Source organism: Medicago sativa, chromosome 2, assembly GCF_051527215.1.
Source record: "Medicago sativa cultivar Bolivia chromosome 2, Bolivia_mono, whole genome shotgun sequence".
Taxonomy (NCBI): domain Eukaryota; kingdom Viridiplantae; phylum Streptophyta; class Magnoliopsida; order Fabales; family Fabaceae; genus Medicago; species Medicago sativa.
Window position 1 is genome coordinate 23,137,162 of NC_140750.1, and position 72,089 is coordinate 23,209,250.

The following is a 72,089-nucleotide window of genomic DNA, read 5'->3' on the forward strand; positions in this document are numbered from 1 at the left end:
ACATCATCATCAAACTCTAACAGATTCTCTCTCTTCCAAACCCTAACCACCGCAACAGAATCAGTCACCACCACAAAAAACCACCGTAACCGAATTGTAACCACCGTAACAAACACCAAATCACAACAATTCTTCACAAATTCGAACCAGTTCATCACAAATTCATAAGAACTTCATCACAGAAAACAAAAATCTGGAATTTGACAACAAGAACAATTCGAATTGAAGCGTTTTTGTTTCAAAGAGTTCTCAGAGATTCGCAACGAATCTTCATCATCGAACGAAGAAGGCTCTGCAATTCCAACGCCGAATCGTCCAAAGGACGAAAGAACGTGATCACAGAGAGTTCGAGGAAGAGGAGAAGAAAGATCAAAGGGAATCTGAACCAGCGAAGAAGAAGAAGATGAAGAACTGATTTATTTTCAGTCTCTGCGTAAAAACTTACCACAAACATCGAAAGAAGATTCAGAATCCAAGTTTTTCCGAAGAATCCAGTTCAAATCTCCAATCAAGCTCAAGTAAGTCCACAAAACCTTCTCATTTTTTCACATAATCATCATCGAAGGTCTGAATGTGAAAGTGAACGGTGAATCGAAGAAAATATTTCGAAAAGATTCCAAAAATTTTGAAACGAAACCCTAGAGCATAGAATCTCAGGGATTCACCGTTTGTTTCACGAAACAAAGTCGGAATTCGTAATCAGCGAAGAAAACAAGCTAGATCAGGGTTTAGTTTCAAGAAATTTTGAAAAAGTTTGAAAACCCTAAAAACGATGAATAAAAAGTCCGATCTACTTCGTTTTCTCCATGATTTCACAAGAATAACCTTGGATTCGTAAAGAGGGAAGGAAGACGGACGTTTCTATGTAAAAAACCCTTTCAGATCATCGGAGAAGATGAAGATTCATCTTCCTCCGCCGTTCCTCCGCCGTCCTTCCCAGTTTCCGGCCAGGTTAAGGTTGCAGAGGTTTTAGAGAGAGAGAAGAGAGCGTTTAAGTTAGAGAGAGTGAAGAGGAAGGAATGAGATGAACCGGCCTCAATCTCCCTTTATAAACGTTTTTGAACCGGCCGGTTCACCCAAACCTTGCTGGTTCACTTGGTTCAATTTTCCCTTTCAATCTGGACCTTTCGTTTTGTCTGATGAGGACGTGTACGGCTATGATGTCTTGTTTCTGTGCGTCTACATGTTATTACGGTGTGCTGCGTGTTTACGAGCGTTGGATCTAGGGTTTTGTGGATCCTGGATCAATCTAACGTCCCTGGCACGTTTGGATAGTCCAGGATCCATATTCCCTTGGGCCTGGGCTTGTTTTTTGCACAGATTGTTCTCTTGCTTGTTTTTTTTTTGCTATTTTATACATTGTTTTTGCTTCCTGCACCTCTTTCAACTCAAAATCTTTTATGAAAACATCTAAAAATTTCTTGAGTGTTTTTTAATGTGTTTCTTGATATTTTTATGAGTGTTTTACATGTTAAAATTGATAAAAGAATATATGTGATGTGTCTTGTGGTTAGTTTGTTTTCCTATTCAATTCTTGCAAGTTTTACTATGTTTAGTGTGATTTCTTTGTCCAATTGAGGCATATGCCTATTGTGTGATCTTGTGATGTGTTGGTAACTAATTTGCATCTTTGCATTCACTGTTTGTGAATAGAAATTGTCAATTTCTTGTCTTGCAAGTAATGAGGGGTTTTCTTGTGAAAATAAAGTATAAAATGTGCTTAAAGTGTGCTATAAGGCTTGGCATGGCATTGCTTCATAATTCTTGTGTTAGGACTGAATTGAAATACTTTGTAGAGTGTCAAAATGGGAGGGTCATAGGTCATGTGTTTGCCTTGTTATTGTGATAAACTTTTAGGCATATTTTGATACTTGTTTTGTTAAGTTTTTTGTGTCATTTTGTTAGTGCTATCTTGCTTGCTCATAATTACTATCCTATTATGCCTCATCTTCACTAACCATTCTATTTCATGTTCCATACATCACAAGCATCCCATCTCATCTCATATTCACTTTTATCTTCTTGCAATTTAATTTGTACCAAGGCTTAGAATGTAATACTTAGGAGCTTTTGTAATATTTTACTTCATGCAATTTTTAATTTCTTGCAAGACCATAGAATGTATCTAGGCCAATGATGTAATAAGAACAATGGACTCTAATGATGTACACCGACACAAGCACCGACACATGCACACACACCACTTTAGGTATATAGCTAGAATATGCATGTTTAGATGTATGTTTAGGATTGTATGTTTAGATGGATGTTTAGGCTTTATACTTAGAAAAACCCATTTTCCAAAAATATGAACAACGTCACTCAAATAATTTTCCAAAGAAACCTTGGGATCAAAATCCCATTGAATTTTCCTTTTTCATTTTCTTAATCAAATTTCAATGAAAAATAACCATACTTAGATCACACTTTGCAAATAACTAATCAAACCCCACCTTTCCTTAATTCTCATGCCCTCGAGGCCTCTCTCTCTCATTCTTCAAAATTCCAATTTTCAAACCTAAAATCAACCAACAAAAACAAAAAAACATCTTTTGGAAACGAACTACGACGGATTTGATCCCTTAAACGGGTACGTAGGCAAGGAATCAAAATTCCTTCAATTCGAATAAAACAAAATTTTAATCACATTCTTCTCCCTCCAATTCTTCACTTAGAATCCCTTTAGGTCTAAATAAATACTTTCAAATAGCATTTAAAAATGAAGCGCGCGCGTAGAAATTAAAGACGGTTCCTATAGGATACTATAGTCGTTATGGGTGCCTAACACCTTCCCGTAGCGAAAACAACTCCCGGACCTCGATTCTCAAGGGTTTTGCTTACTTTTTCCCTTCCCAAGAAAAAATAAGATATCACCGGTTTAAAAGGTTCAAACGTAATCAATGTTTGACACCCGAAAACCAAGATAAAACAGCTGGCGACTTCACTGGGGAATTTTGAGAGTTACGCCTAGTCTTTATTTCCACGCTTGCGCTCTTTTTTACTTGTTTCTTTTACTTGCTTTCCTATGTGAATAAATGTTTAATTTCTTGCAAACGTGTGGGGTGAGAGTATCAAAAGTCCTGCACCCGGGCTGAGTGAACTTAGGATTTAGGAGGGATATAATCGACAATTCATTCCGGGGGTTGCCTCGTGTTTTGGATTATGCGATCAATCCCACATAGCTGAGGCATTTTGGGAGTGATGTTGTCGGCGCGTGTTGTCGCGTTTAGGCACTTTACTTCTAATTGTTCTATGACGCTATGAACCGTAGATAACCAAACCCATCCATGGCCATTTTCTAGGACGTAGTGCGGAGGCTAAACCGAGTGTTGTCTCGAGTTTTAGTCGTCACGCGATACTACACTCAAGTTAGACCTTCCGCGGATAATCATGGAGCGAGTGTTTGTCTCGTGACACCGTGATATACGTCGGAGAGGTTGCAACTTGGGAACCTTTTTTAGAACCCGGTTACTATTATCCTAAAGCCCTAGATTCACCGGACACCGTGTCCACCCATGACTCCTCGACTTTGAACTTCAAACCCACCATGTTTTCTCTGAACTTGAACATAGTCATGCATTCATGCATACATGCATACATGCATAAACTTTTTTCCATGCATTTATCGGAGGACTTAGACAAGTCATCTTTTGAACATCACGGATGTGAACACCAAGTGATACCATCTCAACTAAACTGCTAGTTTTGCTCAAGATCTTCAAATAAAACCGTGTTTCTCCGTGATATTCACAACCACTTTGACAAGTCTTCTGACAAAAAAAGAGAGTCTTTTTGCATTTGCATATCATGCATCATATGCATCATTCATTGGTCACAAAAAAACTACTCTCGTGCTCATCGCCTCCTGGTTTTGTCCGCCGCAGTCTGAAAAGTGGCTCGTGTTCGCAAATTCTACCAACCAGATAGAGTTCATCAAACAAGATTTCACAAGAGAAGAATGATGGCTAACTTTGAAGAAGAAAATGCTCAGCTCCGTGCCGAATTGGCTGCTATGAAAGAAGACTTGGCTAAGGCTCATGACGCTATGTCCGCTATGATGGCTGCACAAGAACAGCCAGCCACTTCAATTCCAGTTACTGCTGAGGTGATTCCCTCTATCCCACTATCTACTGTGGCTACTGATACTCGTTTTGTTATGCCCAACGGCCGTCCTTATGGCCTCTCAGCTTACTACTCCCCTAATACTGCTGCTGGTGTCTCTAGTTTTGCTGGTCAAGGACAGATTCCTGTGTCCACTGCTTTGCCTCATGTAACTACTGTTGTTACCGACCCTATTGTACACACTGTGCAACAGGTGATTGATGTTGATACTCCGCGTGGACAAGATCCCGCAATGGAAGCTATGAAGAGACAGTTGAGGGAGTTGGCCGGAGAACTCCGTGAGGTCAAGGCTAGCCGGGGAAGCAATGGTGCTCCTGCTAAAGCTCGTGATCTATGCTTGGTATCCCGATTTGAGATTCCTAAGAAATTCAAAGAGCCGGAATTTGACAAATACAACGGAACTTCTTGTCCACACAACCATGTTATCCGGTACGTCCGAAAGATGGCTAACTACGCAGATAATGATGCACTAATGATCCACTGCTTCCAGAGTAGCTTGACAGATGATGCGGCAGATTGGTACACTAGTTTGAGCAAAGACAACATCCATACTTTTGAAGAACTCGCTGCTGCTTTTGAGGGTCAATATGAATTCAATACTCGTCTGAAGCCAAATAGGGACTCTCTTAAATCCTTGTCTCAGAAATCAGATGAAACCTTCCGTGAATATGCTCAGAGGTGGAGAGGGGCAGCTGCCCGTGTTTCTCCTCGACTTGATGAGGAAGAATTAACACAAACATTCCTGAAGACTCTGAAGAAAGAATATAAAGAAAGAATGATAGTCTCTGCTCCAAACAACTTCTCTGATATGGTTACCATGGGAACTCGTCTAGAGGAAGCTGTCAGAGAGGGTATCATTGTTCTTGAAAAGGGTGAATCTTCAGCCAGTGCACCAAAGAAGTACGGTAATGGCCACCATAAGAGGAAAGAGTCTGAAGTAGGGATGGTATCTGGCAACCCATCTGTAGTAGCTAATCAAATACCTTTGCCCTATCAATACATGCAATACTCTCAACATCCCTTCTTCCCACCATTCTACCAGCAATATCCTCTGCCGCCAGGTCAACCACCAGTGCCCGTCAATGCCATTGCTCAACAAGTACAACAACAGCCTCCTGCTCAACAGCCCCAGCAGCAGCAACAACAGGGTCCCCGACCCAGACCTTCTTTTCCACCAATACCTATGCGGTATGCTGAGCTGCTCCCAACTCTACTGGCTAAGGGACACTGTGTCACCAGACCAGGCAAGCCTCCGCCTAATCCATTGCCTCCCAGGTTCCGTCAGGACCTAACTTGTGAATTCCATCAGGGTGCTCAAGGTCATGATGTTGAAGGTTGCTTTGCTCTGAAATATATTGTGAAAGACCTGATAGAAAAAGGACGGTTGACTTTTGAGAATAGTGTTCCTCATGTTCTTGACAATCCGCTTCCAAACCATGCTGCTGTTAACATGATCGAGGCCTTTGAAAGAGTCCCTGCTCCTCAAGAGGATCCCATGTTGGATGTCCGCAATGTTGTTACTCCCTTGGTGCCGCTACATGCCAAGCTTTGTCAAGCTTCATTGTTCAATCACGATCATGCTTCCTGTTCAGAATGTCTCCAAAATCCTATGGGCTGTCGTGTGGTGCAAAATGATATCCAGAGCCTGATGGATGACAAACACTTGATTGCCAGTGATGTGTGTGTGATTGTGCCAGGCTTGACTGTTAAGGGTGCAGAACCCCGGAGGGCTGGTGCTAGCATGGCTTCGTTGAAAGACGCCCAGAAGGCTGTTCAAGAAGGGCAGGCTGTCGGCTGGGGCAGAGTAATTCAGATTTTGGAAAACAAGCGTAAAGAGGGCCTTGGATTCTCCCCAAACTCTGGTGTTTCAACAGGAACCTTCTACAGTGCTGGGTTCATCAACGCTATTACCAAAGATGCTGCTGAAAGAAGTCACGTGCCTACATTTGTTGTACCAGGAGGCACCGTGAGAAATTGGGAGGCTATTGATGTTCCTTTAGTCATGCATGCTTCCATGTAATGTGTCGTGTTGCTCATGTTTTCTTTGTTTTCAAAATAACAATCCTTTCGCTCTGCCCAAGGCGAAAGTGATATCATTGTAAGGGCGTGTTTGTTTCGGCATTGCCGTTATCAATAAAAGTTGTCGTCTTTCTCACGACTCTTTGTTTTTTTTACCTTTTAGTGCCTTTTTTTTGGAAATAATGGTAATGCCAGAAAAAACCAAAACATTTGTTATTTTCTTATTAATTTCAAAAAAATCTGCATGGAAAAAACATTTTTTAAAAATCATCCCAACCATATTATGCAGATTGAACCACAATAAACCCGTTGAACACAGTGACCCTATGGTTCCTCCAAATTTTGAATTCCCTGTATATGAAGCTGAAGATGAGGATGATGATGAAGAGATACCGTATGAGATCACTCGACTGCTTGAGCAAGAAAGAAGAGCCATTCAGCCTCACCAGGAAGAGATTGAGCTTATCAACCTGGGTACTGAAGAAAACTAGCGAGAGATCAAGATTGGTGCTGCACTCGAGCCAGAAGTGAAAAGGAAGATTATTCAGCTCCTCCATGAGTATCCAGATGTCTTTGCATGGTCCTATGAAGATATGCCGGGTCTAGATCCCAAGATTGTGGAACATCGGATACCGACAAGACCTGAATGTCCTCCTGTCAAACAGAAATTGAGAAGGTCTCGTCCAGACATGGCTCTTAAGATCAAGGCTGAAGTGCAAAAGCAAATTGATGCGGGATTCCTCATGACAGCTGAATATCCTAAGTGGATTGCCAACATTGTACCAGTACCAAAGAAAGATGGGAAAGTTCGAATGTGTGTTGATTACAGAGATCTGAATAAAGCCAGTCCAAAAGATAACTTCCCATTGCCTCATATTGATGTTCTTGTTGACAGTACTGCTCAATCCAAAGTGTTCTCTTTCATGGATGGTTTCTCTGGCTATAATCAGATACGAATGTCACCTGAAGATAGAGAAAAGACGTCCTTCATTACTCCGTGGGGAACGTTCTGTTATAAAGTGATGCCGTTTGGATTGATAAATGCTGGTGCTACCTATCAAAGGGGTATGACCACTCTGTTTCATGATATGATTCACAAAGAGATTGAAGTATATGTTGATGATATGATTGTGAAGTCAAGTGATGAAGAGCAGCATGTGGTGTATTTGAAAAAGATGTTTGAAAGACTGAGAAAGTACAAGCTGCGGTTGAATCTTAACAAGTGCACATTCGGTGTACGATCTGGAAAGTTGCTAGGCTTCATTGTCAGTCAAAGAGGCATTGAAGTTGACCCTGACAAAGTCCGAGCCATCAGAGAGATGCTGGCCCCTCAAACTGAGAAGCAAGTTAGAGGTTTCCTCGGACGACTGAATTATATTTCAAGATTCATATCTCACATGACCACTACCTGTGGACCAATTTTCAAATTGCTCAGAAAGAATCAGCCTGTCGTATGGAATGATGAATGTCAGGAAGCTTTTGATAGCATTAAAGAATACCTGTTAGAGCCACCCATCCTTGTCCCGCCAGTGGAAGGAAGGCCTTTGATTATGTATCTGTCAGTGTTAGATGATTCAGTGGGTTGTGTTCTCGGACAACAAAATGAGACTGGTAAGAAAGAGCATGCTATCTACTATCTGAGCAAGAAGTTCACCGACTGTGAGACTCGGTATACAATGCTTGAAAAGACTTGTTGTGCTTTAGCTTGGGCTGCCAAACGCCTGCGCCATTATATGGTGAATCATACAACTTGGTTGATATCCCGAATGGATCCAATCAAGTACATCTTTGAAAAGCCTGCTGTTACTGGAAAGATTGCACGTTGGCAAATGTTGTTGTCTGAATATGATATTGTGTACAAAGCTCAGAAAGCAATCAAAGGAAGCATCCTTGCTGAGCATCTTGCTTGTCAACCTCTTGATGATTACCAGCCAATTAAGTTTGATTTCCCTGATGAAGAGATTATGTATCTGAAAGCAAAAGACTGTGAAGAACCACTGATCAATGAAAGGCCGGACCCTAATAGCAAATGGGGATTGGTGTTTGATGGTGCTGTTAATGCTTATGGTAAAGGAATTGGAGCCGTCATTGTAACTCCGCAGGGGCACCACATTCCTTTCACCGCTCGAATAACCTTTGAATGCACAAACAACATAGCTGAATATGAAGCATGCATCTTGGGCATTGAAGAAGCCCTTGACCTGAGAATCAAACACCTTGACATCTATGGAGATTCCGCACTTGTTATTAATCAGATAAAAGGTGAATGGGAGACTCATCATGAGAAGCTGATCCCATACCGTGACTATGCAAGACGTCTGTTGACATACTTTACAAAAGTTGAGCTGCACCATATCCCTCGGGATGAAAATCAGATGGCTGATGCTCTCGCTACTTTGTCCTCCATGTTTCGTGTGAACCATTGGAATGATATGCCCGTGATCAAAGTGCAGCGTCTCGATAGACCCGCACATGTGTTTACTATTGAAAATATGTCAGATCAAGCTGATCAAGGTGTGAATGATAAGAAGCCTTGGTATTACAACATCAAACAATTCTTGCAGAATCGTGAATATCCACCTGGTGCTTCCAACAGGGATAAAAAGACTTTGAGACGATGGGCTAGCAAATTCCTTCTGGATGGAGAAATCCTATACAAGAGGAACTATGACATGATCTTGATAAGATGTGTTGACAAGCAAGAAGCTGAGAAATTGATGCATGATGTACATGACGGTACCTTTGGGACCCATGCTTCGGCCACGCTATGTCGAGGAAACTGTTAAGAGCCGGCTATTACTGGATAACTATGGAGCTTGACTGCCACAAACATGCTAAAAGATGCCACAAATGTCAAATTTATGCTGACGAGATTCATGTGCCTCCACATGCGCTCAATGTTATATCTTCCCCATGGCCTTTCTCTATGTGGGGCATTGACATGATCGGAAGAATTGAACCAAAGGCTTCCAATGGACATCGTTTCATTCTAGTGGCAATTGATTATTTCACCAAGTGGGTTGAGGCTGCCTCCTATGCAAATGTGACCAAGCAAGTGGTTGTCAAGTTTATCAAGAATAACATCATCTGTCGATATGGTGTTCCCAACAAGATCATCACTGACAATGGTTCCAATCTGAACAATAGCATGATGCAAGCTTTATGTGAAGAGTTCAAGATTGAACATCACAACTCTTCTCCTTATATACCTCAAATGAATGGTGCAGTTGAGGCCGCTAACAAGAACATCAAGAAAATTGTTCAGAAGATGGTCACTACTTACAAAGACTGGCATGAGATGCTACCTTTTGCCTTTCATGGTTACCGTACTACGGTGCGCAGTTCAACCGGGGCAACTCCCTTCTCTCTGGTATATGGTATGGAAGCAGTCCTCCCTCTGGAAGTGGAGATTCCATCTCTTCGAGTAATCATGGAAGCAAAATTAACTGATGCTGAATGGTGTCAAAGTCGGTATGATCAATTGAATTTGATTGAAGAGAAACGTATGGATGCTATGGCTCATGGACAGTTGTATCAAGTGCGAATGAAGAATGCTTTTGACAAGAAAGTCCGACCTCGAGAATTCAAGGAAGGCGAACTTGTATTGAAAAGAAGAATAAGCCAGCAACCCGACCCAAGGGGCAAGTGGACACCTAACTATGAAGGTCCTTATGTTGTCAAGAAGGCTTTCTCTGGTGGTGCTTTGATTCTCACACACATGGATGGTGTTGAACTCCCAAATCCTGTTAATGCCGATATAGTCAAGAAATACTTTGTCTAGAAAGAAAAGAACAGCGTGGTAGGTCGAAAACCCGAAAGGGTGGCCTAGGCAAAAATGCGCTTCCCGGTGGATCGAAAACCCGAAAGGGCGATCCAGGCAAAAGTTAGGGACAAAAAATGAATATGAAAAAGCTCGCTGAGATTGTACGCAGCTCAGGCAAGAATGAGCGCCTCGATGAGCCGAAAACCCGAAAGGGCGGTTCATGCAAAAGTGAGGTTGACAATAAAAGACAAGTAACTATATCTGGCAAACCACCATCACCCCTTGGGGCATCTGCAACTGTCAATGATCGTCTTCATCAGAGACTTCTGTACTTGTGAATTCAAAATTTCTATGAAATGTAGCGGTCATCGTGTTCAATGTATCACCAACCAATAAAATTACCATTTTCCAAGCTTTGTAAATCCGTGAAGTCACGCCTTTGGCTGACTCTCACTCTTCTACCTCAATTTGAGCCTGTGCTACTGTTTGAAACTCTATTTTTCTTTCTACTTTCAATGCTATATACAAAATACTTTCTTTCTATTCGATAATGTCAATGTCTGAAACAAACATTTTTGAAAATTGAAAAATCTTTTTCTGTCTATTTTGAAAGCAAACCTGAGCAATAAGGTACATTTCAATGAAACATGCATGAATGAATGAGTGTCAATGTCTATTTCAATACATGTTACAAGCAGGTTACTCCCCAGGATGATCTGTGGTCAATGGCAAGAATGAAAAAACAGAATGAAAATGAAAAAAGTTGAAAAATGCAAATGAAAAGCTCGCTAAGTCGAAAACCCGAAAGGGCGACTTAGGCAAAAATGAGCACCCCGCTGATTGACAACCTATGAAGGCAATTCAGGCAAAAATGGGGCAATGAAAAGAATCTTACTCCCCGGTGAATCGAAAACCCGAAAGGGCGGTTCAGGCAAAAATGGGATTGAAAAATGAAAAATGAGAAGAATATTGAAAAGCATTGACCACAGATGCTCATACATTCAATAATCTTGCTATACCATACATACATGTTGCATATCCGACTCTCAACTGTCAATCCCAATCCAAATTGCAACTTTCAAACTCAATTTTCAATTTCAATTTCAATTCCAACTGTCAAATTCAAATTCAACTGTCAAATTCGATGCAATCTCCAATCTCAATTTCAAATCATTTCAACTGCCAAATTCAATGCAATCTCAACTCTCAAATTCCAATTTCAATTGTCAAATTCAATCCAATTTCAACTTTCAATTTCAAATGTCAAATTCGAAGCAATCTCAATTTCAATTTCAATGTCAATATCCAATCTCAATGTCAATGTCAATATCCAATGTCAATGTCAATTTCAACTTTCAATTCAATTCCAATCCAATCTCAATGTCAATTGCAACTCTCCAATCCAATGTCTATGTCTTTGCTCAATCTCAACTTTCAATCCCTCTGCCAATGTCAACTTTCAATTCAATTCAAATCGATGTCAATTCACTCTCAATTTACTCTTGGGCCAACAAAAATGGTCATGATTGTTTTCAAATCAAGTCAATGACAATTTATTCTCAATTAGTATCTTGTCAAAACAGACTTCCAACATATCTTGTTACTGGTCAAGTGCCAGGTTCGATCCAAAAAAGAACCACTTGTACCTGCTTATATACCTATACCTCCGGACAAACGACAAGTTCGATCTGAAGAACAGTTTGTACCCAGCTTATGCTTTGTTATCGGTCAAACGCCAAGTTCGATCTAAAAGAACAGTTTGCACCTTCCCACATGACGTGGTGATAATCCAACAAGCAAGTTCGATCCAAAGAACGGTTTGTATCTACCCTTTTGTCTATGTCTCCAGCCAAACGGCCAGTTCAATCCAAAGAACAGTTTGTGTCTGCCTATCTGTTTGTATTTTCAGTCAAGTGTCAAGTTCGATCCAAAAGAACAGCTTGTATCGGCCTATATGTCTATGTTTCCGGTCAAGTTCCAAGTTCGATCCCAAGAGCAGCTTGTACCTATCTCTTGTTTTGTATTCCTTGGTCAAGTGACTAGTTCGATCCAAAGAACAACTTGTACCTTATTTTCTATCCCCTGGTCTGTCCACCCTGTCAATGTCCACCTGAATCCCCAGTGACATGACATGTTCCATGGACTCCAGTTGTTTGTCATGCATTCATAATCAACATATTGCATGGCATTCACATCTTTGAAAATCTGAAGGTGTATTTTTTTGTCCAAAAGCAGTGCAAATGTTAATATTTAAGTATCTTCGTCCCGTCAAATCAAAGACTTCGTCTGTTGACTCTCCGGACAAAGAAACTTAAATAGGGGCAGCTGTTATACCCTAATTTTGGACCTAAAAATACTAACTATATTCTTCTTTTCTTGCATTACAAGTCATTTGAACTGTCTCTGATCAATTACTTCTTCCTCTGCATTTTATTTCAATGTTATTTGCAAAATTTACACAGAAGGTTATTTTAGTCATTTCCCATGTCAAAATTCCTTTCAGTCTCTTAAAAATTTGTTTGAGTCTGTTCATTTGGTTTGAATAAGCCTCTGTTTCATTCTATGTCAAAGTCCATTTCAAAAAATTCGCATTTGAAGTCATTTTAAGTCAGTATTGCCCCTAGGGGCATTTTGGTCTTTTCATATGTCAAAGCTATGTTTAAACTCTTAAAATTGTCTCTGAGTCTTTCAAATTGGTTTAAATAAACTTTTGTTTCAATCCCCTGTTAAAAATCCATTTTTAAATTGCATTTGAGTCATTTTCAGTCGTTCTAACCCTAGGGGTATTTTGGTCATTTCACGCGAAATTTCGGCAGAGAGAGGTTACTTTGAAGTACCTCATTTAGGCCATTGGTTCATTTTAGTCCGTTTTGTCAATTTTAGTCGTTTCACTTTACGTTTATTTCAAATTACGTCTTTTAATTCAATTTTATTATTTTTTTCATTTAAGTCCTAGAAATTTCCAAATTTGCATTTAAGTCCTTCTCTTAGGTTTTAGATTTTACTCTTAAATCCTTTTTTATTATTTTCAAGTCATTTTTTCTTTTTTTTTTCTTCTTTCAGTCCTTTTTGAGTCATTTACAGTTAGGTCCTTTTGTCCAAGGTTTTTGCAGTCTGGTCCTTTTTTTTTTATTTGCAGGGCAGTCCTTCAAAGTTTCAAAATTGCAAAAGAGCCCAAAGTCCAAAATAAGCCAAGGCCGAGCCATTTCAAGTCCAAGTCCACATGTCAACTCACTATTGGTCCAGAATCACACTTGGCACCTATAAATAAAGGCCAACTCATTATTACACAGCAGAATCACCATTCCAAAGAAGCCACATCATCATCAAACTCTAACAGATTCTCTCTCTTCCAAACCCTAACCACCGCAACAGAATCAGTCACCACCACAAAAAACCACCGTAACCGAATTGTAACCACCGTAACAAACACCAAATCACAACAATTCTTCACAAATTCGAACCAGTTCATCACAAATTCATAAGAACTTCATCACAGAAAACAAAAATCCGGAATTTGACAACAAGAACAATTCGAATTGAAGCGTTTTTGTTTCAAAGAGTTCTCAGAGATTCGCAACGAATCTTCATCATCGAACGAAGAAGGCTCTGCAATTCCAACGCCGAATCGTCCAAAGGACGAAACAACGTGATCACAGAGAGTTCGAGGAAGAGGAGAAGAAAGATCAAAGGGAATCTGAACCAGCGAAGAAGAAGAAGATGAAGAACTGATTTATTTTTAGTCTCTGCGTAAAAACTTACCACAAAGATCGAAAGAAGATTCAGAATCCAAGTTTTTCTGAAGAATCCAGTTCAAATCTCCAATCAAGCTCAAGTAAGTCCACAAAACCTTCTCGTTTTTTCACATAATCATCATCGAAGGTCTGAATGTGAAAGTGAACGGTGAATCGAAGAAAAGATTTCGAAAAGATTCCAAAAATTTTGAAACGAAACCCTAGAGCATAGAATCTCAGGGATTCACCGTTTGTTTCACGAAACAAAGTCGGAATTCGTAATCAGCGAAGAAAACAAGCTAGATCAGGGTTTAGTTTCAAGAAATTTTGAAAAAGTTTGAAAACCCTAAAAACGATGAATAAAAAGTCCGATCTACTTCGTTTTCTCCATGATTTCACAAGAATAACCTTGGATTCGTAAAGAGGGAAGGAAGACGGACGTTTCTATGTAAAAAACCCTTTCAGATCATCGGAGAAGATGAAGATTCATCTTCCTCCGCCGGCCTCAATCTCCCTTTTTGTGGTGGCCAGGTTAAGGTTGCAGAGGTTTTAGAGAGAGAGAAGAGAGCGTTTAAGTTAGAGAGAGTGAAGAGGAAGGAATGAGGTGAACCGGCCTCAATCTCCCTTTATAAACGTTTTTGAACCGGCCGGTTCACCCAAACCTTGCTGGTTCACTTGGTTCAGTTTTCCCTTTCAATCTGGACCTTTCGTTTTGTCTGATGAGGACGTGTACGGCTATGATGTCTTGTTTCTGTGCGTCTACATGTTATTACGGTGTGCTGCGTGTTTACGAGCGTTGGATCTAGGGTTTTGTGGATCCTGGATCAATCTAACGTCCCTGGCACGTTTGGATAGTCCAGGATCCATATTCCCTTGGGCCTGGGCTTGTTTTTTGCACAGATTGTTCTCTTGCTTGTTTTTTTTTTTGCTATTTTATACATTGTTTTTGCTTCCTGCACCTCTTTCAACTCAAAATCTTTTATGAAAACATCTAAAAATTTCTTGAGTGTTTTTTAATGTGTTTCTTGATATTTTTATGAGTGTTTTACATGTTAAAATTGATAAAAGAATATATGTGATGTGTCTTGTGGTTAGTTTGTTTTCCTATTCAATTCTTGCAAGTTTTACTATGTTTAGTGTGATTTCTTTGTCCAATTGAGGCATATGCCTATTGTGTGATCTTGTGATGTGTTGGTAACTAATTTGCATCTTTGCATTCACTGTTTGTGAATAGAAATTGTCAATTTCTTGTCTTGCAAGTAATGAGGGGTTTTCTTGTGAAAATAAAGTATAAAATGTGCTTAAAGTGTGCTATAAGGCTTGGCATGGCATTGCTTCATAATTCTTGTGTTAGGACTGAATTGAAATACTTTGTAGAGTGTCAAAATGGGAGGGTCATAGGTCATGTGTTTGCCTTGTTATTGTGATAAACTTTTAGGCATATTTTGATACTTGTTTTGTTAAGTTTTTTGTGTCATTTTGTTAGTGCTATCTTGCTTGCTCATAATTACTATCCTATTATGCCTCATCTTCACTAACCATTCTATTTCATGTTCCATACATCACAAGCATCCCATCTCATCTCATATTCACTTTTATCTTCTTGCAATTTAATTTGTACCAAGGCTTAGAATGTAATACTTAGGAGCTTTTGTAATATTTTACTTCATGCAATTTTTAATTTCTTGCAAGACCATAGAATGTATCTAGGCCAATGATGTAATAAGAACAATGGACTCTAATGATGTACACCGACACAAGCACCGACACATGCACACACACCACTTTAGGTATATAGCTAGAATATGCATGTTTAGATGTATGTTTAGGATTGTATGTTTAGATGGATGTTTAGGCTTTATACTTAGAAAAACCCATTTTCCAAAAATATGAACAACGTCACTCAAATAATTTTCCAAAGAAACCTTGGGATCAAAATCCCATTGAATTTTCCTTTTTCATTTTCTTAATCAAATTTCAATGGAAAATAACCATACTTAGATCACACTTTGCAAATAACTAATCAAACCCCACCTTTCCTTAATTCTCATGCCCTCGAGGTCTCTCTCTCTCTCATTCTTCAAAATTCCAATTTTCAAACCTAAAATCAACCAACAAAAACAAAAAAACATCTTTTGGAAACGAACTACGACGGATTTGATCCCTTAAACGGGTACGTAGGCAAGGAATCAAAATTCCTTCAATTCGAATAAAACAAAATTTTAATCACATTCTTCTCCCTCCAATTCTTCACTTAGAATCCCTTTAGGTCTAAATAAATACTTTCAAATAGCATTTAAAAATGAAGCGCGCGCGTAGAAATTAAAGACGGTTCCTATAGGATACTATAGTCGTTATGGGTGCCTAACACCTTCCCGTAGCGAAAACAACTCCCGGACCTCGATTCTCAAGGGTTTTGCTTACTTTTTCCCTTCCCAAGAAAAAATAAGATATCACCGGTTTAAAAGGTTCAAACGTAATCAATGTTTGACACCCGAAAACCAAGATAAAACAGCGTGAAAGTACCAAAATGCCCTTCGTCTTAAACGTGTTTATATCGACACTGATACTTAACTCATATATAGCTGATATCACGTAATAAACATTTTCCGTCATACTTACTTTGCATAACATTATCCTCTTGCACGTTCGACTTGTAATATTCCATTAGCTGACGAGTGGGATATTACATGAAATCTCAAGATCAACCTCTGCAAAGATTGTGTAGCGAGCACACGAAGAAATTGCCAAGTTCATCCATTGTTAAGATCGTGTGCCTGCTATCGACCTCACATCACGAGCAACTGATGAAGAAAACAACAGAATCGGCCGCGTAAAGGTTCGTGTCACGATACATAGAATCTCATGTTGTGGGCCGACTTTCCCTAAATTTGTGGGAAACACACGCCTATATAAGGCTAACCCCTAGGTCAGTGAGTAGACACCTTTTGATTAGCAAAAAACGACGAATTAAAAGTGTAATCTGGGGCAACTCGGAGAGATTCAAAGCACCTCGAGAGCAGGGAATCATCACCGGTGATTCTTTTTTTTTTTATGTTTGTTTATTCATGTAGTTTAATATGTGTTTAGACAACCTCTCTAGATTAGGTCGTGAAAGATAAGCTTCGTGTAATTGTTTGATTCATGTAACTTTAAATTATTCTGTAAAATATATTTAGTTGGTTCCTTTTATCGTTTTATTCAATTATACTCGTCTGTTTCTGTTTAATACATTATTCATAAGTTTATTCTCTCTCAGCTAACCTTAGCCTTGATACACCATATAGATCGTCCAGTATTAGGATATACATATTCTAAGGATAACTGTACACCAAGGAAATTAGGGAGTGAAACCGTTGAAGAGGGTTAGAGATCAAGAAATTGACCCAACCATTATATATCTAATAGTGTAAAATCGAGCAACCCGTTACACATTTGTAGTCATAGTTTGACCAGTGGTCGGATAAAAGCGTGTAGAAACCGCGTATTTTAAAATTCATGTTATATTATGAGAAGAACATATATTCAAAATATAATATACAACATATAACATAATAGCCAAATTGGAAGGAAATTTGAGATTTCGTAATGTCCAAGGATCATGTGAAAAAAAATTTCATAAATAAATTTGTGATTCCTAAAAGAATTTAATTCTTTCTAAAAAATTTCAACAAGTTTTGGTCTCCATATATTTTTGTTTTGTTTTAAGTTGCCAATTTTTTTCACTAACACAATTTCTCATTAAATTAGAGATGTTATATTAGCTACTACACTCAGTGTATTATGGCTATGAATTATCTAACAAGCAGAAGAATTATTTCTGCGGGATAGTAAAAGAGATTCACTCACTTGCATAAATAAAAAAAAAAGAGATGATTAGAGAATGAAACTGTTTTAGGACTTATAGAAAATGGGCCAAATGATTTCTCAAATTTTATAGAATGAATTGATATTGGAATACACACTTTTATCAATACACCGAGTTCTATTTATACACCCATAACAGTTGCAACAAACTGGTAACAGAAAACTAACTCTTATTAACAAACAAACTAAACAAACATGCTGAATTAATATCACAATACAACAATTATTACAAACAAACGGTGAATCCTTAACAAACAATAGAATCTGGTGCTGCTCTAAATTTTCTTCCCATGTCAAATTTCCACAAGTAAAAGATCCTGCAATTATTTTGAAATGGTGAATGTCCTGATGGAAAATGTAAAGGCTTAATAATGAAATAATAAGACACTCCTTAAATTAATTGAGAATTCTTAAATAAATTTTCAAACTAAAATACATTATGCTTGAAAACATCGTATATAGGATGGGGTGCATTTATCCCCTCAAATTTTTTTTGTTTTGTTTTGTTATTCTTTTTTATTAATAATATATAGGATGAAGTGCATTTGATACATGATGTTTTGTGGTGTCAGCATAGCTAAGATTTTAAGACATCGTGTATTATGGCGACTTGGGATGCCGGCATAGCTCGCATGTCAACCGTAAAAAATATTGTGTCTCAGTCATCATTTATGAAAAGAATGATGATGTATTATGTAATGGGGTATTTCTATCAAACTTGGTTTTGAACCTTCATGGCATCAAATTTCAAAATTTAAGGTACTGTCACCCCTGTAATTTGGGACTCATTTCAATTTTGTGTATGACTTATTAATCTAATACTAAGAAAATTCTATGATACACAAATGAGATAAGTAAAGAAATCAGAACATTAAAAGATTTAATGAGACTTATTAATATGATGCACAAATGAGATAAGTAAAGAAATAAGGAGATTAGAAGATTTAATGAGACTTATTAATTTGTTACTGTTTGTATGAAAATTCAAATACAATCCTAGTTTCACGATATACCTACATGTTGGCCATATCAAGTGTTGTAACCATTCATTTGGTTAGCCAAAGGATTCGCATTTGCAGGAAGATTTCCCGTATTTGCCGCAGGACGAGGACCATTGTTGTAAGCCAGACCACTCACCTGATTTGCCACAGGATTTATATTTGTAGGAGGATTTCCTGTATTTCCCACAGGAGGAGGACCATTGTTGTAAGCCAAACCATCCATTTTTGTATGCTAATACAAATATTAGGTTAAAGCAAAATGTGGAAAGATAATAATAGTATTTTTTGTTTGTTCTACTTTTCTTTGGAGACATGATTCAGCCTGGTATTTAATTTATAAACCTTGCGATGCTGGCTGAATTAGAAAAGTAATGCACCATGTAATTCATGGTAAGTTCAAGCTAAATTCATTTAAGCATTTAAAATGACATGAGCTGAGTCAAAATGATTTAAACCTTGTGTTAGCTTGCATTGTTTCCCTTTATTTGATCATATTTACTAAGGTTCGTAATACAATTTTTGTTGTTGCAAATACTTAGGAAATTATCTGATTTGTTCATAAGGAGTTTCTCAGCATTTGTTATCCGTTATAACTTGCAAGTTAGCTATTTTGAAACGTTCAAATGTTTGACAATTAAAAATAAAAGAAGCAAAAACAGACCAAAAAAATAAAGAACCATTTGAAGAGATTTCGGTGCAGTATCCATTGATTTTCACTCTTATTATTGAGAAATGTTAGACTAGTTTGTTAAGGGAGAAATGATTTTTTTACTAGGGATAAAATTACATCCTATAAAATAATATTTATCTCCACCAATAATTGCACAAACCACACGAAACATAATGCATTTGATAATTTCATATACCAAGTAATGACCTAAGTTAATTCATTTAAATTAGTGTGAAACTTCATCGTCTCCCTTCGTTTGATCATATTTACCACCATGTTCATAGTGAAGTTATTCATTATATTGTGTTTCTCTTGTTATCAATACACAAGATTGAAAGAAAGCAAAGAAATTCCTAATGAACAGAGAAATAATTTTCTGGGTATTTGCGAGAGAAAAAAATGTTCACACCAAAATTTTCTGGATAGGATATATGAATATGTGATCAAACGAGAAGAATATTTCCTTAAATTTGTTCATTATCTTCTCTTTGTTAATATTTGACAATAAATATAAATGATAAAGTCTACAAAGTTTTTAGTGCTTTGTTTTCATCCTCTCAGCAGAAGAACAACTTGGATCCAAGATTAACAATTAAAGAAGAAATAGTGGCTTCCTTGGAGAGATATACCACATTCTGCCGCCAACGTCACGAAGACAACTTTCACAAATTTTCTTGTTAGTTAATTAATCCATAATCTTAATATATAATACTAAGATTCACAATGAATGCCTAATATCTTAGCCCTAAACTTAATTTAGGTCTCACAATTACCTTTGTGTCCTCCTGCCTTTTCTGAGGGTTTTGAAAAATATTTATGAAAAAAATTCTCTCCAAGATTACAATGCATGCCTAATATCTTAGCCCTAAACCTAAAATTTAGGTCTCACAATTACCTTTGTGTCCTCCTGCCTTTTCTGAGGGTTTTGAAAAATATTTATGAAAAAAATTCTCTCCAAGATTCGAACCCATGACATAATAAAAAATTCTCTCCAAGATTCGAACCCATGACATATTGGTTTCTCTCCAAGATTCGAACCCATATTGGTTTCTCTCCAAGATTCGAAAGATTCGAACCCATGACATATTGGTTTCTCTCCAAGATTCGAACCCATATTGGTTTCTCTCCAAGATTCGAACCCATGACATATTGGTTAATTCAAAGCATTTTAACCACCAAGCCACTTACTGTTTTTGTGATATCAATTGGCTTCACTACATGATATCCAACATTAAACTCCCTTTTCTAAAAACCAATTAATTCTTTTTCCTTTCTTTCCAAACGGTTTTGAACCTTTTTTTCTCCTTCGCAATCTAAACCCAAAAATTTGTTCCAAAAATTTGTTCATTGTTTAAACATGTCGACAACTAATGATATAGTCAATCTGATGCTTATATATGAAAATCGAAATAAACAATCTCTTTTACTTTATCTGTGTCATCTCTTTTTTTTTTCAACTTCAATACACCATTTTTTTTTCATTGTTCCATCTCCCTCTCTCTCACTTCTCTGTTCACTATCACCTTTCATTATCCACACCATCAGTGCAGTAACCAAACAATCATCACTAACCAACCGTCACCGTCGTCATCGTTAACAAACCATCGTCGCGGTCAACTTTCATCACATCATTACCATCACCGCCACCATGACAATGACTCCGTCGCCGGCAGTCCCCTCGACCCTCTCTAGCGATCTCATCCTTGATGTACTTTCGTTTCTTCCTATAAGATCTTTTCTTCGATTCAGGTATGTAAGTAAGTGTTGGAAAACCCTAATTTCCGACCCCACCTTTGTGAAATTGCATCACCAGAAATCACAATCACAAACACGAAATTCACCCTTCCCATTGCAGGTTGAAGAATTCAGGTGGTGGTTGCGGTTATGAAAACAGACCAATGCCTCTTCTGCTGCTATCATCTATATTTAAGTTTTTTTTTAGCTTTTATTTGTTACAACTATTGTTTTGTCTGTGATTATTTATCTTTTATGGTATTAGATGATTTGCTGTGAAATTGAGAGTAACTGAATCATTGAGGAATTAAATAACTTCGAATTATGTTGTCCGTAGGAAAGAAACTAATAGAAGGTATGTATGTTCTCTCTAATCTGTTTCTCTAATCATGGTTATGTGATATCCGGTGTTCATTCTTTTGCAAATAAATTTCCTGTAGCATCTGATTCAGTTAACTATCTATTTTGATTGTGTCTTCTTTGGTTTTTTCAATTTTCAATCTTCCTTGAGATGGACTAGATCCGTTGAATTCAGAATATGCTAAAGTAGCTCCGGGGTGGGGAACTACCCCTTTGATGGGTATTGCAATGGCTCTATTTGCGGTATTTCTCTCTATTATTTTAGAGATTTATAATTCGTCCATTTTACTGGACCAATTTTGTGATTGTTAATCTTTTATTGTTTATTTGATAAAATTTTGTCTACACATTTTGCAGACGAGGAACAATTGTTTCATTGTGATTATAGTAGAACGTGCTAAAACTACTATTACTTAATTCATATATTCCATTTACCCATGTCTGTTGGAATGTCTAGTAGAAAGAATGGAGTTTATCATGTTAGGTTAGTTTGTTTATTTTTTCATTACTTCTAACACTACTGAATTGAACATTTATAATTTTGTTATCTAATGGCATAAACCTTTTGATTGTTCTGAATTTTTTTTTTAATTCTTACCTTTTGATGTTCTAAACTTTGTTTTTTAATTTGTAGGTTCTAATGAAGGTGCACACAGTTATAGTTACTTGAATCTGAAGAGAAAAAGAGCACGAGTATTGAAAGGTCCACATTTAGTTACACTGGTATCACCACTTCGTATCCGTTAAGTATAACTAATTTCCTAAATCTCTGTGAAGCGATAACTGACAATATATTTTCTCTGCAACATACTCTATTATACGATTGGAAAAAAGCATCAGATTAAAACCTTACACTGCAACTCACTGTATCTACAAAATGCATGCGATCAGTTCAGCTTATGTTTTAAAGTTTGGTGACTGTTAAACCATAGTAGTTACAATACACATAATATTTTCTGCTAAACTTGGTCACTTAATGCTGAACAGGACGCTATTTGACATCTTAGTATAGTAAATTGCTGACTGATCTCTATTATGTTATCATTCCGAGCAACCTTCTATGAACAACGTACCTTATTATAATCTCATTGCTTATGACATTATTACCATCAATCATAACTTCATATCTGTTACGTATAACTAATATTCTAATTTTTCAAGAAGCAAGAACTGATGCAATTATTCACTGCAAGATAATCTAAGAAACCATGTTATCTTATCCATCAGTGCATCTAATATCTTAAATTGCGGTGACTGTTAAACCAAGATTGCAGTTACAAGGCACAAAATGCATTCAAATAAACTTTGCCTTTTTTCTCCTAGAAAGGAAATTTTTCGACATCTACCCATAGTCAATTCATAACTGATCTCAAGTTAGTTATTATTCAAATCATAATTCTATGTTTCCCTATGTAGCGGCGAGTATCCAAAATGATTAAGATATTCGTTTCGAACAACTATTCGAAAACTAATCTTTGTGGACAAACTACCATATATTTAATGTCAGTTTCAACAAATGAAACACATGTATTTGTTAGTATATGGTGGAGATGGTTCTCATATTTTAGATTGCGGCGAATTTTTGAATCATTCAAATCATCCTAAATACAATGTTGTTTACAAGAAAATTTTTCGTAATGTACCAGCATGATTTATTCCCTTTTTTAAGTTGTATTATTATTTTAAACATTGTATTTGCACAAATAGATTATGAATTAAGAGTATAATTGAATATTTTGTTTGCCATCAATATGACCAGTGCGGCAGCACGGGTGCAAGGTCTAGTAGTGAATATAATGTTAATTTCAAAGCTGTTAAGCTTTGGTTCGTTGGTTAAGTATAGTTACTTGAAAATGACAAGAAACTATATAGGATTTCTTGTCATCTTTTATTGTCATTGTAGAGTAGAAGCAGATTATTTAGTTGCAATTTAGTCAAGAATTCAGAAGAGAAATCATGAAATCACAAGATCAACCTCTGCAAAGATTGTGTCGCGAGCACACAAATAAATTTTGAAGTTCAGCCATTGTTAAGATCACGTCTCCGGCTATCGACCCCACATCACGAGCATCAACTGATGAAGAAAACAACAAAACCGGCCTTGTCAAGGCTCCCGTCGTGATATCTTCTTGTGTTGCGGGCCGTCTTTCCCTAAATTTATGGCAAACTCGCGCCTATATAACGCTGCCCCGTAGGTCAGTGAGAAGCCACCTTTTGATGAGCAGAAAACAGCGAAAGTGTGATTTAGAGCAACTCGGAGAGATTCAGGGCAGTGAATCATCAACTATGATTCTTTTTTTATGTTTGTTTATTCATATAGTTTAATATGTCCATAGACATCATGCTTAGCTAAACCTCTCTAGATTATTTAATTTTTATTTTTTTTGTGGTGGCCGGAGTTTGAACCTCGGACCTTACATATATTATGTATTGATGCATTGACCCTACCAACTTAGTTAAGCTCACAGGACATTATGATTATTTATTGAACTCACATTAAAACGTTTAGACTCAGCTCACGGTCTCAGCTACCGTCTGTTTCTTGTGGTTTAAGAAATACTGATATACACGTAGCTTAAATTTACCATCAATTATGTGGTATATTTAATTGTAAACTGTTATCACATTAAAACGTTTAGACTCAGCTCACGGTCTCAGCTACCGTCTGTTTCTTGTGGTTTAAGAAATACTGATATACACGTGCATTAAATTTACCATCAATTACGTGGTATATTTAATTGTAAACTGTTATGAATTTTTTTTTTTTTGTGGTGGCCGGGGTTCGAACCCCGAACCTTGCATATTTTATGCATTGTCCCTCTCAACTGAGCTAAGCTCACGAGGACGAAAAAAAATTGATAAAAGATGTTATGATAACCCTTCTTCAGTTTTTTATCCATCTTATTTTAAATTTACTAAAAAAAAATTATCTTATTATTTTATAAATTTATCAAACGAGGAGAATAAATTTGTTTATTATCTTCTGTTTTTGTTGTTTTTTTTATGGTTGATATTAATGATAAAGATTTCAAAGTTTTTAGTGTTATGCTATGCTATGCTTCCCTGGAGAGATACCACATTCTGCTGCCAACGTCCCGTAGACAACTTTCATAGATTTTCTTGGTAGTTAGTTAATCCATAATAGTGAATAAAACTTGTTGTTAAGCTTTGGTGAGGTGGTTAAGTATAGTTACTTGATCCTTCAAAAAAAAAAAAGCATAGTTACTTGATAATGACAAGAAACTATATAGGATTTCTTGTCATCTTTTAGAGTCATTATAGAGCAGAAGTAGTTTGCATAGTTGCAATTTAATCAAGAATTCAAAAGAGACGTCAAGAAATCACAAGATCAAATCATTTGATGAAGAAATTGCCAAGTTCAGCCATTGTTAGGATCACGTCGTCGGCTATCGAACCAACATCACGAGCAATTGATGAAGAAACAACAGAATCAGCCTCATCCAAGGTTCGCGTCGCAATATATCTTCTGGTGTCACGAGCCGACTTTCCCTAAATTTATGGGAAATGCGCGCCTATATAAGGTTGGCCCTTAGGTCAGTGAGAAGACACCTTTTGACGAGCAGAAAACGGCAAAAGTGCGATCTAGGGGAACTTGGAGAGATTCAGAGCACCTCTGGAGTAGGGAATCATCACCGGTATTTTTTTTTTTTTTTATGTTTGTTAATTCATATAGTTTAATATGTGTTTAGAATCATGAGTAGCTAAACCTCTCTATATTAGGTCATGAAAGAGGAGCTTCATGTAATTGTTGGATTCATGTAACTATAAATTATTCTCTGAATTTAGTTGGTTGCTTTTATCGTTTTATTCAATTATACTCGTCTGTTTTTGTTTAAGACATTATTCATAAATTGATTCTCGCTCAAGGACTACTAACCCTAGCCTTGATACACCGTATAGACCGTCCAGATAATACTTAGGATAGACATATTCTAAGGATAATTATACACTTATTTTGATATACTCAAACCTTCAACGGTTGTGATTCACCTAGGAAATTAGAGAGTGAAACCATTGAAGAGGGTTAGAGATCAAGAAATTGACCTAACTATTTAATATCTAAAAGTGTAAAATTGAGCAACCAATTTCACATTGTGGTCGTAGTTTGCGGTCACATAAACAATTAAGATAGCAAATCTGACATGAGGTAGTCGCTTTTCTCTCTTTCTTATAAGGAAGATAATCAATCATTTTGCCTCGTGCAAAACCCCTCAGTTAATTAAACTCATCTTAATCACCAACACAATAGTTTAACAATATATTTTCAAAGAAAAAAAGGGAATTGGGTTAACAATTTCGAAGTTATTTTATGAATTTGCATTAACCGGTGATATATTTGAGCAGTGGTCGGATAAAAGCGTGTAGAAACCGCCTATTTTAAAATTCATGTTATATTATGAGAAGAAGAACATATATTCAAAATATAATATGCAACATATAACATAATAGCCAAATTGCAAGGAAATTTGAGATTTCGTAATGTCCAAGGATCATGTGAAAAAATATTTCATAAATAAATTTGTGATTCCTAAAATTATTTAACTTTTTCTAAAAAATTTCAACAAGTTTTGGTCTCCATATATTTTTGTTTTGTTTTAAGTTGCCAATTTTTTTCACTAACACCATTTCTCATTAAATTAGAGATGTTATATTAGCTACTACACTCAGTGTATTATGGCTATGAATTATCTAACAAACAGAAGAATTATTTCTGCGGGATAGTAAAAGAGATGCACTCACTAGCATAAATAAAAAAAAAGAGATGATTAGAGAATGAAACTGTTTTAGGACTTATAGAAAATGGACCAAATGATTTCTCAAATTTTATAGAATGAATTGATATTGGAATACACACTTTTATTAATACACCGAGTTCTATTTATACAGTACATCCATAACAGTTGCAACAAACTGGTAACAGAAAACTAACTCTTATTAACAAACAAACTAAACAAACATGCTGAATTAATATCACAATACAACAATTATTACAAACAAACGGTGAATCCTTAACAAACAATAGAATCTGGTGCTGCTCTAAATTTACTTCCCATGTCAAATTTCCACAAGTAAAAGATCCTGCAATTATTTTGAAATGATGAATGTCTTGATGGAAAATATAAAGGCTTAATAATGAAATAATAAGACACTCCTTAAATTAATTGAGAATTCTTAAATAAATTTTCAAACTAAAATACATTATGCTTGAAAACATCGTATATAGGATGAAATGCATTTGATACATGATGTTTTGTGGTGTCAGCATAGCTAAGATTTTAAGACATCGTGTATTATGGTGACTTGGGATGCCGGCATAGCTCGGATGTCAACCGTAAATTAAAAATATTGTGTCTCAATCATCATTTATGAAAAAAATGATGATGTACTATGTAATGGGGCATTTTTCTCAAACTTGGTTTTGGACCTTCATGGCATCAAATTTCAAAATTTAAGGTACTGTCACCCCTGTAATTTGAGCGAATTTTGGTTTACCCTTGCCATATCATCGATTTTGTACGGTCAAAATTGATGAAGTTCCAAAATCAAAGAATCTTCAAACTACAAGGTTTAAATCTTAAAAAAAAAAAAAAAAAAAAAAAGAAATCACAGGGGTTAACATATATTAATCCTTTTCTTAATATCTTATATAATTTGAAGTTTTTTTTAGACGCAAATTTACGGTAGTTAATTTGTTAGGAAGGAATAACATTCCTTCGTAGCACACAAATCGAAACTTAGACGTCTCTGATATACCTGCATGTTGACCATATCAAGTGTTGTAACCAATATTCATTTGGTTAGCCAAAGGATTCTGATTTGCAGGAAGATTTCCCGTATTTGCCACAGGAGGAGGACCATTGTTGTAGGCCATATTATTCTGGTTTGAGATTGGACTTTTCTTAGTAGGATCTCTCGAATCCTTCTTATCTGAAGGTTTTTCTGAATATCCCAAATTATCATTATTTCCTGAATTCATTTTGGTATGTAAATATTTGGTTGAAACAATGTGCTAGATATTTGTTTATTTTTGGAATGCCTTTCTTTGAAGACTAGTATGATTATATATACTAAGTTAGTGATGCATGCATGGTGAATTTTACGAGTAATGTCCCATGTAATTGATGGTAAGTTTAAGCACATGCATTTGATAATTTCACAAAACCACACGAAACATAGTGCAGTTGAGGTTTGAATGCGATGACCTAAGTCTAATTGATTTAAATTAGTGTGAAACTTCACTGTCTCCCTTCATTTTGATCATATTTACCACCGTGGTCGTGGTGAAGTTATTTATTATCCTGTGTTTCCCTTCTTATCAATACACAAAAATTGAAAGAATGCAATGAAATTCCTAATGAACAGAGAATGAATTTTCTTGGTATTTGCGAGAAAAAATGTACACACCGAAATTTTCTGGATAGGATATATGAATATGTGATCAAACGAAGGTTTCACACTAAATTAAATCATTTAGACTCGGTCTCAACTACACTCTGTTTCTTGTGGTTTAAGAAATATATATCATATACATGTGGCTTAAACTTACCATCAATTACACTCTGTTTCTTGTCTATTTCCATTTAATCTCTTATGAAAAAAAGAGAATATTTCCTGAAATTTGTTCATTATCTTCTGTTTTTGTTATTTTTTGACAATAAATATAAATGATAAAGACTTCAAAGTTATTAGTACTATGTTCCATCTTCTCAGCAGAACAACAACTTGGATCCAAAATTAAGGATTAAAGAAGAAATACCACATTCCGCCAGCGTCACCAGTGGCGTTGCTAGGACCCTGGATCAGGGAGTTCAAGCGATGAATGAAAATATGATTTATTGTTTCAACGTTGAATCTTAAAACAAAATATAATTTTTGAAATCAAAACACATCTTTTTTGGTGCAAAAAATCATAATTTTTATGGCAAAATGTTATTTATATTATATAAATAATATGTATATAAAAAATAAATTGTAATCAAAATAACAAACATATTCTACAATTTTCATTACGTCGTTTCATCTTATGAAATCGTTGAATAATCAACTTATTATCTATGTTATCGAACACATCTCTCAAGATAAGTCATGAGATAATCAGTCATTTGTTGCCTCCATTTGAGTACGCAACATAGTCTTCATGACATAAAAAAGACTAGTTATATTAACATATAAAGTTTGTAAATTTCTTACACTAACCGTAAATTCTAATATTTACCATTTGTAATATCATCAATAATATATAGTAAAGTATTATCATCAATAATTTAGAAAAGAAAAAGTTTTTTAACCAGGTAATAAAAATGAAATTGGTATAAGAATTTTTTTCTTATGAAATATGAGTCATACATTAACACTTGCGTGCATCAAACAATATGATTCGTACGGACATAGTGGTATATCTCGTTAATTCAAAAGCAGGATATTCGGTCTTGGGATTGATCTACATGTTCCCAATTTTTTAAATTTATAAAAAATGGAAAATGGAAATAATTATTAAAGGAAAATGCTAACAAGTGCCGTAAGAGCATTGATTAAGCATCTAAAAGTAGCAACTTTTCCATTAAAAATTGTACGATTTTGACTTTAACATGTGATTAACATGTATTTTCAAGACACACTTTCTTTTTGTGGGTTCCTTAAACAAGAACGCAATAATTTTTTAAGAGGTAACTAACTGTAATATAATAATAAAAGGTAAATATAGTCAACAAGAAAAGCTGAACTGAATCAGTAATAATGGATTCCAGTGGGCCAGGACATAAATAAATCGAAAAGAAAAAAAGATGTGCTCTATGAAGAGATTTCAAAGTCAAATGCAAAGGAGGTGCAAAACAAAAAACTGAGGGGATTCAACGTAGAAATACAATATTATAGTAGGTGCAAAAATATAAATGTGAGGACGTGCAGGTGCATCCCCTGAGATGAACGTGGCTCCGCCACTGAATGTCACGGAGACAACTTTCACAGATTTTCTTGCTAGTTAGTTAATCCATATTAGTGAATAAAATGTTGGGTACAAAGCTGTTAAGCTTTGGTTAGTTGGTTAAGTATAGTTACTTGATAATGACAAGAAACTGTATAGGATTTCTTGTTATCTTCTAGAGTCATTGTAGAGTAGAAGTAGTTTGTATTGTTGCAATTTAGCCAAGAATTCAGAAGAGAAGTCATGAAATGTAACGCCCATACTAAACGTATCTAGAAAGTTTAGCATGTTCGTTATCTTTAGTACTGGATACATTAAAATTTACAACTTAATTACATGATAAATGAATATCTTATACATCCATAAACGTTCGTACATCAAAAGAATAACTTAACTTGTCTAAAACATAATAAATACCACTACAAGAAAATGGTGTTTTAGATTCAGCTGAAAAATGGATGCTAGAATGCAAATTGTGGATGCTAACAGCCATTTAGAGTCAGTATAGAGTCCAAAAAATTGACGACAGTAAAAGCTTGGATGCTAAACACTAGCATCCAGCTGACGCTAAAATAACATCTACAAAAGTGGACGCTAAAATTGAAGCTAAACACCTGTTAAAAATGTATGTAATGTAGACGCTACTTAGCATCAATAAAAATGGACGCTAAAAATTGGTCTAAATTTAGCATCAGTAACTGTGAATGCTAAGTTTAGCTAAAAATTGGTCTAAATTTAGCATCAGTAACTGTGAATGCTAAGTTTAGCTTTCGAAATTGTGGATGCTAAATAATAAGCTATCAATTTTATTGAAAAATACCGTACGCAATTGCATTCAGTTCACTGACATTAATTAAATTGAATGCATGTGGATATTTTTTGTTGGTCAACGACCCCTTATCATACTTACAAAATAATATTTAAGACTTAAAAATATAATATTATGGAGATATTAACACGAATTGAAATTGAGGCATCTAACGATAAACAAACTACAAATATAATGAAGTCTTAACCATAAATTTAGTAGAAACTAAACATAATCCTAAAACCAAAACATAATCATAAAGCCAAACCACAACTTATTAATATATTGTCAAATCAGCGAACACATTTGTAGTGCATGTTTCATGTCTATTCCAAAAGGTAACATGCATGTAGTCTCTACTACAACAATGCATTTTTTTTTTGAGTAATACAACAATGCATCATTTCTGCCACAATCCAAAATGTTTGTAACCAATTTCAATTCACACCAGAGAATAATTCAGCAACAGAGAATAATTCTTATAGTTCACAAGACAACCAGATTTACTGATATATCACAATCATCTTTTATGCTGTAACATTCATACTGCATAAATATAAGAGAAACAAAACATAATAAAACAAAGCCTGCCTATATACACGTGGCCATTCAATGTAATATTTAACATCACTAGCTAGTCTCAACTACTGTGTGATAGTGATTTTGTTTTTGTTACCTTAAAAACAAACATTAATTGTAGTTTTGCTATGTAGGGACTAGCACTCAGCTGATCCTAGGTTTCTAATTCTGATAGCATTAGTTCAAACTTATGCTTTAGATTCTAATTTTAGGTTCCTAATCTTGTCTTAGAAAAAAAAATACAATTCACATTTGCACCAATGGAACTAGTAACTCAATGCCAACTTCAAATTTTACCATAAATAACTTACATAAGTTTTTCAGCACGAGTCTTTGTTGGGTCAAACCATTGACAATAAAATAGTGTTATCTTATTGCTCAAGTCTTCGTATTCCAATTGAAAGATATGTTGAATGATGCCATAATAATCATCTTCTCCTTCTGTAATACCTTTTACATGCACCCCACAATTTGTGGTCTTTTTTCCATTACTCCATTCTTGAGTGTGAAACTTGTACCCATTAACAAAGTGCATGTTCCATGATATTGCCTTCGATGCAGGACCCATAGATAATCCTCTAATGTATGGGTTTGTCACACCGTTTCTGTCATTGTGTACCTATACGTAAGGCACAAGTTAAATTTATGTAATTTATTGGCTAACTAATTAAATTGTGTACCTATACATAAGGCACAAGTTAAATTTATGTAATTTATTGGCTAACTAATTAAATTGTGTGCATTAACCTACATATTTCTTCAGCCACAAAGGAAATTCTGCATGTATACGACTAGAAGCATCTTCATTGTTGACAGAATGACATTCCAAGAACATGCTGACATCACCAACCAAATTAATAAGTATATGCATTTGTTTGAGATCATAATTGATGTGATAAGAATGTAACTTACTCAAGATATGGTTTAACCTCATCACAATTGATAAGGACATGCACATGAGCAGATTTCCATTCTTTATCTGTCAGCCAATAATCTTTAGGCTTCCCACTAGGACGACCACATTTGCTCAAGATAGACAAAGTTGGTAGAACTGCCTCATGTGCAGATCGGGGATCATTTCTAAAACTTGTGGTCGGTAACAAGTTGAAGGTCTTGAAGTGGTGAGAGAAAAAATGGGATGCCTCGCGGTATAAATAGCTATTTGCAATGGAACCTTCTACTCTAGCCTTATTTCTCACTGATCGCTTTGAATCTCCCATCACTCTGCACAAAAGATATTCATGTAATTACTATCAAATAAAATGCAAAGATATAAAAAAAATGCTAATATTTCAATTACCTTTCAAATGGATACATCCATCGATATTGTACCGGACCACCAAGGATTGCTTCACTAGGAAGGTGAATTGGGAGATGCTCCATTGAGTCAAAGAAACCCGGTGGAAAAATCTTTTCTAGCTTGCATATGATGATGGGAATGTTTTTTTCCAGCTTAACCAAGCCTTCCATCGTCAACGTATTGGAACATAAGTCTTTAAAGAAAAGACCTAATTCTGTTAATGGCTTCCATATCTCTATTGGCAAAGAACGAAAAGCAATTGGTATTAAACACTCCATGAATACATGGGTATCATGACTTTTCATACCATGCATGCTACCCTTGGAGACATCAGCACACCTTGCAAGATTTGAAGCATAGCCATCAGGCATTTTTAGTTCCTTAATCCACTTACACAACAATCAATTTTCCTGGAGTCAGGTACTATAACAAGCAGCCATTCACACACCAATCAATTTTCCTAGCCTTCAATCCTAACTTAGACACCAACTGCGTTGCTTGGTAGTTATTTTCCGGAAGACATTTTTTCGTTGGACAAACATCGGCAAGCATTTGTGCAAAATAATCTATGCCTTTTTGAGGAACTTTCCAAATAGATCTGGCTGCCAAAAGCTTAACAGAAATTGATAATCTAGATTCAGTAGCTCCCTCATAGATGGGTTGGTTTGCAGATATCAATGTATCATAAAAATGCCGAGCTTCTGAATTGGGCTCCTCATCCTCCCTGAATGTCTCGTTTCCTGTATTAGAATTTGAATTCGGGACATCGATAGAAGGCCAAATAGCATCATGAACCATCTGGTTCATTGCAGCAAATTGATCTTCATCACCCATACTCCCTCCACTGCTAGAATGACCCCGATGTTCGTATTCGAATTCACTTCTCCATGTTCGGTCCAAACATAATAGTTTGGCATAAAGCCGTCCCTGTACAAGTGCAAATTGACCTCCCTGGGAGTCACCAAGTCTATACACTTGCAATTTACACATGGACACCTTATGCCTCCTTCAGCTAAAAAATTAGGATATGCCGTAGCCTTTTCTACAAATTCCGCTACTCCAGAAACAAAATGGTCTTTTAAACCATGTCTATCAAGATTTCCCACATCATACATCCATCTACGGTGGATTTTCTACATGGAAAACATTATAGGAAAAATGTAGTGAGCATTTTGTCCATCTTTTATAGTGAATACAATAAAATCTTAATCTGATACATTTTATCCTTAATCCAAAAAACACATTAATGGGAATAAAAGAATAAACAACACAAACATTTAACGAATCAAAATTGTTGATGAGTAGTAAATTAGAAACAATCAACATATCATGCAGCTGGCAAAAATGTACAATGAGTGAACAGTTAACGACAGTAACAGAAGTACTAACACCACTACATTTTTAACTATAAACTAGCAATTCCATTTCTGTATTTATCTTCATTTTTTAGTTCAGTAACACAAAACATCTCAAAAACACTATGTAGCATTCTCTGGAGATTTAATATTTGAAACTTGAAAGAACATAACGAAAAGAAAAAAGAAATGAGTTCAGTAGTACAAAACACCTCAAAAACATTCTCCGTGACACTCTTTGGAGATTTAATACTTGAAAGAAGAGAACAAGACGAAAAAGAAAAAAATTAAAGAAATGTAAATGAGAGTGAATTGATAGTAGTAGTTAAAAACATGTGAATATATATAAGAATTAAGATGAAAATACAAAAAAGAAGTTAAAAAGATGTGAATATATATAAGATTTAGGTAGAAATATTAGATATATTAACCAACTTAGCTAATTAGTTGAGTAATTGTGGAGATAGGTTACATGTCGTTGTCAACATTTTTATTTGTTTTTCTTTATCATGTACTATATGTGAACAAAACCAAAAGACAAAAACTATGATATATCTTCGCACAAAACTGCCTAATTACCTAAACTTAATTTTATTTTATCTTTGTTTCCCTTTATCCTTCTCTATCTATTCTTATTAAAATTCCAGCAATATACCTACATATATATTTTATTATCTAACTTAGCCTAAACTAGTGATTTATGAACATTACAATGGGCACCAGGAGCACAACAAACTTCATGTATGAAGTACTTAAAACATATTCGTATTTTAACAAGTATATATAGCTATACATATCCAATAAACATGGAGAAGCTAAAATAAATCTACAACAATTAAGAATCTAACTACACCAAGAGTAGTTTCGATCTAAAGGCTGAAACTTATTCATAAATCAATTAAAATCAATATAAAAAATCCCAGTTTATCAATTGAAATCCTACTAGGAACCCACCTCAAATTACCTTTCAATTGCTTAAAGTGCTCAAGACTCCCACTTTCCTCAAACTCCTTGTTCTTCTCCAAGTCTTCAGCTGTTAACAACACCTATTATTCATGTTCAATACAAGAAAAATCACACATTCAAGGCTTTAATTCAATGTAATTGAAGAAATTGGAATTGGGTAAAAAATTAGGGTTAGTTTCGGATTTGAGAGGAAGAAAAGAGGGGAAAGAAATTATTCCCACTTACCTTGCTTCCAATGAAAAATTAAAGACGAGGATGACACATGCAAGCTTCAAGATGTCTAAAATCGAGGACTTTTTGGGTGAGTGTGGATTTTGGGAGAGAAACCGTGAAAAAGAAAAGAGACAAGAGACAGAAGATCATCGCGATAGAGAGAGAGAATGAAAGAGAGGGTCTGAAATTTCTCTTTCCTTTTTGCCCCTTTTGCCATTACTTCAACCGATGATAATTACCATATTGCCACTAATATAAAGTTTTAGCTTCATTCATCGTGGATGCTATTTTTAAAGTTAAAAATTACTAAAGTTTTGCATCAGAAATTGTGGATGCTAATTAGATGATAAAATTTTTAAAAAAATTAGCGTCAACAATATAAATTATAGCGTCCCTATGAGTGAAGCTAAATTTTATAAGAAATATAAATTGGAAAAAGTGTAATTGCTTCAAAATTTGTGGATGCTAAGCTGATGCTACTAGCATCAGAAATGGTCTGAAGCTAAAATTTCTGAAGCTAAATGGCCATTTTCTTGTAGTGATACATCCTTGAAGTCCATATCATCTTGCAGCGGTACGAACGAGCACTTGTTGAAGCTTCCATACGGCTACTAGCTTGCAATACCATCTTGTTTATCTAAAACAAATAAGGATTGGGATGAGACATAATGTCTCAGTGAGTTCCACCTAACCCTACGCTATAGGTAACCTTGGGAGAAACCTACGGTCACCACGTGTCTACAATATAACCTGCCGGTTGATTATACGTGTGTGGTCATGCTTGCCTAGACGGTCGTGCATGCTAGATCTGTCGTAGGTTCATCTTAACTTGTTATAGGTCTTGTCTACATCATATGTGTCATGACGGATAAGGGGAACCTAATACCGCTATGCCAAGATACGCTAAACGCATCGAGGCCTAAACATAACATATTCATGACAAAATCCTAAACCGGAGGATTAGGGAAACCTAAGATCGTCATCGACATAACATTCATAACTTGTTGTATTCCATATACTTATGCGTGTCTAGCATCATATCATAATCATACATGTTTATAATCATAATCATACATATATGTTAGCGTTGAACAAACATAATTATCTTGATTCATTTTACGGAGAGCCCCGGGTGGAGTAACCCCGAGAACAATCCCATACATGACCGATGAAAACCTAGCTAAGGCACATCGGACTCCCTCAGTGACGTGCAGGCCCACCCAAAGGAAGCTTATCCCGTTCTCACGACACCTATGTCTTACATACTCATTTACCAGGAATCCTTAAGTGATCCTATGTGTGGTAAACTACACATATATCATAGTTTTAATCATACATACATGAAGGTTAAACCTATTCATACTTGCTCTTTTATCACGGGTCCGTGATCTACCCGTTTAGTGGCAAACTACCTGCATATTCCTATTCATACATAGTGAAGGGATTAACTTATCTAATCACGTCTTAGCATGCTTGCATGGTCGTTCTTATTCATATGCGAAGAGAATACACTAAACATTTCACGTCTTATCATACTTAGGGCTCATGCATAGCATTCTAGTTCTCAACAAACTATGTTGAGGCTCTACATTCATTCCCTTCCTTAAAGATTAGTTTGTTACCTGACTTATGTCATATCGTTCACTCATAAGCCAGGCGTTACCAATATGTTAGATGCTTGCTTCATTCTCAAGAAAAACTTTTAAAAGATTATCAAATGGGACCTTGGTTTGAGGGGTTTACTTTCATAAAAAGACTGCACAGAGAAAAAATCCAACACAAAAGGCCAAAACTGCCCGAAAAGAGCCAACAGCACGTTTTGGTGCTGTCTGCTCGCCTAGGCGAGTTGGAGGTGAGTCAAATATCCTTTCTTTGGGTGTTAACTTGCCATGGAGAGTACTTGCTCGCCCCGGCGAGTTGTGACAGTCCAGTACTTGTAAAAATGGCATTTCTAGCCCAAAAAACTCAAAACCAAGTGACCCCAAGCATATTTTAACTCCATGATTCATATAATACCTGAAAAACATTCATAGCTAGCTTCTACATGTTTAGCAAGCATGGCATAAAAGGGCAACTAATCACTAAACATACAAATCCCTAGTTTACATATTATCCTTACAAAGATAAACACATAGTCCCAAAGGGTGGGAAAGCTATCTATGGAACTCACCTAACATGTTTCTTGTGATTGCTCCAAGTTCCAAGCTCAATCAACCAAACCCTAGCTCTTGATCCACTTGCATTCTTAGCTCATACCATTCCAATCTTGTTGTTTTCTTGAAATCTAAGACACCATGATCCTTGCTTGTTCATCAACTCCATCTACATGGTCTACACTTGACTCTCAAGCCTCCAAGCTTCATCTTCACTTCACATCATCAAACCCTAACCCTTGATTCCAAGATACCCTCAAAGCCTCAATTCAAATCCATAGTTGTTTCTTGCTTACTAAGTTGCTAACATCCATGCTTGATTTACCAATCATACAAACTTAGGAGTATTAATAATATGGAGAGGAAGAGATGGGGCGATTTTCTAGAGAGAAAAAGGAGAGGATCAAACCAAAACCAAGCTTCCAAAAGCTTATGGTAACATGAGGGTACATAATATAAACTTGCCATGGAAGAGGAGGAAGTTTTGGAAGGATTTGGTGGAGAGAAGAAGAAAGAGAGGGCGATGGGTTTTAGAGAGAAGGGAGAGCAATTCCCAAATCCAAAAAACTAGAGAGAGAAAGAGCATGAGAAAATGAGATATTTTGAGCCAAAAACACTTAAATACCCCTTTGGTGTGAAAGTACCAAAATGCCCTTCGTCTTAAACGTGTTTATATCGACACTGATACTTAACTCGTATATAGCTGACATCACGTAATAAACATTTTCCGTCATACTTACTTTGCATAACATTATCCTCTGGCACGTTTTACTTGTAATATTCCATTAGCTGACGAGTGGGATATTACATGAAATCTCAAGATCAACCTCTGCAAAGATTGTGTAGCGAGCACACGAAGAAATTGCCAAGTTCATCCATTGTTATGATCGTGTTGCCGGCTATCGACCTCACATCACGAGCAACTGATGAAGAAAACACAGAATCGGCCGCGTAAAGGTTCGTGTCACGATACATAGATTCTCATGTTGTGGGCCGACTTTCCCTAAATTTGTGGGAAACACACGCCTATATAAGGCTGACCCCTAGGTCAGTGAGTAGACACCTTTTGACTAGCAGAAAACGACGAATTGAAAGTGCAATCTGGGGCAACTCAGAGAGATTCAAAGCACCTCGAGCAGGGAATCATCACCAGTGATTCTTTTTTTTATGTTTGTTTATTCATGTAGTTTAATATGTGTTTAGACAACCTCTCTAGATTAGGTCGTGAAAGATAAGCTTCATGTAATTGTTTGATTCATGTAACTTTAAATTATTCTGTACAATATATTTAGTTGGTTGCTTTAATTGTTTTATTCAATTATACTCGTCTGTTTCTGTTTAATACATTATTCATAAGTTTATTCTCTTTCAGCTAACCTTAGCCTTGATACACCATATAGATCGTCCAGTATTAGGATATACATATTATAAGGATAACTGTACACCAAGGAAATTAGGGAGTGAAACCGTTGAAGAGGGTTGGAGATCAAGAAATTGACCCCACCATTTTATATCTAATAGTGTAAAATCGAGCAACCCGTTACACATTTGTAGTCATAGTTTGCAGTCACATAAACAATTTAGGTAGAAAATCTGACATGACCTCGTCGCTTTTCTCTCTTTCTTATAAGAAAGATAATCAATCACTTAGCCACATACAAAACCCCTCAATTAATTAAAGTCATCTTAATCTCCAACACAATAGTTTAGTTTAAATAATACAATCTCTACGGATACAAACTTTATAACCAAATGAAAGGTCTAACAAAATATTACATCTCTTCATTTAAATGACCTAACTGAATTTACAATATTGATATTAGCATGTCAGAACACTTCATCTAAGTTCTCAAAACCAAAATTTCGTGATTGTGTTTGAGTTTTACATGGTAATACCGACTAAAACATTAATATTACATCTCTTTCTATTTTTTATTATATAGTCCACAACTTTACCGTAAATATCACAGGGTCTATCTTTAACTATTTTTTTTCTGGAAGAATTGCTAATATGACCTAGTTATTTTATTTCAAAAGATAGAGTGTAACAATATATTTTCAAAGAAAAAAAAAAGGGAATTGGGTTAACAATTTCGAAGTTATTTTATGAATTTGCATTAACCGGTGATATATTTGACCAGTGGTCGGATAAAAGCGTGTAGAAACCGCGTATTTTAAAATTCATGTTATATTATGAGAAGAACATATATTCAAAATATAATATACAACATATAACATAATAGCCAAATTGGAAGGAAATTTGAGATTTCGTAATGTCCAAGGATCATGTGAAAAAAAATTTCATAAATAAATTTGTGATTCCTAAAAGAATTTAATTCTTTCTAAAAAGTTTCAACAAGTTTTGGTCTCCATATATTTTTGTTTTGTTTTAAGTTGCCAATTTTTTTCACTAACACAATTTCTCATTAAATTAGAGATGTTATATTAGCTACTACACTCAGTGTATTATGGCTATGAATTATCTAACAAGCAGAAGAATTATTTCTGCGGGATAGTAAAAGAGATTCACTCACTTGCATAAATAAAAAAAAAAGAGATGATTAGAGAATGAAACTGTTTTAGGACTTATAGAAAATGGGCCAAATGATTTCTCAAATTTTATAGAATGAATTGATATTGGAATACACACTTTTATCAATACACCGAGTTCTATTTATACACCCATAACAGTTGCAACAAACTGGTAACAGAAAACTAACTCTTATTAACAAACAAACTAAACAAACATGCTGAATTAATATCACAATACAACAATTATTACAAACAAACGGTGAATCCTTAACAAACAATAGAATCTGGTGCTGCTCTAAATTTTCTTCCCATGTCAAATTTCCACAAGTAAAAGATCCTGCAATTATTTTGAAATGGTGAATGTCCTGATGGAAAATGTAAAGGCTTAATAATGAAATAATAAGACACTCCTTAAATTAATTGAGAATTCTTAAATAAATTTTCAAACTAAAATACATTATGCTTGAAAACATCGTATATAGGATGGGGTGCATTTATCCCCTCAAATTTTTTTTGTTTTGTTTTGTTATTCTTTTTTATTAATAATATATAGGATGAAGTGCATTTGATACATGATGTTTTGTGGTGTCAGCATAGCTAAGATTTTAAGACATCGTGTATTATGGCGACTTGGGATGCCGGCATAGCTCGCATGTCAACCGTAAAAAATATTGTGTCTCAGTCATCATTTATGAAAAGAATGATGATGTATTATGTAATGGGGTATTTCTATCAAACTTGGTTTTGAACCTTCATGGCATCAAATTTCAAAATTTAAGGTACTGTCACCCCTGTAATTTGGGACTCATTTCAATTTTGTGTATGACTTATTAATCTAATACTAAGAAAATTCTATGATACACAAATGAGATAAGTAAAGAAATCAGAACATTAAAAGATTTAATGAGACTTATTAATATGATGCACAAATGAGATAAGTAAAGAAATAAGGAGATTAGAAGATTTAATGAGACTTATTAATTTGTTACTGTTTGTATGAAAATTCAAATACAATCCTAGTTTCACGATATACCTACATGTTGGCCATATCAAGTGTTGTAACCATTCATTTGGTTAGCCAAAGGATTCGCATTTGCAGGAAGATTTCCCGTATTTGCCGCAGGACGAGGACCATTGTTGTAAGCCAGACCACTCACCTGATTTGCCACAGGATTTATATTTGTAGGAGGATTTCCTGTATTTCCCACAGGAGGAGGACCATTGTTGTAAGCCAAACCATCCATTTTTGTATGCTAATACAAATATTAGGTTAAAGCAAAATGTGGAAAGATAATAATAGTATTTTTTGTTTGTTCTACTTTTCTTTGGAGACATGATTCAGCCTGGTATTTAATTTATAAACCTTGCGATGCTGGCTGAATTAGAAAAGTAATGCACCATGTAATTCATGGTAAGTTCAAGCTAAATTCATTTAAGCATTTAAAATGACATGAGCTGAGTCAAAATGATTTAAACCTTGTGTTAGCTTGCATTGTTTCCCTTTATTTGATCATATTTACTAAGGTTCGTAATACAATTTTTGTTGTTGCAAATACTTAGGAAATTATCTGATTTGTTCATAAGGAGTTTCTCAGCATTTGTTATCCGTTATAACTTGCAAGTTAGCTATTTTGAAACGTTCAAATGTTTGACAATTAAAAATAAAAGAAGCAAAAACAGACCAAAAAAATAAAGAACCATTTGAAGAGATTTCGGTGCAGTATCCATTGATTTTCACTCTTATTATTGAGAAATGTTAGACTAGTTTGTTAAGGGAGAAATGATTTTTTTACTAGGGATAAAATTACATCCTATAAAATAATATTTATCTCCACCAATAATTGCACAAACCACACGAAACATAATGCATTTGATAATTTCATATACCAAGTAATGACCTAAGTTAATTCATTTAAATTAGTGTGAAACTTCATCGTCTCCCTTCGTTTGATCATATTTACCACCATGTTCATAGTGAAGTTATTCATTATATTGTGTTTCTCTTGTTATCAATACACAAGATTGAAAGAAAGCAAAGAAATTCCTAATGAACAGAGAAATAATTTTCTGGGTATTTGCGAGAGAAAAAAATGTTCACACCAAAATTTTCTGGATAGGATATATGAATATGTGATCAAACAAAGGTTTCACACTAAATTAAAGCATTTAGACTCGGTCTCAGCTACACTCTGTTTCTTGTGGTTTAAGAAATATATATCATATACATGTGGCTTAAACTTACCATCAATTACGTGTTATATTTCCATTTAAACTCTTGTGAAGAAAAAAAAAATCGATAAAAGATGTTATGATAACCCTTCTTCACTTTTTTTTCCATCTTATTTTAAATTTACTAGAAAATATCATCTTATTATTTTATAAATGTATCAAACGAGAAGAATATTTCCTTAAATTTGTTCATTATCTTCTCTTTGTTAATATTTGACAATAAATATAAATGATAAAGTCTACAAAGTTTTTAGTGCTTTGTTTTCATCCTCTCAGCAGAAGAACAACTTGGATCCAAGATTAACAATTAAAGAAGAAATAGTGGCTTCCTTGGAGAGATATACCACATTCTGCCGCCAACGTCACGAAGACAACTTTCACAAATTTTCTTGTTAGTTAATTAATCCATAATCTTAATATATAATACTAAGATTCACAATGAATGCCTAATATCTCAGCCCTAAACTTAATTTAGGTCTCACAATTACCTTTGTGTCCTCCTGCCTTTTCTGAGGGTTTTGAAAAATATTTATGAAAAAAATTCTCTCCAAGATTACAATGCATGCCTAATATCTTAGCCCTAAACCTAAAATTTAGGTCTCACAATTACCTTTGTGTCCTCCTGCCTTTTCTGAGGGTTTTGAAAAATATTTATGAAAAAAATTCTCTCCAAGATTCGAACCCATGACATAATAAAAAATTCTCTCCAAGATTCGAACCCATGACATATTGGTTTCTCTCCAAGATTCGAACCCATATTGGTTTCTCTCCAAGATTCGAAAGATTCGAACCCATGACATATTGGTTTCTCTCCAAGATTCGAACCCATGACATATTGGTTAATTCAAAGCATTTTAACCACCAAGCCACTTACTGTTTTTGTGATATCAATTGGCTTCACTACATGATATCCAACATTAAACTCCCTTTTCTAAAAACCAATTAATTCTTTTTCCTTTCTTTCCAAACGGTTTTGAACCTTTTTTTCTCCTTCGCAATCTAAACCCAAAAATTTGTTCCAAAAATTTGTTCATTGTTTAAACATGTCGACAACTAATGATATAGTCAATCTGATGCTTATATATGAAAATCGAAATAAACAATCTCTTTTACTTTATCTGTGTCATCTCTTTTTTTTTTCAACTTCAATACACCATTTTTTTTTCATTGTTCCATCTCCCTCTCTCTCACTTCTCTGTTCACTATCACCTTTCATTATCCACACCATCAGTGCAGTAACCAAACAATCATCACTAACCAACCGTCACCGTCGTCATCGTTAACAAACCATCGTCGCGGTCAACTTTCATCACATCATTACCATCACCGCCACCATGACAATGACTCCGTCGCCGGCAGTCCCCTCGACCCTCTCTAGCGATCTCATCCTTGATGTACTTTCGTTTCTTCCTATAAGATCTTTTCTTCGATTCAGGTATGTAAGTAAGTGTTGGAAAACCCTAATTTCCGACCCCACCTTTGTGAAATTGCATCACCAGAAATCACAATCACAAACACGAAATTCACCCTTCCCATTGCAGGTTGAAGAATTCAGGTGGTGGTTGCGGTTATGAAAACAGACCAATGCCTCTTCTGCTGCTATCATCTATATTTAAGTTTTTTTTTAGCTTTTATTTGTTACAACTATTGTTTTGTCTGTGATTATTTATCTTTTATGGTATTAGATGATTTGCTGTGAAATTGAGAGTAACTGAATCATTGAGGAATTAAATAACTTCGAATTATGTTGTCCGTAGGAAAGAAACTAATAGAAGGTATGTATGTTCTCTCTAATCTGTTTCTCTAATCATGGTTATGTGATATCCGGTGTTCATTCTTTTGCAAATAAATTTCCTGTAGCATCTGATTCAGTTAACTATCTATTTTGATTGTGTCTTCTTTGGTTTTTTCAATTTTCAATCTTCCTTGAGATGGACTAGATCCGTTGAATTCAGAATATGCTAAAGTAGCTCCGGGGTGGGGAACTACCCCTTTGATGGGTATTGCAATGGCTCTATTTGCGGTATTTCTCTCTATTATTTTAGAGATTTATAATTCGTCCATTTTACTGGACCAATTTTGTGATTGTTAATCTTTTATTGTTTATTTGATAAAATTTTGTCTACACATTTTGCAGATGAGGAACAATTGTTTCATTGTGATTATAGTAGAACGTGCTAAAACTACTATTACTTAATTCATATATTCCATTTACCCATGTCTGTTGGAATGTCTAGTAGAAAGAATGGAGTTTATCATGTTAGGTTAGTTTGTTTATTTTTTCATTACTTCTAACACTACTGAATTGAACATTTATAATTTTGTTATCTAATGGCATAAACCTTTTGATTGTTCTGAATTTTTTTTTTAATTCTTACCTTTTGATGTTCTAAACTTTGTTTTTTAATTTGTAGGTTCTAATGAAGGTGCACACAGTTATAGTTACTTGAATCTGAAGAGAAAAAGAGCACGAGTATTGAAAGGTCCACATTTAGTTACACTGGTATCACCACTTCGTATCCGTTAAGTATAACTAATTTCCTAAATCTCTGTGAAGCGATAACTGACAATATATTTTCTCTGCAACATACTCTATTATACGATTGGAAAAAAGCATCAGATTAAAACCTTACACTGCAACTCACTGTATCTACAAAATGCATGCGATCAGTTCAGCTTATGTTTTAAAGTTTGGTGACTGTTAAACCATAGTAGTTACAATACACATAATATTTTCTGCTAAACTTGGTCACTTAATGCTGAACAGGACGCTATTTGACATCTTAGTATAGTAAATTGCTGACTGATCTCTATTATGTTATCATTCCGAGCAACCTTCTATGAACAACGTACCTTATTATAATCTCATTGCTTATGACATTATTACCATCAATCATAACTTCATATTTGTTACGTATAACTAATATTCTAATTTTTCAAGAAGCAAGAACTGATGCAATTATTCACTGCAAGATAATCTAAGAAACCATGTTATCTTATCCATCAGTGCATCTAATATCTTAAATTGCGGTGACTGTTAAACCAAGATTGCAGTTACAAGGCACAAAATGCATTCAAATAAACTTTGCCTTTTTTCTCCTAGAAAGGAAATTTTTCGACATCTACCCATAGTCAATTCATAACTGATCTCAAGTTAGTTATTATTCAAATCATAATTCTATGTTTCCCTATGTAGCGGCGAGTATCCAAAATGATTAAGATATTCGTTTCGAACAACTATTCGAAAACTAATCTTTGTGGACAAACTACCATATATTTAATGTCAGTTTCAACAAATGAAACACATGTATTTGTTAGTATATGGTGGAGATGGTTCTCATATTTTAGATTGCGGCGAATTTTTGAATCATTCAAATCATCCTAAATACAATGTTGTTTACAAGAAAATTTTTCGTAATGTACCAGCATGATTTATTCCCTTTTTTAAGTTGTATTATTATTTTAAACATTGTATTTGCACAAATAGATTATGAATTAAGAGTATAATTGAATATTTTGTTTGCCATCAATATGACCAGTGCGGCAGCACGGGTGCAAGGTCTAGTAGTGAATATAATGTTAATTTCAAAGCTGTTAAGCTTTGGTTCGTTGGTTAAGTATAGTTACTTGAAAATGACAAGAAACTATATAGGATTTCTTGTCATCTTTTATTGTCATTGTAGAGTAGAAGCAGATTATTTAGTTGCAATTTAGTCAAGAATTCAGAAGAGAAATCATGAAATCACAAGATCAACCTCTGCAAAGATTGTGTCGCGAGCACACAAATAAATTTTGAAGTTCAGCCATTGTTAAGATCACGTCTCCGGCTATCGACCCCACATCACGAGCATCAACTGATGAAGAAAACAACAAAACCGGCCTTGTCAAGGCTCCCGTCGTGATATCTTCTTGTGTTGCGGGCCGTCTTTCCCTAAATTTATGGCAAACTCGCGCCTATATAACGCTGCCCCGTAGGTCAGTGAGAAGCCACCTTTTGATGAGCAGAAAACAGCGAAAGTGTGATTTAGAGCAACTCGGAGAGATTCAGGGCAGTGAATCATCAACTATGATTCTTTTTTTATGTTTGTTTATTCATATAGTTTAATATGTCCATAGACATCATGCTTAGCTAAACCTCTCTAGATTATTTAATTTTTATTTTTTTTGTGGTGGCCGGAGTTTGAACCTCGGACCTTACATATATTATGTATTGATGCATTGACCCTACCAACTTAGTTAAGCTCACAGGACATTATGATTATTTATTGAACTCACATTAAAACGTTTAGACTCAGCTCACGGTCTCAGCTACCGTCTGTTTCTTGTGGTTTAAGAAATACTGATATACACGTAGCTTAAATTTACCATCAATTATGTGGTATATTTAATTGTAAACTGTTATCACATTAAAACGTTTAGACTCAGCTCACGGTCTCAGCTACCGTCTGTTTCTTGTGGTTTAAGAAATACTGATATACACGTGCATTAAATTTACCATCAATTACGTGGTATATTTAATTGTAAACTGTTATGAATTTTTTTTTTTTGTGGTGGCCGGGGTTCGAACCCCGAACCTTGCATATTTTATGCATTGTCCCTCTCAACTGAGCTAAGCTCACGAGGACGAAAAAAAATTGATAAAAGATGTTATGATAACCCTTCTTCAGTTTTTTATCCATCTTATTTTAAATTTACTAAAAAAAAATTATCTTATTATTTTATAAATTTATCAAACGAGGAGAATAAATTTGTTTATTATCTTCTGTTTTTGTTGTTTTTTTTATGGTTGATATTAATGATAAAGATTTCAAAGTTTTTAGTGTTATGCTATGCTATGCTTCCCTGGAGAGATACCACATTCTGCTGCCAACGTCCCGTAGACAACTTTCATAGATTTTCTTGGTAGTTAGTTAATCCATAATAGTGAATAAAACTTGTTGTTAAGCTTTGGTGAGGTGGTTAAGTATAGTTACTTGATCCTTCAAAAAAAAAAAAGCATAGTTACTTGATAATGACAAGAAACTATATAGGATTTCTTGTCATCTTTTAGAGTCATTATAGAGCAGAAGTAGTTTGCATAGTTGCAATTTAATCAAGAATTCAAAAGAGACGTCAAGAAATCACAAGATCAAATCATTTGATGAAGAAATTGCCAAGTTCAGCCATTGTTAGGATCACGTCGTCGGCTATCGAACCAACATCACGAGCAATTGATGAAGAAACAACAGAATCAGCCTCATCCAAGGTTCGCGTCGCAATATATCTTCTGGTGTCACGAGCCGACTTTCCCTAAATTTATGGGAAATGCGCGCCTATATAAGGTTGGCCCTTAGGTCAGTGAGAAGACACCTTTTGACGAGCAGAAAACGGCAAAAGTGCGATCTAGGGGAACTTGGAGAGATTCAGAGCACCTCTGGAGTAGGGAATCATCACCGGTATTTTTTTTTTTTTTATGTTTGTTAATTCATATAGTTTAATATGTGTTTAGAATCATGAGTAGCTAAACCTCTCTATATTAGGTCATGAAAGAGGAGCTTCATGTAATTGTTGGATTCATGTAACTATAAATTATTCTCTGAATTTAGTTGGTTGCTTTTATCGTTTTATTCAATTATACTCGTCTGTTTTTGTTTAAGACATTATTCATAAATTGATTCTCGCTCAAGGACTACTAACCCTAGCCTTGATACACCGTATAGACCGTCCAGATAATACTTAGGATAGACATATTCTAAGGATAATTATACACTTATTTTGATATACTCAAACCTTCAACGGTTGTGATTCACCTAGGAAATTAGAGAGTGAAACCATTGAAGAGGGTTAGAGATCAAGAAATTGACCTAACTATTTAATATCTAAAAGTGTAAAATTGAGCAACCAATTTCACATTGTGGTCGTAGTTTGCGGTCACATAAACAATTAAGATAGCAAATCTGACATGAGGTAGTCGCTTTTCTCTCTTTCTTATAAGGAAGATAATCAATCATTTTGCCTCGTGCAAAACCCCTCAGTTAATTAAACTCATCTTAATCACCAACACAATAGTTTAACAATATATTTTCAAAGAAAAAAAGGGAATTGGGTTAACAATTTCGAAGTTATTTTATGAATTTGCATTAACCGGTGATATATTTGAGCAGTGGTCGGATAAAAGCGTGTAGAAACCGCCTATTTTAAAATTCATGTTATATTATGAGAAGAAGAACATATATTCAAAATATAATATGCAACATATAACATAATAGCCAAATTGCAAGGAAATTTGAGATTTCGTAATGTCCAAGGAAATTAGGGAGTGAAACCGTTGAAGAGGGTTAGAGATCAAGAAATTGACCCAACCATTTTATATCTAATAGTGTAAAATCGAGCAACCCGTTACACATTTGTAGTCATAGTTTGCAGTCACATAAACAATTTAGGTAGAAAATCTGACATGACCTCGTCGCTTTTTTCTCTTTCTTATAAGAAAGATAATCAATCACTTTGCCACATACAAAACCCCTCAATTAATTAAAGTCATCTTAATCTCCAACATAATAGTTTAGTTTAAATAATACAATCTCTACGGATACAAACTTTATAACCAAATGAAAGGTCTAACAAAATATTACATCTCTTCATTTAAATGACCTAACTGAATTTACAATATTGATATTAGCATGTCAGAACACTTCATCTAAGTTCTCAAGACCAAAATTCCGTGATTGTGTTTGAGTTTTACATGGTAATACCGACTAAAACATTAATATTACATCTCTTTCTATTTTTTATTATATAGTCCACAACTTTACCGTAAATATCACAGGGTCTATCTTTAACTATTTTTTTTTTCTGGAAGAATTGCTAATATGACCTAGTTATTTCATTTCAAAAGCTAGAGTGTAACAATATATTTTCAAAGAAAAAAAAAGGGAATTGGGTTAACAATTTCGAAGTTATTTTATGAATTTGCATTAACCGGTGATATATTTGACCAGTGGTCGGATAAAAGCGTGTAGAAACCGCCTATTTTAAAATTCATGTTATATTATGAGAAGAACATATATTCAAAATATAATATACAACATATAACATAATAGCCAAATTGGAAGGAAATTTTAGATTTCGTAATGTCCAAGGATCATGTGAAAAAATATTTCATAAATAAATTTGTGATTCCTAAAAGTCAAAGGTAGTGCTCTTATTTGTTTTCACTTCCTTTATAAAAATAAAAATTATTTTCATATGATTTTGTCACTTCCTTTATAAAAAAAAAAAAAAGAAATCCTATGTAAAATTGTAAAGAAAATAGAAGTTGCAACACTACTTCAGAAATATATTCCATGCATGTTTATATTGTTATTTACAGCCGACAAAGCTCCAAGTTTCAATCTTAAAAATTTCAATCTTAAAAGATTTGTGTTTTCGTTTGATGTTTGTTCCAATCAAACATCAAAGATTTGTTAATTAACATGCATCGATTAACTCTCCCTCTTAACATGTTCCTTCCTCTCCGATTTCTCCAACCATCTTCATGCTTCCAAAACCAAACAAGTTTTTCAATTTCATTACCTAGTTGCATTATCAGCCATGGAAGATGTGTACTCAATTATTCAAGCTGTTACACCACACAAAGCAGCATGAGAAGAAAGGACGAGGTGGCAACATAATAAGGTAGAATTGTGAGAGCAAAGCGCTGTGTGTTCTGTTTCTATATCATTTTTTTTTAAGAATTGGTGTGGCACTTGCCACAGTGGGCCTTGGCCAGATCCGAGAGAAATGATTTTTTTACTAGGGATAAAATTACATCCTATAAAATAATATTTATCTCCACCAATAATTTCACAAACCACACGAAACATAATGCATTTGATAATTTCATATACCAAGTAATGACCTAAGTTAATTCATTTAAATTAGTGTGAAACTTCACCGTCTCCCTTCGTTTGATCATATTTACCACCATGTTCGTAGTGAAGTTATTCATTATATTGTGTTTCTCTTGTTATCAATACACAAAATTGAAAGAAAGAAAAGAAATTCCTAATGAACAGAGAAAGAATTTTCTGGGTATTTGCGAGAGAAAAAAATGTTGACACCAAAATTTTCTGGATAGGATATATGAATATGTGATCAAACAAAGGTTTCACACTAAATTAAAACATTTGGACTTGGTCTCAGCTACACTCTGTTTCTTGTGGTTTAAGAAATATATATCATATACATGTGGCTTAACTTACCATCAATTACGTGTTATATTTCCATTTAAACTCTTGTGAAAAAAAAAATCGATAAAAGATGTTATGATAACCCTTCTTCATTTTTTTTTTCCATCTTATTTTAAATTTACTAAAAAACATTATCTTATTATTTTATAAATGTATCAAACGAGAAGAATATTTCCTTAAATTTGTTCATTATCTTCTGTTTTTATTATTTTTTCATAATAAATATTAATGATGAAGACTTCAAAGTTTTTAGTGCTATGTTTCCATTCGGGTAAAGATCCTCTCCATTTATAAAAATAAATGGAAGATGCAATTTGGAGAGCGATAGAGACATAAAATAGGTAGTGGGTCCTACCATTAAGTGGGTCCCCCATCATTAATTACTTTTTAATTTTTGATGTGTTTTTATCTCTCCAAATGGTAGAAATGGAGAGGATGATAAACGGAAAGGTTCTTAACTCGTTTTCATCCTCTCAGAGCAACAACTTGGATCCAAGATTAAGGATTAAAGAAGAAATAGTGGCTTCCTTTGAGAGATACCTCATTCTGCCGCCAATGTTACGGAGACAACTTTCACATATTTTCTTGTTAGTTAGTTAATCCATAATAGTGAATAAAATGTTAGTTACAAGAAACTATATAGGATTTCTTGTCATCTTTTAGAGTCATTGTAGAGTAGAAATAGTTTGTTTAGTTGCAATTTAGTCAAGAATTCAGAAGAGAAGTCATGAATTCACAAGATCAACCTCTGCTAAGATCGCGTCGCGAGCACACGAAGAAATTGCCAAGTTCCGCCACTGTTAAGACTGTGTCGCCGGCTATCGACCCCACATCTAGAGTAGGGAACCATCACCGGTGAATTTTTTTTATTTTTTTTTATGTTTGTTTATTCATAGATAGTTTTATATGCTTTTAGACATCAAGAGTAGCTAAACCTCTCTAGATTTGGTCAAGTTTCATGTCATTGTTTGAATCATGTAACTTTAAGTTATTTTGTGAATTTAGTTGGTTGTTTTATCGTTTTATTTAATTATACCCGTCTGTTTCTGTTTAAGACACAATTCATAAATTGATTCTCGCTCAAGGATTACTAACCCTAGCCTTGATACACTGTCCAGTTAATACTTAGGATAGACATATTCTAAGGATCGATAATGGTACACTTATTTCGACTTACTTAAATCTTCAACAGTTGTGATTCACCTAGGAAACTAGGGAGCGAAACCGTTGAAGAGGGTTAGAGATCAAGAAATTGACCTAACAATTTTATATCTAATATTGTAAAATCGAGCAACCAGTTACACTGTAACATCCCACTTGACAGTATTGGATTTTATGTGTATCAGAACATGAATGTCCATAAAAGATCAATGTAACGAAAGATGTGGTCATACAGTGACAATCAAGCGTATGTTCAGTAACCGGTATCAAGTTAAGTGCATTTTACGATGAAGGGTAATTCAGTAATTGAACGCAAAGGGTATATTAGGGTTTTAGGTCCCAAATAACTCAATTAACCTTGAGCTTTCTCTCTCTAGAGTTGGAAACCAGAATTGCTCTCTCCTTTCTCTAGGAAATCGCAGTTCACTCTCCCTCTCTACTCCATGAAATCATTCCAAAATTCCTCCTTGTAGTGTTCAAGCATGAGATATGTTTTCCCTCATGATCAAGAGGCAATTACAAGCTTGGATTTAACCTAGATTTCCATTTCCTTCCTTATAAGAAGAAATTTCATGGTTAGGGTTGAATGTTCAAGATGAAGTGGAATCAATGGCATGTTTCAAAGAGTTGGTAAGCTTGCAAGTGGAACATTGGAAGTTAGTTTGAATTTGGTTCACCTTATCCTCTCATGCATCAAGATCAAGCAAGCTAGGGTTTGGAGTTGGAAGCTTGGAAAGAGTTCATAAACACTAGGTGAGTTCTTAGAGACAACCTACCTTTGAGTTTGTGTGATTTATTCATGGAAGAAGATATGAATTCTAGATTATGATTTTTCCCCTTTTACATGCCATGCTCATCAATCTTGTTAATACTTGCCATCTTAATGTTATTGTTAGTGTCTATATGATTTTTAGGCTTGAAATATGCATTGGGTCCTTTGATTTGAAGGTTTTTAGAGAAAATTGTTGTTTTACACGTTCTGTTCTGTCATGGCACGCCGGGCACGCCAAATGTCACCATGGCGGGAAGCTGGCAACAGAAAGCATGTTTTCATGCTGGTGTGTCACCAAGGCAGGAATGACAGTGCAGAGACGTGTAAATGACTCGTTCCGGGCAAGCAGTGACTGTTTTCTGTTCAGTTTTTCAAGGGTTTCTTATAAATATAAATCCATCCAATCCAATGATTACTTGTCAATGTTTCAAGCCATTTTATAAAGAATTAGGAAGCAAGTATTAAGATAGATTGGTGAAGTATGACACACGAGATTTAGATGAGAAGTGATACGCTTGGGTAGCATATGATCTCTAGGCATTAGGGAATATGTAGAGCCTCGACCTAGATAGTCGAAGAACAACAAGCTAGTATGTAACCTAAGTTCATTATGTATAAGTTATGTATGACTAAGAACAAGCAAGCAATGATTCACCGCTAAACGAGTAAATTACAGACTCGTGGTGGTCATTCAAGTAATGATAAGTATGAGCAAGCAAGTATAAGTATAATACCTTTATGCATAATTAAGACTTTATGCAAGATGTAGGTGTTGTGTCTCTCCGTTATCCACTCCAAGGGGGATACGAGAGGTTCACACCAAGGGGGACGGGATACGCTCTGCAAGGTAGGCCCGCACGACACTGATGGAGTCCGATATACCTTAGCTATGTTCTCATCGGTAAAGTAAGGGATTGTACTCGGGGTTACTCCACTCGATACATTCCGTAAAATGAACCAAGATAATGTTGTTTGTTACACACTAATTTCTAACATAAAGAATGATTATGAATACGATTATATTATGTTATGTTATGAGACTAGAACAAGCTTATACAATAGAACAAGTTATGAAAATGTAGTGTTGACGATCTTAGTACCTCCCCGATGGTCCAGTTCAGGATCATGTCATGAATGGTTTATAGTTAGGTATTGATGCGTTTTTTGTATCTTGACTTAGCTATCTTAGGTTCCCTTGACCGCCATGACATGTAGAGTATAAGACAAGACTTATAGCCTTTGATGCAAAGAACCTTATGACGGATCTAGTATGCACAACCGTCTAGTTAAGCATGCTCCAAACACCTATAATCAACCGTCAGGTTGTATTATAGATAAGTGGTGACCCTAGGTTTCCCCCGAGGTTACCTATAGCCTAGGATTAGGTAGAACTCACTGAGACATTATGTCTCATCCCAATCCTTGTTTGTTTCAGATCAGCAAGTTGGTTAGCAGGATGTTGCAAGCTTGTGTCCAAATGGATAATCAACGAGGACTCGTTCGTACCCGCTGCAGGATGTTTATGGATTCAAGGATGTATTTCTATGATTTTGGATAGATAGCATTGTTTAGATAAAATTACGAACGTGATTCATTCGAAGGCTTATGTTGTAAATTTTAATGTATCCAGTACTAAAGATAATGCACATGCTAAACTTTCTAGATACGTTTACTATGGGCGTTATATACACATTGTAGTCATCATAGTTTGCAGTCACATAAACAATTTAGGTAACAAATCTGACATGACCTAGTCACTTTTCTCTCTTTCTTGTAAGGAAGAAAATCAATCACTTTGCCACGTACAAAATCCCTCAATTAATTAAACTCGTCTTAATCATCAATACAGTAGTTTAGTTTAAAAAACATAATCACTACGGATACAAACTGTATAACGAAATGAAAGGTCTAACAAACTTTTATACATATCTTCGTTCAGGAGATCAAAGTCAATTTACAATATTGATATTAACTGGTCAGAACACTTCATCTGAGTTTTCGAACCCAAAATTTAGTAATTATGTTTGAGTTCTACGTGGTGTTTATCACTTTACCGACTAAAAAATTAATATTTTATCTCTTTCTATTTTTTATTATATAGTCCACAACTTTACCCTAAATATCAAAGGGTCTATTTAACTCTTTTTTTTTTTTTTTGGAAGAATTGCTAATATGACCTAGATATTTCATATCAGAAGCTAGCGTGTGTAAGAAAATACTTTCAAAGAAAGAATAGGGAATTGGGTTAACACTTTCGAAGTTATTTTATGAATTTGCATTAACCGGTGATATATTTTTACCATATCGCCACCGTGTGTGGTCGGATAAAAGTGTGTAGGAACTGCCAATTTTATTTTAAAGTTCAGGTTATATTTTGAGAAGAAGAACATATATGCAAAATATAATATACTAGCCAAATTGCAAGGAAATTTGGGATTTCGTAATGTCCACGGATCATCTGAAGAAATATTTCATTAATAATTAATAAAGAGTTTTTGAAGGAAATAATTAATAAAGAGTTAAATAAATTTGTGCTTCCTATAAATATTTAACTATTTCTAAAAAATTTCAACAAGTTTTGGTCTCCATATATTTTTGTATTGTTTTAAGTTGGCACTCACTTGCATAAATAAAAAAAAAAACAGAGATGATTAGAGGAAACTGTTTTAGGACTTAGAAAATGGACCAAATTATGATTTCTTAAATTTTATATAATGAATTGATATTGGAATACACACTTTTATTAATACTCCGAGTCCTATTTATACACCCATAACAGTTGCAACAAACTGACAACAGAAAACTAACCCTTATTAACAAACAAACTAACTAACTACCATGCTGAGTTGATTAATATCACAATACAACAATTACAAACAAACGGTAAATCTTTAACAAACAATAGAATCTTGTGCTGCTGTAAATTTTCTTCCCATGTCAAATTTCCACAAGCAAAAGATCCTGCAATCATATTGAAATGATGAATGTCCTGATGAAAATATAAGGGCTTAATAATGAAATAATAAGACACTCCTTAAATTAATTGAGAATTCTTAAATAAATTTTCAAACTAAAATACATTATGCTTGAAAACATCGTATATAGGATGGGGTGCATTTATCCCCTCAAATTTTTTTTGTTTTGTTTTGTTATTCTTTTTTATTAATAATATATAGGATGAAGTGCATTTGATACATGATGTTTTGTGGTGTCAGCATAGCTAAGATTTTAAGACATCGTGTATTATGGTGACTTGGGATGCCGGCATAGCTCGGATGTCAACCGTAAAAAATATTGTGTCTCAATCATCATTTATGAAAAAAAAATGATGATGTATTATGTAATGGGGCATTTTTCTCAAACTTGGTTTTGAACCTTCATGGCATCAAATTTCAAAATTTAAGGTAATGTCACCCCTGTAATATGAGCGAATTTTGGTTTACCCTTGCCATATCATCAATTTTGTACGGTCAAAATTCATGAATATCCAAAATCAAAGAATCTTCAAATTACAAGGTTTAAATCTTAACAAAAAAAAAATCACAGGGGTTAACATATATGAATCCTTTTCTTAATATCTTATATAATTTGAAGTTTATTCAAAATTAATTTTTAGACGCAAATTTACGGTAGTTAATTTGTGTGGAAGGAATAACATTCCTTCGTAGCACACAAAACGAAACTTAGACGTCTTTGATATACCTGCATGTTGGCCATATCAAGTGTTGTAACCAATATTCATTTGGTTAGCCAAAGGATTCTGATTTGCAGGAAGATTTCCAGTATTTGCCACAGGAAGAGGACCATTGTTGTAGGCCAGACCACTCACCTGCTTTGCCACAGGATTTATATTTGTAGGAGGATTTCCCACTGGAGGAGAAGAACCATTGTTGTAGGCCATACCATTCTGGTTTGAGATTGGACTTTTCTTAGTAGGATCTCTCGAATCCTTCTTATCTGAAGGTTTTTTTGAATATCCCAAATTATTCTGATTAGTTATTGGACTCATTTTGGTATGTAAATATTAGATTGAAACAATGTGCTAGATAATAGTATATTTTTCGAATGCCATTCTTTGAAGACAAATATGATTATATATATTAAGCTAGTGATGCATGCATGGGGAATTTTACGAGTAATGTACCATGTAATTTATGGTAAGTTTAATCACATGCATTTGATAATTTCACAAAAACACACGAAGCATAGTGTAGATGTTGAGGTTTGAATGCCATGACCTAAGTCTAATTGATTTAAATTAGTGTGAAATTTCACTGTCTTCCTTATTTTCATCATATTTACTACCAAGTTTGTAGTGAAGTTTTTCATTATCAGTACACAAAATTGAAAGAATGCAATGAAATTCCTAATGAACAGAGAATGAATTTTCTGAGTATTTGCGAGAAAAATAATGTACACACCGAAATTTTCTGGATAGGATATATGAATATGTGATCAAACGAAGGTTTCACACTAAATTAAAACATTTAGACTCTGTTTCTTGTGGTTTAAGAAATATATATATCATATACACGTGGCTTAAATTTACCATCAATTACGTGGTATATTTCCATTTAAACTCTTATGAAAAAAAGATTCGATAAAAGATGTTATGATAACCCTTCTTCATTTTTTTTTCCATCTTATTTTAAATTTACTAAAACGAATTATCTTATTATTTTATAAATAAATGTATCAAACGAGAAGAATATTTTCTTAAATTTGTTCATTATCGTCTGTTTTTGTTATTTTTTGATAATAAATATTAATGATAAAGACTTCAAAGTTTTTAGTGCTATGTTTCCGTCCTCTCAGCAGAACAACAACTTGGATCCAAAATTAAGAATTAAAGACGAAATAGTGGCTTCAAACATATATGAGCATATATTCAAACATATACGAAACAATGGCTTCAAACATATACGTCCAACACCATTTATAATGATAAATAATTAAGTTGTAGTTAAATATATGAGCATATATTCAAACATGATTTTTACCTACAAAGAATTAGATACTTACATAAGGATATGGACAACGGATAATTAACAGCAAAATTGTTGTCTTCCAAACTTTTATCTACGAAAAAATGACATTTATTGATTGATTTTGTCCGTAGGTAAAAATGTTATTTTTTTATTTTACACCCTGACAATTAAACCCTATCCCTACGAATATTTTAGGCCTCCGTAAATTAGAGGCCCGACTCCATAGAGCTCCTCGCTCTTGCCCAAAAACAGGCATGTTAGAGAGATACCACATTTTGTCGCCAACGTCACGGAGACAACTTTCAAAGATTTTCTTGTTAGTTAGTTAATCCATAATAGTGAATAAAATGTTAGTCACAAAGCTGTTAAACTTTGGTTAGTTGGTTAAGTATAGTTACTTGATAACGACAAGAGACTATATAGGATATTATTGTCAAAATCCCGACTTAAATCATAAAATTCAGGATTTTGCGACTTTCTTCACCTTTGATGACTCAAATCCAAAGTAGAATCCCAAAATAGGCAAAATCCATCGATTTTGATTGCGATATTACGATTTCTTATAAACTAAGTCATTTTTGACTATATACCATTTATAACATATATTTAGTTTTTTTTTTTGTTGGTAAAATCCATCGATTTTGATTGTGATTTTACAATTTCTTATATCGATTCTACAAAAGTAGTTGAGTAAAATCCTTCGATTTTGGTTGTAATTTTACGATTGTCGATTTTGCTCTTCTCTTTCGACCTGAAGCAAAATCCCGATTCTGACAACCTTGATATAGGATTTATTGTCATCTTTTAGAGTCATTGTAGAGTAGAAGTAGTTTGTATTGTGATAAGTGCTCAAAAGTAATATATTTCATGTGTTAAAAGAGGCATTTTTAGTGACTTGTTATGCAAGTTATCTACGGAAAAGCAACCAATTGTTGTAATTATACCATTTATGCTTTATATGCCTAATTCTACCCAATTTATGCAGGAAATGACAAGCAAGGACCAAAACTCAAGTTGTGTGAACCAAGCAAATCTCGCTTACGCGAGGTCATCTCGCTTAAGCGAGATTCCTCCAGGGAGAAGCTCAACCTTCGCTTGCATCTCGCTTCCAGGGTCGCTTGTGGATTTTAGAATCTCGCTTACGCGAGATCATCTCGCTTACGCGAGATTTCTCCAGGGAACAATTGTAAATTTCGCTCCCATCTCGCTTCCAAGTCGCTCAAGCAGGATTCCAAGGCGGTTTAAGTTTCAAGCAACCTCGCTTACGCGAGGTCTAACTCGCTTACGCGAGATGCAACTTCATCAAGGAGCAGGGCTACGTGGCAAGACTTCATTGGCCATGGTTGGATATTTAGGCTTCTCGCTTGAGCGAGATGTATCTCGCTTAAGCGAGATTACATGTTTTCAGCCCATTTAAATACAAGTTTTCCCTCTCTCTAGGACTATTCACTATTCCATTGAAACATTTTATACATTTCTAGAGAGAGGTTAGAGCTATTTCATAGAGAGAAACACAAAGCAAGTGATTAAGGAGTAGATTCAACCCTAGATTCATTGAGACATCAAGGATCTTGGCATGGAATCTTCATCTTTCCTTCATTCCTTGCATTAGTTTACATGTCTATGTGTAACTATCACCTTCTTTGTAGTATTGAGGTAACAATCAAGCTATTATGTAATCTTTTGATCTTTTAATATATAAGGTTCTAGCTTAATGATTCAATATTGTTGTTATTCTTGCTTTTAATGCTTTCAAAGAGATTCAAGATGATTTGGACACAAACTCTTGAATCTAGAACTAGAATAACAATCTATCTTATGTTATATCACTCTTGACAAGTTTGTAAACCTTTGATAATTACTTTTAATCAAGATTTTAATGCTTTCGGATACTTAATCAGGCTGGACACGGTCGATTAAGTTATCCGATCGACTTTGTTATCGTTTAAGGAATTTGGACACGAATGTTTAAACGCTAACCTGGAAATAACGATGTCGCTTTGGACACGAAGGATATTGTAGAAATGATTGTAATAATATTGATTATAAAGCTAGAGTCTGTTAATCGATCGAGAGATTGCTGCTGTTATGCTTGCTCGTTATCTTATACCGCAAGCGAAATAGTCCGATCCCCTCTCGTTTTTACTTTAGTGTCATCTATGGATATAGTGTTACAAACAAACAAATTATATCCAAACCCTTAACGTGAACTATTGCAAAAATGCTTATGATTAACGTAACTCCCTGTGGAAACGATCCTATATATACTCACGTGTACATAGTTATATGACATGTAGGAAAAATCTTACATCAAAATGGCGCCGTTGCAGGGGAGTAGCGTATTTTATATTATAAGTTTTGAAACAATTTTGTCATGTTAAGTCAATTTTGCACAAAATTCTTTCATGCATATACTTATACACTTATATCATTCATTATTTTTTTATGCTAACCACCTGGTATAGTCTTGGTGAACTTTGTTTATGCGAGGTACCATTGCTAAAGAAGACCTACAATTTGATCCTGAGATTGAGAAAACTGCTAGGTTACTTAGGAAGCAAGCAAAGGAAGCTAGGAGATTAGCCAGGCTGGCTCAGCCGGAATCTTTACTTTTTATTCCTTCTCCTTCCGGTTCGGTGCATACTATTTCACTTGGTGGTTCTTCACACTCTTCTGAACTATCATCTCCAAGGAGTGAACCAGAAGTAGTCATGGCTAATGAAGGTGAAAATGATGCTTTACCAATGTGGGTTAGTCCGAGGAGGCTAGCTAATCTTGGAAATCAAAATGCCAAATCAATTGAGCTGAAGTCGGGGTTGATAAACTTGATAACTCATAACCAGTTTACCGGTATGGATCATGAGGATCCATATAGACATTTAACCAATTTCTATGGTATCGCCGGGACACTTGGTTTGAAGGAAGATGAGGAAGAGGGTATGTTTGTGAAATTGTTTCCTCATTCTTTGATCGGGAAAGCAAAGGAGTGGTATATTGATCAACCAACTTCTTTGATGGAAGACTGGACGGAGCTAGAGAAAGCGTTTCAAGATAGATTCTTTCCGGAGGATAGGCATCTTGAGGCTAAAACTTCAATTACAACTTTTGCTCAAGGCCAAAGTGAGTCTCTTTGTGAAGCTTGGGAGCGCTATAAATCATTGCTAAGGAATTGTCCAAAGCATGGTTTTGATAGCCAAATGCAACTATATCTTTTTCGTCAAGGGCTTCAAGACATGTCCAAGACGATGCTAGATGCAAGTGCTGGAGGTTCTATTGCTATGAAAAATCCAGCTGATGCTGTCAAAATCATTAACCAAATGGCTCTCAACACAAGAAAATCTTCTCACAACCGAAATCCTCAACAAAGGAAAGCCGGTATCCTTGAACTAGAAGCAAATGATGCGGTCTTAGCTCAAAATAAGCTCCTCACTCAACAATTAGAAGCTATGCAAAAGGAGATGAGAGCTATGTCAAAACAAATTCTTGAATCTCTCAAGCAAGAAGGAGGAACCGCTCAAGTCAATACTTGTGGACTTTGAACGGGGGATCATCCCACCGGCTATTGTCCCGAACCCGGTTCTTTTGAAGAGGAAGAGGTCAACTATGTGGGAAACCAACAAAGGCCTAACCAACCACAACAAGCCGGAACCTCACAACAATCCCAAAATCCGGGTACTTCCAACTTCCAAGGAAGATATCCGGCCAATCAAAACTTTCAAAGGCCATGGAGGGCACCTTACAACAATAACTACCAATGGCCACAATCTAACTTCTATCAACAACCTTTCCCTCAATTCCAACAACCATTCAATAATCAATACCAATTTCCACCACCAAATAACCCCCAACAACCCAATAATTCCCAAAGCACCGAGGAGGTCTTGAAGCAATTCATGCAAATTTCCATGTCTAACCAGAAAAATACCGACGCGTCCATCAAAGGCCTTGAAACGCAAGTTGGTCAGTTAGCACAACAAATGGCTCAAGGTCCTCCGCAAGTGGGAACTTTCACCGCCAATACTCAACCAAATCCTAAGGAGCATCACAAAGCATAGCAGTCAAAAGCTATAGCTACAAGGAGTGGTAGAGTAGTAGGTAAAGGGGTAGGTGTAGATATTGTTGTTGAAGAGAAGGATGATGAAGTTGTCAATGAGGAGGATAAGGAGAAGTTCGAGGAGGATAGTGTAGAGATAGAAAAGGAAGTGTATATAAAGAATAAAGAAGAATTAGTTGAAAAAGAAAAAAAATCAAAAAAGAGATCTAGTGGAACAAAAGGAGATGGAGAGGAAGAATAAAGATGTGGGGAAAGATAAAGGGAAGAAACAAGAAGTTGAGAAGCAAGTGGTGGCTCAACGTTTACCATACCCACATGCTCCATCGAAGAAAGACAAAGAGCGGCAATACGCAAGGTTTCTTGAACTCTTCAAGAAGTTGCAAATTGATATACCATTCTCAGAAGCCTTGGAGCAAATGCCGGTCTATGCGAAGTTCATGAAAGATATCCTTTCCAAGAAAAGAAGAGTCAACGATGAAGAGACGATCCAAATTGATGCCAATTGTAGTGCTATTATTCAAAGAACGTTGCCTAAGAAAGAGCAAGATCCGGGAGGAGTCACTCTACCGGTAGCTATTGGCACAACACATGTAGGTAAAGCACTACTTGATCTTGGATCAAGCATCAATCTCATGCCTTTGTCCGTTGCCAAAAGAGTTGGTGACCTTTGTATAAAGCGGACTAGGATGATGTTGCAATTGGCCGACAAATCCTTTGCAAAACCACTAGGTATGGCCGAAGATGTTCTTGTAAAAGTGGACAAATTTATTTTTCCGGCTGATTTTGTGGTTATGGATGTCGTAGAAGATAAGGATGTGCCTATCTTAATGGGAAGGAATTTCATGCAAACGGCTCAGATGATGATTGATCTTGATGATAACATCATGAAGGTCAAGGTAAATGATGAAGAGGTTACTTTCAACATCCGAGAAGCCTTGAAGTACTCGAAAGACAAGGGTGCATGTTTCAAAATGGATGCAACCGAAGAAGTCATCTTGACTACTCGGAAGCAATTGCACAATAGAACACCCCTTGAGAGTGCTTTGGTGGACGCACTCAATGCTATTGATGAAGACGAAGCAAGTGCCATTGAAGAGTGTTTGAAGGAGCTAGATTCCTTGAAGGAGATTCTTCCTAATCAAGCCATACTTGAAGATTTGAAAGAAGAATCCAAGGAAGAAGCCAAACTTGATGACACCAAGGCAGAATTAAATGTTTTACCATCTAATTTGAAACATGTTTTTCTTGAGAAAGATGGTACAAAACCGGTGATCATTAGTAGCTCCTTGTCCATCGATGAAGAAACAAAGTTGGTAGAGGTTCTCAAGGCCAACAAGGAAGCAATAGGGTGAAAGTTATCCGACTTGAAAGGGATAAGTCCATCTTATTGTATGCACAAGATTATGATGGAAGAAAACTTCAAACCGGTAGCACAACCGCAACGCCGCTTGAATCCAAACATGAAAGAGGTGGTGCGAAAGGAAGTAGTGAAGTTGCTTGAAGCCGGCATGATTTATCCTATTTCGGATAGTGCTTGGGTAAGCCCGGTTCAAGTAGTTCCCAAGAAAGGAGGAATGACGGTGATCACTAATGATAAAGATGAGTTGATCCCAACTAGAACCGTCACCGGATGGAGGATGTGTATCGATTATAGAAGACTCAATCAAGCAACAAGGAAGGATCACTTCCCCTTGCCCTTCATGGATCAAATGCTTGAAAGACTCTCCGGTCAATCCTTTTATTGCTTCCTAGACGGTTACTCCGGTTACAATCAAATTGCCATGAACCCAGATGATCATGAGAAGACGGCTTTCACTTGTCCCTTTGGAATTTTTGCTTATCGAAGAATGCCATTCGGCTTGTGTAATGCACCCGCAACTTTCCAACAGTGTGTGCAAGCAATCTTCTCCAACTTAATTGGTAAATGCATGGAGGTGTTCATGGATGATTTCTCAGTTTTTGGTTCATCATTTGATACGTGTTTGAAGAGCTTGGATACCGTGCTGAAGCGGTGTATTGAAACTAGTTTGGTGCTCAATTGGGAGAAATGTCACTTCATGGTTACCGAGGGTATTGTCCTTGGTCATAAGATTTCTTCAAAGGGTATCGAGGTAGACCAAGCAAAGGTCGATGTCATAGGAAAGCTTCCTCCACCGGTAAATGTCAAAGGTGTGCGGAGTTTTCTTGGTCATGCCGGGTTCTACCGGAGGTTCATCAAAGACTTCTCAAAGATTGCAAAGCCTATGAGCAACTTGCTCAACAAAGATAAGTCTTTTGTTTTTGATGATGAATGTCTTGATGCATTTGAATCTTTAAAAGAAAAGTTGATCGCCGCACCAATAATCATTGCTCCTAATTGGGATTTAAATTTTGAATTAATGTGTGATGCAAGTGATTATGATGTTGGTGCGGTCTTGGGTCAACGTAAGGACAAAATTTTTCATGCTATTCACTATGCAAGTAAGGTTTTAAATGAGGCACAAATCAATTATGCCACAACTAAAAAAGAGTTACTTGCAATAGTTTATGCAATGGAGAAATTTCGTTCTTACCTTGTTGGTTCCAAGATTGTTGTCTATACTGACCATGCAGCTATCAAGTATCTCCTCACTAAGTCCGACTCAAAGCCTAGAGTCATCCGGTGGATGTTGTTGCTTCAAGAGTTTGACTTAGAGATCAAGGATAAGAAAGGCACGGAGAACCTTGTAGCTGATCACCTTTCAAGGTTGACAAACAATGAGGTAACCAAGAATGAACCGGAGGTTCGTGAAGAATTTCCATATGAACGGTTGCTAGCTATCAATGTGAGACCGTGGTTTGCCGACTTGGTGAACTACAAAGCAACCGGGTTCATTCCGGAAGATTTTGAATGGCAACAACGCAAGAAGTTCCTCCATGATGCTAACCACTATGTGTGGGATGAGCCTTACTTGTTCAAAATTGGAGCGGACAATCTCTTGCGTAGGTGTGTGGATGATGAAGAGGCAAAGAAGATCCTATGGCAATGTCACAATTCCCCCTATGGAGGTCACTTCAACGGGGAGAGAACCGCCACAAAGGTACTTCAATCCGGGTTCTATTGGCCAACTCTTTTCAAAGATGCCAATACACATTGCAAGTATTGTGATGAATGCCAAAGAACCGGATCAATGTCAAAGAGAAATGAGATGCCTTTACAAATCATCCTTGAAGTGGAAGTGTTTGATTGTTGGGGTATAGATTGAAGGTGAGAAAAACACAAGAAGGGGGGTTGAATTGTGTTTTGAAAAATTCTTCGTTTCTCTAAATAACTGAATACACTGATCAGAAGCTAAGTGAGACAGCTTCTGAAGTGATGATCAGAATCTAAATGCAGCGGAATAAAACAGAGAGAGAGAAGAAGAACGACACAAAGCAATTATACTGGTTCCTTCCACAATCCGGAAGTAGTCCAGTCCCCCTTGCACTTCCAAGGAGATTTCACTATGAGTAATATCTGATTACAAATGCTCAAGCACACAAGCAAGAGACTTCCTTTGCTCAAGAACACAATCAAGAGACTTCCTGCTCAAGCACAACTGCAAGAGACTTCCTAACTAAACAAAATTACACAGAAAATTGTTTAAGGTTGAACACTTGATATACAATCAGAGGTGCTCACAATACAAATCAGATACAGACTCAATGGACTTAAGAATTTCTAAGATATGACTTTGAGACACAGAAATTCTAAGTGAATGCAGAACAATTTCAGCAGAGGTTTGGTACTTGTGAAAATCTTGTGAGTCTTTCGTTCAGCGTTCTTGCATTACCAATTCTCTAGGTCTTCACTCCTTTATATAGAGGTGTGAAAGAGACGTTGTGAAATTGCCAGCACACCAAAGAGTCGTTGTTGAAGCTTGATCTTTCACCAATGATCCTTTGCCTGATTTGGTTGTTGTCCTATGAAGAACAAATTTGAAATCCATTCCTTATCCAAAGGAACATCTATGCAGGCGAGACCGTATTCTGGAGCTGTTTTCTTGTCTTGAAGTGCAGACACAAAACAGAGTAGTGGAGAACGTGGTTGTACAATTCGTACAAAGTACAATGTCAACGCTTTCGTCCAAATTGCAAATACACACCTTCAAACACCTTTGGAATGACCGTTGCAAGCTCCACTAATCCTTTGTTTGTGTTTTCGAATCCAATAGACAGCTTTTGCATTGATGATTCTTCAATTCTTGATTCTTTGCAAATCCAGTTGATATTCAGCTTCTGGTGAAATGGCTTCTGATGAGGCAGCTTCTGATGATGCAGCTTCTGATGATGTAGCTTCTGATGAGATGACTTCTGCAGCTTCTGATGATGTGACTTCTGGACCTCTTGTCTTCAGGAGCACTATTCTTCAGGAGCAGCTTACTTCAGGAGCGCTATTTCTTCAGGAGCAAGTTGCCTTCAGGAGCGTCCAAGCTTCAAATTTTTGTTGTTTCCATAGCTCTTTATTTGCTCATTCAGAACCAATGATGATGTAACTTTATAATTATGGTCCTGTACACTTGAATAAATATTAGCTAATCCAATTTACAATTTTTAATACCTTGTTATCATCAAAACTCTTTAAGGTTTATTGTTAAACACATTTTGTTCCAACAATCTCCCCCTTTTTGATGATGACAAACAACAGTATTTAAAATTGATCAATTGTTGTTAATCTAATTAACAAGTTGACTTTGGGGTTCTGAGGTTTGTAAGCTCAGAATCTGAGGTTTGTAAGCTCAAACTCCCCCTGAGTTTGATAGTCTTTAAGGTGAGGTTTGTAAGCTCCCCCTAAGTTCTATCCAGGTTAATTAAATTCATTTTGCGCAATAATTATTATCAGAGCTTAAAAGCAAAATTGAATCATTAAAAGAATTTACTTATAGATAAGAAGAATGGTTCAATTAACTTTACTTGAATTTTGATACTCCTTCGTTCATTCATAGCTTATACCAATAAGGTAAAAAGATAGAAGTTTTTCAAAAATTTCAAATGCCATTAATGGGGCTCAGAGCCTTTAAATACTTGTCACATATACTCCCCCTTTTGTCATTATCAAAAAAAATTAAAATAAATCTAAGCACAAAAGACAAAAAGATATGAGAAAAAACTCAAACGTGAGAGAGTATACTAAGCAATGAACTAAATAAATCAGAGCAAAAATCATGTATATTCAATTGTCAGAAGCAGCTAAACAGTCAGAATCAGTAAGCATTCAGAAGCAAAGAGAATTAAAACAGAATGGTTTCAGAAGCAAGGACTAGGAATTCAAAACAAACAACAAACAAAAGGAAAAACACAAGGGTGTGCAACTAAGTGTTGGTTTGATGTTGTTTCTTCATCTCCTCCATTTCTTCAATCTTCTTCTGCAACAGTTCTTCAAGCTGTTGTTGCCTCTGGAGAAGAGCCTGTTCCCTTTCCTTAGCTTCTTGCTGCTGCTGTGCCATCTGTTTCTTCAGAAGCTTACACAACCTTGCTTCTCTGGTCAAGTAATCCGTTTCTAAGAAGAAAGGCTGGTTTGCCAGGAGCAGTGTAGAACTTCTTACTCTGAGACTCTGATTCAGATGCTCCATTAACTTCCTGACAGAAGCTTCCTTGCTTCTGATGCACTTAGCCCTTAAGCTTTCAATTAGCTCAGTTGCCCGGTTCTGAAGTGATGCCCAGGAGTCTTCATATGCACTTGTGAGATCAATTGTCCTTCGTTGATCCACAAGATGAAGCAATTGACTAAGGATTGTCAGAAGCTCAGAATTGATATATCCAGATTCCAGGATGTTTGTGGGTGGATGTTCAAGGATTTCAAGATCAGAATCACTGATTTCTAAGTCTTGAATAGGGTTAGGAACTGGAATGGTAAGGTGTGTTTGTGTGTTAGAAGATGAGGGCTGGTCAGAATCAATGTGTGTGGTGGAGGTTGAGGCTTGAACATTGACTAGAGAGATGTCAACATCCATGGGAGTTGGTTCAGGAGAGTGTTCAGGTAAAGGTTGAAATTCAGTTTCAGATGGTGGTTGTTGTGGTGAAGTTGATGTTTGAGTGTTGAGTTGGGGGTCAATGGTAGCTGTTGGTGATTGTGGGGGTGTTGTGGGTTTTTGTGGTTCAGGTGTTTGTTGATGGGGGTTTTCTGAAACAACGTTTTCAGAAGCAGCTGCTTCTGGAGTTGCTTCAGAGGCTTTTTCTGAGGTGGACTCAACATTTTCAGGAGGAATCATGTTGAGAGGTTGAATGCAAAGGGGTTGAGGGTTAAGGCGAAAGATAGAATCAATGACTCTTTCTCTCTGCACAGCCAGTTCAGCTAACTTCTCATTAACTATGTGGCCAACTGGTTCATAAGAAGTTGACGAAGAGGGCTTATCGTTGGTTTTGGTTGATGTTGATTGGCTTTTTACTGGTTTTTGAAAAAGTTGAGCTAAGGGTACATCATCATCAGAATCATCAGAATCTGATAATGATGCGGATGCGGAATCTGAAGATATATTAATTACCTTTTCTGGTTCAGGATCATAATCCTCTTTAGCAGATTCACTGGACACCTGCAACAGTTGCTTGGCTTCTGAAACTACAGACTCTCGTAGCTCAGCAGCAATTTCCAGAACTTTTTCAGCGGCTGCTTTCTTCTCTTGTAACTCTTTTAACTTCAAATCAGAAGCAGCTTGAGCTCTTAAGGTGATATGAGGAAAATCCTTGGTTCTCCTCAAGGCTGGCTTTCTCTTCCTCTTTGGTATAGCAGGTTGATCAAGAGGAATGTCAACACCCATGATCATCCTGGAGTCCATGTCTTCAATGGCTTCTTCAATAGAAGGTACTGATGAACTACCAATTTTGAGCTTGTCAGCAGCAACTTTTGCCTTTTTAGTAGTTTGTTCAACCTCTAGATATTGCTCTGCAGTCATCTTCCTTTTTGACTTTCTGCCTCTGGCTCGTGGCAGAGCACCACCATACATTTCCTCTGGAATATCTTCCAATCTGATTCTCTCATTGGTTGCCTCAAAATGTTCCTTGATATAGTACAATTGCACTTCAATGGGATCCTTCTTGCAGATGGGTGGAAAGTCCTTCATAAGATCAGACATAACAAGTGATTCACTTAAATCAGTTTGAAGTTTGGTGACTTCACTGATTAGCTTCATATTCAATAGAGTATGAGCATTAATGAATTTTCCAGTTTTTGTGTCAAGTAGCTGATCTGTGAAGCCTTGAGATTGACTGAGACTGTTCAAGATACCTCCTTGATAGAATATCTCTGAGAGGAGTCTTCCATAAGGAACCCAGGGTTTATCCAGTAGCTGACTCTGCTTCAAACACTCTACCAAGTACTTGAACACGTATTTGGGCACATTCACCTTTTCCTTCTTGATGAAGTGCTGGAGAAGGACCTTCTGAGCTAGATTTGGTTTCACACAGTCACCACTTGGAAACAGGGTCTCATTCTGAATCTTCAGAAGCATCTTGGTTTCCATGCTCAATTCAGCATATTTCTTCTCCTTCTCAGAATTGTAAATCACCAAGTTGGCTTGCTTTTTCCAAATGCGTTTTTCAGCAGCATCTGAAAGATCAATTCCAGAGTAGTATCCAGAGGCTGCAGCCTTGAGAACATACTCTATGTGCCATTGTGCAATTCTTATTGGAATACCACAGATGCTGGATCTGATTTCATCTTCAACAAATGGCGCAAGACCCATTTCTTCTCTTGTTTTCCCTTCTAATTCAGGATACATTAGCACCATTTGACTTTCCTCAGATAAGGATGCCGCTTTGTTGTAAAATTTTGCTCTTACCCAGAAGTGTCTAACCAGAGCTTCATATGTTGGTCCATTCAACATTCTGAAATAATCCATGAGTCCTTGCTCTTCATAGTAGCTTCTGATAGAACACCTATGAAAATTCAGAGAATCAAAGTCCACTGGATTCTCTATCTGAACTTGCAAATCCCATTCTTCCAATTTCATGCTTCTTCCTCTGTAGTCATATTCAGGGACCATTCTTGAAGTAGATACTGAATCTTTTCGTTGCGAGCTTGATGATGCCATTTGATGATTGACGAAGATTTGAAGAAGATGAAGATTTTTAGGGTTCTAAGGTTGAGAGAATGCGCTTACTTCGCAAACGGTTTGAGAGCAAATGTGTTTGTTGTGAGTGAGTAGTGTGTGAATTGACAAAGTGTTAAAAGTAAAACGATTGCAATTCAAAAGAGACAAACAAACATAACATTAATGACAAAATTGGGGGCGCGTGAAAAGTACTTTCAAAGCTTTTAAATCATCATTGCCCTTTTAGTTATACACCAACACATACAGGCCACGTAAGAAGTTCACAGAGTAACTACCAAGTTAGTGGGCCAGAAGTTACTTTAACAAGTAACTCCCAACGTTTCCACTAATTCAACTATTCAGAAGCAACAAATCCAGCTTCTGGACTTCAGATGCTGATGTCATCATCAGAAGCGAGTTTTCCTCAGAACCTCAATAAAGAGCTTCTGATGGACTACCGCTTCTGAACTAACTTCAGAACCTAAAATCCTATTCAGGAGCAAGCAAACATTTAATCAGACACGAAGTGCATGTTCAAATTTTTCTTTATAAAATCAAATCTTTCAACAGTTAAAGGCTTAGTAAATATATCAGCCCATTGATTTTCAGTATCAATGAATTGTATATCTAAAATTCCTTTTTGAACATAATCTCTGATAAAGTGGTGTTTGATTTCAATGTGCTTAGCTCTTGAATGCAAAATTGGATTTTTAGACAAACAAATAGCAGCAGTATTATCACAATAAATGGGAATACTGTTAGCAGTTATCTGATAATCTTCCAACTGATGTTTCATCCAAAGTAGTTGTGTACAACAACTTGCAGCTGAAATGTATTCTGCTTCTGCTGTAGACATAGCAATAGTTGTTTGTCTTTTGCTAGCCCAGGATATAAGATTATCACCCAGAAATTGACAATTGCCACTGGTTGATTTTCTTTCAATCCTATCACCAGCATAATCAGCATCACAGAATCCAATTAGCTTATAATCTAAGGATTTCCTATAAAGGAGTCCAAGATTAGTTGTTCCCTTCAAATACCTGAAGATTCTCTTGACAGCAGTCATATGAGATTCTCTAGGATCTGATTGGAATCTTGCACACAAGCATACACTGAATAAAATATCTGGCCTAGATGCAGTGAGGTATAACAAAGAACCAATCATACCTCTATACAGCTTCTGATCTACTTTAGCTCCTTCATCTTCTTTGCTCAGGTTGCACGTAGGATGCATTGGAGTGTTCATCACTTTACAATCTTCAAGTTTGAACTTCTTCAGAAGCTCCTTTGTGTACTTTGATTGATGAACATAGACTCCATCTTTGCATTGATTGATTTGAATGCCAAGGAAGAACTTCAGCTCTCCCATCATGCTCATTTCAAATTCATCCTGCATTAACTCAGAAAATTCCTTGCAAAGAGATGCATTAGTAGAACCAAATATTATATCATCAACATATATTTGCACAACAAGAATATCTTTCCCAAGGGTCCTTCTGAAGAGTGTAGTGTCAACCTGTCCTCTCTTAAAATCATTTTTGATTAAGAAATTACTTAGTCTATCATACCAAGCTCTGGGAGCTTGTTTCAAGCCATATAGTGATTTCTTCAATTTAAAAACATGGTCAGGATATTTAATATCCTCAAATCCAGGAGGTTGCTTAACATACACTTCTTCTTCTATGACACCATTGAGAAATGCACTCTTGACATCCATCTGATATAATATTATGCCATGATTAACCGCATAGGAAAGAAGTAACCTGATTGCTTCCAATCTTGCAACTGGAGCAAACGTTTCAGTGTAATCAATGCCTTCTTGTTGACTATACCCTTGTGCAACAAGTCTGGCTTTGTTTCTTGTTACTTCACCTTGCTCATTCAGCTTGTTTCTGAATACCCATTTTGTTCCAATAATGTTCTTGTGCTGAGGTTTGGGTACCAGATCCCACACATCATTTCTTTGAAATTGATTCAACTCTTCTTGCATAGCTAGGATCCATCCATCATCTGAAAGTGCTTCATCAACTGTTGTAGGTTCAATCATTGAGATTAGTCCAATCATTGACTCTTCTTGTCTGAAATGTGATCTTGTTCTTCTTGGACTATCTTTGTTTCCAATGATTAGCTCCTCAGGATGTGAAGACTTGTGTTTGAATGTGTTTCTGGGAGGATCTTCTTGATGTGAGCCATCTTGTGCTTCATCAGAAGCAGTTTCATCTTGCGCTTCTGATGTGGGTTCAGCTTCTGGACTATCTTCAGACTCAGCTATCTGATCAGGTTCTGGAGTAGCTTCAGGAACCTGTATCTCTGCAAAACTTTCACCCTGCTTTGAAGTTTTATCTTCAAGCTCCTTGTCATCAAATTTAACGTGCATAGATTCTTCAACACAGAGTGTTTCTGAATTATACACTCTGTATGCCTTTGACCTTTCAGAGTAACCTAAAAAGATTCCTCTTTGGGCCTTGGCATCAAATTTCTTTAGGTAGAGCTTGTTGTTCAGAATGTAACAAGTACATCCAAATTGATGAAAGTAAGAGATATTGGGTTTTCTTCCTTTAAAGAGTTCATATGCTGTTTTCTCCAAAATAGGTCTAATATAGATCCTGTTTTGAACATAGCATGCTGTATTCACTGCTTCTGCCCAAAAATGTTTTGGTAAATTGTTTTCATGAATCATGGTTCTGGCCATTTCTTGTAAAGTTCTATTCTTTCTCTCTACAACTCCATTTTGTTGTGGTGTTCTAGGAGAAGAGAATTCATGGAAAATTCCATGTTTTTCACAAAAAGCTTCAAATGGCTCATTTTCAAATTCTCCACCATGATCACTTCTGACTTTCAAAATTTTTGATTCTTTTTCAGATTGAATTTGAGTGCAGAAGCTACTGAATACATCACACGCAACATCTTTACTCTTTATGAATTTCACCCAAGTCCATCTGCTGTAATCATCAACAATGACTAATCCATATCTACTTCCATATAAGGATGCAGTACTCACTGGTCCAAATAAATCAATATGGAGTAATTCTAAAGGTCTTGAGGTTGAGACAATGTCTTTGGTTTTAAAAGATGATTTCACAATTTTCCCTCTCTGACATGCACCACAAAGTGCATCTGAATGATAGTCAATGTCTGGTAGCCCTTTCACAAGTTGTAACTTACTAAGCTTAGAGATTAACCTCCAGTTAGCATGTCCCAACCTTCTGTGCCACATCCATTTCTTATCATTCACTGATAGTAGGCAAATCACCTTCTGATCAGCCAGTTCAGAAAAATTGATTTTATAGACATTGTCAACTCTCTTTCCCTTGAACACAATGGATTTGTCTTTCTTGTTGATTACTGTACAGTTGGGTTTTTCAAAAAGCACATCATAACCATTATCACAAAATTGACTTATGCTCAAAAGGTTATGTTCAAGACCATCTACCAACCATACATTATTAATTGAGGTAGAGGAATTACCAATAGTTCCTGTACCTATGATCCTGCCTGACTGGTTGCCTCCAAATTTCACATTTCCT

General features: G+C 35.7%; 1 protein-coding gene and 6 long non-coding RNA genes across 8 annotated transcripts; 2 read left to right on the plus strand and 5 right to left on the minus strand.

Annotated features, from left to right (window-relative positions):
• Nucleotides 1-17,561: 17,561 nt before the first annotated feature.
• On the minus strand, nt 17,562-18,795 carry LOC146945614 (uncharacterized). The gene is made up of 2 exons (XR_015028185.1): nt 18,523-18,795; nt 17,562-17,822 (listed from the first exon to the last, which is right to left on the minus strand). It is a non-coding gene; the product is annotated as an uncharacterized LOC146945614 (long non-coding RNA).
• Nucleotides 18,796-20,777: 1,982 nt separating this feature from the next.
• Nucleotides 20,778-22,122, plus strand: LOC146945615 (uncharacterized). Its single transcript, XR_015028183.1, has 2 exons — nt 20,778-21,265; nt 21,905-22,122. It is a non-coding gene; the product is annotated as an uncharacterized LOC146945615 (long non-coding RNA).
• A 3,970-nt stretch (nt 22,123-26,092) lies between these two features.
• Nucleotides 26,093-27,308, minus strand: LOC146945616 (uncharacterized). Its single transcript, XR_015028184.1, has 2 exons — nt 27,046-27,308; nt 26,093-26,370 (listed from the first exon to the last, which is right to left on the minus strand). It is a non-coding gene; the product is annotated as an uncharacterized LOC146945616 (long non-coding RNA).
• Nucleotides 27,309-30,445: 3,137 nt separating this feature from the next.
• Nucleotides 30,446-34,619, minus strand: LOC146945617 (uncharacterized). 2 transcript variants are annotated; one of them, XM_085743935.1, is made up of 6 exons: nt 34,449-34,619; nt 34,222-34,303; nt 31,903-33,035; nt 31,515-31,826; nt 31,354-31,438; nt 30,446-31,221 (listed from the first exon to the last, which is right to left on the minus strand). In XM_085743935.1, the coding sequence occupies exons 3-6, from the start codon at nt 32,271-32,273 to the stop codon at nt 30,910-30,912; spliced, it is 1,080 nt and encodes a 359-aa protein (XP_085600061.1). In that variant the 5' UTR covers nt 32,274-33,035; nt 34,222-34,303; nt 34,449-34,619; the 3' UTR covers nt 30,446-30,909. The 2 variants fall into 2 exon arrangements, with proteins under 2 accessions (XP_085600061.1, XP_085600060.1); XM_085743934.1 differs by having other exon boundaries at nt 34,212-34,303.
• Nucleotides 34,620-39,197: 4,578 nt separating this feature from the next.
• Nucleotides 39,198-40,431, minus strand: LOC146945618 (uncharacterized). The gene is made up of 2 exons (XR_015028186.1): nt 40,159-40,431; nt 39,198-39,458 (listed from the first exon to the last, which is right to left on the minus strand). It is a non-coding gene; the product is annotated as an uncharacterized LOC146945618 (long non-coding RNA).
• A 2,110-nt stretch (nt 40,432-42,541) lies between these two features.
• On the plus strand, nt 42,542-43,982 carry LOC146945619 (uncharacterized). Its single transcript, XR_015028187.1, has 2 exons — nt 42,542-43,125; nt 43,765-43,982. It is a non-coding gene; the product is annotated as an uncharacterized LOC146945619 (long non-coding RNA).
• A 10,207-nt stretch (nt 43,983-54,189) lies between these two features.
• LOC146945620 (uncharacterized) lies at nt 54,190-55,540 on the minus strand. The gene is made up of 2 exons (XR_015028188.1): nt 55,196-55,540; nt 54,190-54,454 (listed from the first exon to the last, which is right to left on the minus strand). It is a non-coding gene; the product is annotated as an uncharacterized LOC146945620 (long non-coding RNA).
• Between the last annotated feature and the right edge of the window lie 16,549 nt (nt 55,541-72,089).

Coding starts and splice junctions, on each gene's coding strand:
- LOC146945617 (XM_085743935.1), bottom strand. CDS start 32,273: ATGCCTGATGGCTATGCTTCAAATCTTGCAAGGTGTGCTGATGTCTCC. Junction 31,827..31,902: donor TGGATGTATCCATTTGAAAG/GTAATTGAAATA, acceptor TCTTTTGTGCAG/AGTGATGGGAGATTCAAAGC. Junction 31,439..31,514: donor GAGGTTAAACCATATCTTGA/GTAAGTTACATT, acceptor TGGTGATGTCAG/CATGTTCTTGGAATGTCATT.